The 58,108-nt window shown below is 41.8% G+C and overlaps 1 protein-coding gene across 1 annotated transcript; it reads left to right on the forward strand.

Moving 5' to 3' along the window:
• The first annotated feature begins 12,121 nt into the window (after positions 1–12,121).
• Positions 12,122–45,773, forward strand: BCO1 (beta-carotene oxygenase 1). Its single transcript, XM_075838686.1, has 11 exons — positions 12,122–12,336; positions 22,518–22,646; positions 27,653–27,782; positions 29,440–29,587; positions 32,199–32,346; positions 33,037–33,257; positions 34,605–34,862; positions 38,612–38,717; positions 40,793–40,887; positions 41,231–41,342; positions 42,939–45,773. Exons 1-11 carry the CDS (start codon positions 12,240–12,242, stop codon positions 43,091–43,093), a joined length of 1,599 nt encoding a protein of 532 aa, XP_075694801.1. The 5' UTR covers positions 12,122–12,239; the 3' UTR covers positions 43,094–45,773.
• Positions 45,774–58,108: the final 12,335 nt, after the last annotated feature.

Here is a 58,108-nt window from a genome sequence, read left to right on the forward strand (position 1 = left end):
GAGTGATTGGGAGAAGGTGCTGTGGTCAGATGAGACTAAAATTGAGCTCTTTGGCATTAACTCAACTCGCCATTTTTGGAGGAAGAGAAATGCTGCCTATGACCCAAAGAACACCGTCCCCACTGTCAAGCATGGAGGTGGAAACATTATGTTTTGGGGGTGTTTCTCTGCTAAGGGCACAGGACTACTTCACCGCATCAATGGGAGAATGGATGGAGCCATGTACCGTCAAATCCTGAGTGACAACCTCCTTCCCTCCACCAGGACATTAAAAATGGCTCGTGGCTGGGTCTTCCAGCACGACAATGACCCGAAACATACAGCCAAGGCAACAAAGGAGTGGCTCAAAAAGAAGCACATTAAGGTCACGGAGTGGCCTAGCCAGTCTCCAGACCTTAATCCCATCGAAAACTTATGGAGGGAGCTGAAGATCTGAGTTGCCAAGCGACAGCCTCGAAATCTTAATGATTAACAGATGATCTGCAAAGAGGAGTGGGCCAAAATTCCATCTAACATGTGTGCAAACCTCATCATCAACTACAAAAAACGTCTGACTGCTGTGCTTGCCAACAAGGGTTTTGCCACCAAGTATTAAAGGGAATGTGTTGCCAGCAAAACATGTATTTTTTTTTTTTAGTTAAACATTTAGTGTGTAGGTGATTAAACATTGTTCAAATTTTTTTTATTTTTTTCACGAGTCAGGAAATATTATAAATTAGATTCTAATTTATAATATTTCCCAGTGCTGGTCACTAGATGGAGCTATTCCCAAAATTGCAGCATTGCATGTGGTAAAGCAACCACATTGCTTTTTGCTGCAAAATTGGGAAAAAAGCACTCGCTCTAGTGAACTCTGAGTATCCCCCCCTCCTTTATCCTGGCTAGTGCCGGGATAAACGAGGGGATTGAACGGTCTAACCTCCTACACTGTGTGTCGCCATTTTTTTAGCTAACACACAGTGTAGAAGGTTTACATACAGTAGTAAACACACACAAACACGAACATACATAGAAATCTCTTACCTGCTCCTGCCGCCGCGGCTCCCTCCGGCCCGTCCGCTCCGTCTGCTGCCGCTGGTCCAAGTGCACAAGTCCGGAAGCCGCGACCGGAAGTAGTAATCTTACTGTCCGGCCGCGACTTCCGGTCCACAGGAAAATGGCGCCGGACGGCGCGCATTTCAAATTGGACTGTGTGGGAGCGGCGCATGCGCCGTTCCCACACAGACGGCATACACAGAAGTGGATGGGACGGGCCCCGTTCCCAGTCCCTATGGGACTGTGGCTGCCGTATTCCATGTCTGTATGTGTCGTTAATCGACACATACAGAAATGGAAAAAAAAATGGCAGCCCCCATAGGGAAGAAAAAGTGAAAAAATAGAAAAAAGTAACACACAAACACACAAATAAATAAAAACGTTTTTAATAAAACACTAACATAAAACTGATATGAAAAAAAAAAAATTGGTGACACTGTTCCTTTAAGTCTTGTTTGCCAAAGGGATCAAATACTTATTTCTCTGTGCACAATGCAAATAAATATATATAATTTTGACAATGTGATTTTCTGTTTTTTTAAAAAAAATATAATCTATCTCTCACTGGTAAAATTAACCTAGCCTAAAAATTCTAGACTGTTCATGTCTTTGACAGTGGGCAAACTTACAAAATCAGCAAGGGATCAAATACTTATTTCCTTCACCATAATTTTCGATGCGTCAAAAGCATGTCAAGAGTACACATTTGGCATGTTGGACAGCAAGAACATGTGGCTATACACCTGTGTGTAAGGGGCCAAGCTAAGCATGCATGTTAATGGGGAGATCGGGGAAGAAAGCAGTCAGCCGAGAGAGAGTCCGGTCGACAGCTACAGTACTATATGTGTATGACCAGCTTTAGTCGCATGCTTCCTAGGGATCCGGCATAGGCGCAAGTACATCCTTATTTCACTGGAAGCACTGCCGTCTGGTCTACATGTAAACACCTTATATTATATTAACTAAAAAAATTGCTGGAGAAATCTGAAAGTAAAGAAGTAATATAGAGTGAACTAATATGTCATGTTATTTTTATATGAAACACCGTAATTGATAAGGAAGATGCATTCTCTATTATGACATAGTGACAAACATTTGTATCTTTCCTAACTCTATTTATGTGATCATTCATCCATTGTATGAACACAAGTGTCATTGGCCAGACATGGGATCTGTGCCAGGAATAAGATACATTTGTTTAGAGGAAGTGTGCATGTGAATTGCTGTGTCATGTGCGCATGTAAAGCTGGACAGGAAAAGAACAAGTAAATACAAGGTTTAGAAAAACATGAGATTGGAAAGGACATGAGCAACATAGTTATTTTGCACTTTTTACAAAGAATTTTTCACATGATCCAGCAAAATCAATAGTACCATTTTATGTGGGCCAAACAAATACAGATTTTTATGGTTATGACAGCAACGTCCACAGAGGGCAGTGTTTGGTACCCAATTATAAATATTGATACATAGTTCATATTAGTGGTGGATTTCCCGTCACAATGCAAAGTTGTACAAAAGGACTGGTAATGTGAACCATTATCAAAAAATTAAACCATACTGATGAGATGATCTAAGGCTCTGTATACACAGCTATCGGGGCATCCAGAGTACTACGTTAGTGACCGCCAATACGCCGGCGGCCACTAATGGGCTTTATTCTGATGCATATGCCTTTTTACGGCGCTGCATCAGGATAAGTAAACAGAGCAGGGAGCCGTCAAATCTCCCTGCTCTCAGCTGCCAGAGGCAGCTGAGGGCTGGGGGCGTCCCTGCTCTGCCGTGTGAGATCGATATTAGTATCGATCTCACCCGTTTAACCCCTCAGATGCGGTGCACAATAGCGAGCGCCGCATCTGAGTGGTTTTGGAGAGAGGGAGGGAGCTCCCTCTCTCCCCCACAGACACCCGGCGATAAGATCGCCGAGTGTCTGTGTCTCCAATGGCAGCCGGGGGCCTAATAAAGGCCCCCAGATCTGCCTGGAGCGAATGCCTGCTAGATCATGCCGGAGGCATGACCTAGCAGATGCCTGTCCGTTTTAAACGGACAGGCTGTAATACACTGCAATACAAAAGTATTGCAATTTATTATAATAGCGATCGGAGGATCGCATATTAAAGTCCCCTAGTGGGACTAGTAAAAAAGTTACAAAAAAGTTGAATAAAGTTAATTTGAAAAAAAATGTGAAAAAAAATGAAAAATCCACTTTTTCCCCTTACAAAATGCTTTACTATTAAAAAAACAAAATAAAGTAAAAAAGTTACGCATATTTGGTATCGCCACGACCGTAACGACCCCAACTATAAATTTATTACATTATTTAACCCGCACGGTGAACGCAGTAAAAAATAAAATAAAAAACTATGGGAAAATTGCTGTTTTCTATGAATCCTGACTTTAAAAAAAAATTTGATAAAAAAGTGATCAAAAAGTCGCATCTACTCCAAAATGGTACCAATAAAAACAACAAGTCTTCCCGCAAAAAAAAAAGGCCCTCATACAACTGCATCGGCGGAGCAATAAAAAAGTTATGGCTCTTCAAATATGGAGACACAAAAACAAATAATTTTGAAAAAAATGCGTTTTTACTGTGTAAAAGTAGTAAAACATACAAAAACTATACAAATTTGGTATCGTTGCAATCATAACAACCCGCTGAATAAAGTTATTGTGTTATTTATATCACACGGTAAACGGCGTAGATTTAAGACACGAAAAAGAGTGGCGAAATGTCAGTTTTTTTTCTATTCCCCCCCAAAAAAAAGTTAATAAAAGTTAATCAATAAATAATATGTACCTCAAAATGGTGCTATTAAAAAATACAACTTGTCCCGCAAAAAACAAGACCTTATACAGCTATGTCGACGCAAAAATAAAAACGTTATAGATCTTGGAATGCGACGTTGGAAAAACGTAAAAAATGGCTTGTCATTAAGGTCTAAAATAGGCTGGTCATTAAGGGGATATACACTCAGAACATGTACCTCCGATGGAAGGCTGAATTGTATACCACTGTATGCAGTGGCATATGTCACCCATAGGGTCACAGTGAAAAAAAAACATATACCGCATGGTATACGTTTTTTGTTGTTTTTTTTGCAACAACCCTCTTAATACGAAAGCACAGACTGAAAGAAAGGAATGCCAATGCATACCGGCCCGACGGTGGGCAAAAGGACACTCTTTTGGCCTCCATCCGGTGAATGGAGCTCTATAATTTTCCCAGCATATACGCTAAACATAGGGTTCTTGACGCAATGTGCATTGAGCCTTCGTCAGACAGATCTTCTGTTGCGTGAACATATATATACAGGGCCGCCATCAGGGGGGTATTAGGGGTAGTACTGTAGGGGGCCCGGCCAAACTTAATTGAAAGGGGGGCCCGGCAACTGCCGCGACTTGCTTTTGGTAGAAAAAAACAAGCCCCTGCAATGGGGCCTGTTCTTTTCACCAAAACAATGTCGTGAACTGCTGCGGGCCCCCGAGCTGCGGGCCCCCCTCTCATCACCGCCGCCGCGCCGCGAAACACCACCGCTTGCGCGCGTACGAGCGCGCACGACCGCAAGCGCGCACGATCGCAAGCGCGCGCCCACGTGCGAACGACCAGGCGCGCCGCCGAGAGGGAGCAACACAAGTACATCGACAGGGAAGGACAGCCACACAGGGACAGCGGCGCACGGTTACTTACCTGCTGGCCCGCCTCCGACTCCGCCTCCTCTGCCTCCTCGTCCTCCGCCTCCTCGTCCTCGTCCGACTCCTCCTCCTTCTCCAGAGCGTAGCTGCGTAAGGAGAGGGGGAGGAGTCTAGTTCTTGCGCGGCGGCAGTTCTACGATCCCCGCCATTTTCTGGAGCCTGGAGGTGAAGGACGACGTCTGGACCGAAGACATCGCCTGAAGAGGACTGGAGTGGGAGCAGCTCTTCTGACATGGTGAGTAAAGTGTGTCAAAGTGATGTTTATGTATGGCCCTGTTCACACAGAGTATTTTGCAGGCCGAAAAAATCTGCCTCAATATTCCTTAAAGAATTTTGAGTCAGATTTTGACCTGCCCACACTATCTTGCCGCGTTTTTTTGCTGCGTTTTTTGCCCGCTGCGATTGAGGACAGCAGACAAAAAACGCAGGGAAAAATGCATTTTCTGCCTCCCATTGATTTCGATGGGAGGTCAGAGGCAGAACCGCGGCAAGAAAGGACGTGCTGCTTTTCTTTTTTCCGCGACTGGCTCCCATTGATTTCAGATTAAATCAATGGGAGGCGGTTTTGGAAGTTTTTTGGTGCTGATTCTGACGCAGTGTCCGAGTCAATATCAAGGCCCAAAAACTCTGTGAACTGGGCCTTATTGTTAGGGCTTATTCAGACGAACGTGTAATACGTCCGTGCAACGTGTGTGATTTTCACGCGCCTCGCACGGACCTATATTACTCTATGGGGCCGTGCAGACTGTCAGTGATTTTCACGCAGCGTGTGTCCGCTGCGTAAAACTCACGACATGTCCTATATTTGTGCATTGTTCGCGCATCACGCACCCATTGACGTCAATGGGTGCGTGAAAATCACGCCCAGCACTTCCGCAGCAGTATAAACTATGAATGAAAACAGAAAAGCACCACGTGCTACAAACATACAAACAGAGTGTCATAATGATGGCGGCTGCGCGAAAATCACTCAGCCGCGCATCATACACTGCTGCCACACGGAGCTGTTATGGACCTTTTGCATGCGCAGAACGCCACGTTTTTGCGCACGCAAAAAGCACACGCTCGTGTAAATCCGGCCCTAGGGTAGGAACACAATAGGCATGAACGCTGCGGATTTTATGCAACACATTTTATTGTGGATAATCCGCAGCGTATTACAGTCGCAGCAGAGTGGATGAGATATGAACAAATCTCATCCACACTCTGCAAAAAAAATGGACCTGCAGTGTGGCTTTTGGCTTTTTAAGCCGCAGCATGTCAATGTATTCTGTGGGATCGCTGCTCCTCTGTTGCGGAAATGCTGCGGTTCTGCTGCAAAAATCACAAATGAGAAAAAAAGGTACTTTTTTACATTTATAAAAAAGTTTAGACTTGCCCCGGCCGTAGTCCAAGTGACGCGATCCTCTATTATTAGCGCAGCCCGGAATAGAGGATCGCGTCACCAGGACTACGGCCGGGGCAAGTCTAAACTTTTTTATAAATTTAAAAAAGTGCCTTTTTTTTTTTTCTCATGTGTGATTTTTGCGGCAGAACCGCAGCATTTCCGCAACAGAGGAGCAGCGATTCCACAAAATACATTGACATGCTGCGGCTTAAAAAGCCAAAAGCCACACTGCAGGTCCATTTTTTTTGCAGCGTGTGGATGAGATTTGTTCAAATCTAATCCACCCTGCTGCGACTGTGATACGCTGCGGATTATCCACAATAAAATGTGTTGCATAAAATCCGCAGCGTTCATGCCTAGTGTGTTCCTACCCTAAGGCCGGATTTACACAAGCGTGTGCTTTTTGCGTGCGCATGCAAAAGGTCATAACCGCTCCGTGTGGCAGCAGCGTATGATGCGCGGCTGAGTGATTTTCGCGCAGCCGCCATCATTATGACACTCTGTTTGTATGTTTGTAGCACGTGGTGCTTTTCTGTTTTCATTCATAGTTCATACGGCTGCGGAAGTGCTGGGCGTGATTTTCACGCACCCATTGACGTCAATGGGTGCGTGATGCGCGAACAATGCACAAATATAGGACATGTCGTGAGTTTTACACAGCGGACACACGCTGCGTGAAAATCACTGACAGTCTGAACGGCCCCATAGAGTAATATAGGTCCGTGCGAGGCGCGTGAAAATCACGCACGTTGCACGGATGTATTACACGTTCGTCTGAATAAGCCCTAACAATAAGGCCCAGTTCACAGAGTTTTTGGGCCTTGATATTGACTCTGACACTGCGTCAGAATCAGCACCAAAAAAACTTCCAAAACCGCCTCCCATTGATTTAATCTGAAATCAATGGGAGCCAGTCGCGGAAAAAAGAAAAATCAGCACGTCCTTTCTTGCCGCGGTTCCGCCTCTGACCTCCCATCTAAATCAATGGGAGGCAGAAAATGCATTTTTCGCTGCGTTTTTTGTCTGCTGTCATCAATCGCCGCGGGCAAAAAACGCGGCAAGATAGTGTGGGCAGGTCAAAATCTGCCTCAAAATTCGGTGCGCAGTTCCAGGCGGGTGCGCATGCGCGGGAGTTTGCGGGTGTGCGCGATCAGTCGCACGGGCGGCAGTGTTTGACGACCCCCATGCTACCCAGGGCCGCCATCGGGGGGTATTATGGGTACTGATGTGAGAGGCCCGGCCAAACCTAATTGAAAGGGGGGCCCGCAGCTCACTACATTCTTTTGGTGAAAAAAACAAGCCCCATTGCAGGGGCCTGTTTTTTTTCTACCAAAGGCAAGTCGCGGCAGTTGCCGGGCCCCCCTTTCAATTAGGTTTTGCCGGGCCTCTCACATCAGTACCCATAATACCCCCCTGATGGCGGCCCTGGGTACCATAATATAGTGCTGGACGGAGTACCGTTAACAGGCGGTGCCACGGTAGGGGAGCCCAGAAAATTTAGCTGTAGGGGGCCCTGAAATTCCTGATGACGGCCCTGTATATATATATATATATATATATACATACACACATACATACATACTTCAGTAGTGACATATTTGTTAGTATGATGCATTTAACTGTAAAGAAATACTCACTGAGGAATCCTTAGCTTACAATCAGTACTGGGCTTCAACTCCTATAAGGATATATTAAGAAGATTATCAGCACAGAATGTTTCACCTATTTATATTAGAAATAAAATGGTATTCAAGGGTGAACATTTACATTTCTTGTTAATATGATTCTGAGCATTTGTATTGATCGCAGTAAAGGAATGATAAAAGTATCAATTATTTTTAGTGAAAATCCGATAAGCCAATGGGAAAAAAATCCATCGAAAGGGTCCCAAGGCTAGAATTCTTTCCCTTTGGATTACTGGATGCTGGCTTGTTTCTGACTTTATCCTTACAATTCTGTGCTCCGGCAGTCTGCATTAGTGAGCAACAGAGGTGGCGAGCCGATCAACTTCTATCCATCTTTACATTTACAGTTGCTGAATCATTAAATATATTATTATTTTGCTGAATTTTGACTTTTTCTTTTTTAAGAGTCATCTCTACTGTACTGCAGTACTAATAAATTCACAAATCCTTCTTAAAGGGGTTGTATCATCAGAGGCAAGCTCTTTAATATCATAGCATCTCTGGTGATCAGATGATCGCCAAGGATCCAGCTCCCGAGACCTCAAACAAATAGCTGGTTTTGCCAGGGAAAGATGCGAGAAGCTATACATTTCTAACTTCCGAATTACAGATGTAATATTACATAGTGGCTATTCAGTTGGAATTTTTGGATGGCCCAAGTTTGCCAAAGCAACAGCCCATACTTTTTAGCGTCTCTCAGCTCTGGCTTATAGGTGGAGGACCAGAGCGGGGGAACCCCATTTATGACCTCTATATGCCCTAACTGGGCAAACGTAATATGTATGATTGCTGTAAGGCTAGATTCACATGAGCGTTGCAAACCTCGGACGTGAAAAACTACAGTTTTTCACATTCGAGGTGCATCCGTGCTGTACCCTGCGGGACGCGTTATCAGGCATCCCCCATAGACTAGAGTCTATGGAGGGATACGTGAAGCCCAAAAAAATAGGACATGTCCTATTTTTTAACGGACCCTTCACACGGCTGTGTGAATGGCCCCATTTAACTACATAGGTCCGTGTGACGACCGTCGTTTTAACTACCGTCACACGGACGTATTACACATTCCTGTGAATAAGGCTTAAAGGGATCCTGTCATCAACATCTTACCTGTCAAACTCGCCTGACCCCTCAATGGCCGCAGCTGTCCAGAGTTCGTTCCTGTTCTCTTCTTTCCTGAAGTCCTCCTCTGTCAGTAAATGTAGTCGTTTAAACTTTTCCCGCCTTTTATGGTAATTAGTTTTCCCTCTGGGACTCAGCTTCTTAACCCCGCCCACCGCCGGCACCTGTCCGGCCCTGACTGGCTAAGGAGCTGTCAATCAAAAAGAAGGAGGTGGAGTCCACTCTGAGATGCTGGAGGAATGAAAATCTGACTCTTTTCAGATGAAGATTTGACTCTTTTCTGCTCATTTGCATACGGTGTGGGACCACTGAAAAACGGAATACTAAAGCTACAGAGCTTACTTAGAACATATTTATAGCTTAGATGACAGTGATTTTTCACCCACTTTCACCAGGTATTGCTGGCTTTATAGCTAAAATGCTGGTGACAGGTTCCCTTTAAGGATGTACACATCCATCTTCTAGTGAAACAATTTCAGGAGTCGGCTAGTGCTAATTGGTGTAATCAAACTATTAGGCTATGTTCAAAAGACTCCTAGCACAGAGGGAATGTAAATGGATCGTGATGGTTGGATCCATGAGACCCCACGGCCTGAATAAAAATTTGAGTTTTGTTCCATTTTTATAATCTCTACTATGTATCATCTTTTAACTTTGTTTCGTCTTTTATTGGTTTTATATTTAGGTTCTTGCATAGTGTGCCCATATGCTTTCTGCCCGACTATGGAATGAGCGAATCTTCTGTCTCGTTCCTCTCGGATTCAACAACACGAATTTATCGTCGTATAGAATATTCTCGGATCTTCAAAATATGAGTGTTATCTATGTAGTATTTACATTTTTTATATTTATTATTTTTGTTTATTATGGGTTGTGTAAAAAATGTTGATATGTTGTGTAGATTTTGGTTTAGGGATATATATGTATATATTTCTATATATTATATATATTTTCTTATTATCGTTATTGTGCTTAGCACTGGGACTGTAAATATATTTTGACACTATTTTGTGACTAATGAATAGGTGATATTTATACATTTTAAAGATATTTGTATATGCACATTAATTGAACTCTGATGTATGTCTTTATTTTAGATTTCACCATTGATGTTTTATGATTTTGTTTTTATAGGTGTAAAACTTTATTGTTACTTTCGAGATGGTTGTTGTTGTTTATAAAAATGAGATACACATGTTTATATAACTAGACATGGATATGTATATTTACATCTGCAGTTATTTTTATTTTTACTTTTTTACGTCTGTATTATATTTTATCTGTCATTGTACAGCAACACTATGTATTATTTGTGTATATGTTGTTTTTTGATTTAGTATACATTATATCTGCTGTAATCTTAGTCAGATATATCATAAATTGCACTCCCATCACTTTATATATCAATAGCGGTTGCTATTGTCTTATTCCACATTTTTGTTATTTATTTTTTTGCCGTTTATGTACCTCTTCTTCATTGATAAAATTTCTCACACTTACACTTTTTTATTTTTCTTTATTTATTTTATTATTTTTTCACACTTATTTATTATTTACTATTTACATATTTACATACTTCACATTTACTATTTCACATAGACTATCATCTTTCTAAGATATCGAGATCTTTCTTCTCTTCTATATTTATTTTCTTTAGCATTACTCACATATATATGTAGACTTGTATTGCACTATCAGCATATTATATCGGTATACATACATACATACATACATAAACGAACTACATCTCACTACACATCATTTTACTCACATATTAGAAGTTCTTCTTTACAATGAGTGTGCATGCCTGTGTCAACTGCTGGTGTGATGCTGTCTCCGCTCCATCCTCTTTGGTGCACTGCGCATGTCCGGAACTCCCGTTACGCGTCGGCAATCCGGATGTGTGCTGCAGCGCCTGGGGGCGGAAGTGGGGCAGTACTAGTTTCCGGTCGTGTCACGGCGCATGCGCCGACAATCATCGCCACCATTGTGTAGACACATAATGCTATAAAAGGGTAGCTAGATATGGCACTCACATGTACACATCTCCCCCTGAGGAAGCAATTTACCAGCGAAATGCGCGTTGGGGGTCATTGTGTTGGAGCGAATACTGAGAACTATCATATCTACTATGGGTAAGCTGCTGTCATTTACTTTTGCGAATCAATTGCACTAGCACTTTATTTAGAACTCTTTCTCTGATCACTTGTATGTTATATCTAGATTTAGTTATCTCTCTACCTAATGGACTTATCTAGATGTTGAAGGGGAATTCGTATAATTAAAGTCTGTATTACTATATACGACTAGTGGACAGCCTTTGCTACTACTCATTTCAAATGTAAAATACATCAGTAACCGCTCCCAACCTTTTTTACTAGGGTCTTTTTCCTTGCAATAAACTCTGTTTTTTAAATTGTTGGTTAATATATGTCAATAAAAATATTTATTTTGTACACATATATCTGGCTACAAACTCTTCTTCTTTTGCTTAGTTAATATATGTTCAATCCTGTGTCTGGGGTTTCCGTTGTTCTCCCGTCAGAGGAGCAGAACAAGGGAAAACCAGAAGCGGCGGTTCCAATGCACTACGTAAACCACCAGCGGCCGATGGAACCCATTGACTCTAAAGGGTTCCATCGGCTTTCCGTCGAGGTGTCCGTCGTCTTACCAGAAACAATAAAGCACCAATCTCGGACGGATTTGCGACGTAGGCCATTAGCAGAGCCTCCAACGCAGATGTGAACAAGGTCTTACATATTCGTGTACTTTTAGTGTAGCATCATCCTTTATTGTGCAATTATCATATACATTATGTTTATTGCTCTACCCATTCTATACCAACCACCTATACCTCCTTTGTTCCCTTATGTCATGGGTAGCCTGTGGACCAGCTTAGGTGTGATTGAGTAACTCTGCTCCGCTGAATATACAACGGAGATTAATTGAGGGAATAAATGTTTTGCTTTATATGGATTTGTAGCAGTTTTAACATTTTTAATACTGTATTAATACCTGACTGGGGCAAACGCACATTTTGGCAATGCACAGGTTAATCATTGGTGTGTGTTAGCACTTTTTCTGTTTCTTTTTCTCTTGGACTGAGATAAGCTCCTTCATTCTGTCACAGGGAAGGAGGGAGAGTGTGCGAGGGTGTGAGTGAGTGAGGGGGGGTGTTCTGCTATTGTGCAGGCATAAACACACCATCAGCCAGGCTGTACTTTGACCAAGACATCTCTATAAATAAGCCGTGAAGAAAACAAGTGGAAGGCGTTGAGAGAGCTGAGCCCTCATCTTCAATACACATAGGACCAGTCATGGAGAATACAGATGACATGGTACAATCTGTAGTAGGTGTCATCTTCTCCAAGAATCGACAGGAATGTCCAGAGCCAATAAAAGCAGTGGTACAAGGTAAGGGGGGGGGGGGGCCCTAAACACTCTTTTATAAACTGCCTCTGTACAGAATTGAATAATGTAATAATACATGACTAGTCATAGCGCAGTTACCTCCTTATGGCTTGAAAGAGACAGAGCAATCACATAAAGTCTATGTACACCTTCGAAAATGATTTTTTTTTAACTAAAAATGTCTGTCAGTGTGTTTAGTGCAACTTTCAAATTAGTTTTTATTAAAAATTATTTTAACTTTTTGAGATACAGCTGCTTTGTATACAGAACAGCTGTTTTTGCTAAGACCTGAATCCGTCAGGTCCGTGGGACTTACGGGTTCAGTGACAGCGGATCCACCTATAATCTATCACATCTAAATTATGAACTTAGATGTGATAGATAACAGGTCGATCCTGCGTAACCCGCTTTCACTGAATCCGCACAGGATTCAGCGAATGATACAGCTGCTCTGTATACAGGATACAATGCAGCTGTATCTCAAAAAGTAAAAATAAGGTTTAATAAAACTAATATGAAAGTTGCACCAAACACACTGACTGACATTTTTAGTTTAAAAAAAAATCACTTTCGTAATTTGGGCCTCAAGCTAAGAGCTCAGGGACTGTAGCGAGACTATGAATGTGCTTCACAAATGTCGCTGTACACAACAGGTCCACAAAATCTGTTTGAAGAGGACTTTATTTTGCAAAATGTATGTTACAAAGTGTTAAAATAAATGCACATTGGACTTGCCCGGGGAGGAAGCTTTCCTGGATGGAGCATGCCCAATTGTCCACCTTTTTACGCTCGGCGCTACCGGGTGGGATACATATCGGCACTAGCACTGCGTTTGAGTCGTTGTTGCTTCAAACTGAGCCTCCGGATCGGGTGATATCTAACCTGTATACCTTACTTTCAGAGGCCGGTGACGACCAGCCTCCTGCATACGTCGGCACATGGGAGCGAGAACTAGGAGTAACCCTGTCACAGGCTGAGTGGGATCGAATATTTTTTCTCTCACAAAATGCCGGTGGCATGTCAGGCACAGGAAAAAAACTTCAAAATCCTGACTAGATGGTACCGTTGCCCACAGATTCTGAACAGAATGTACCCTGAGGTGTCAGATTTGTGTTGGAGATGCGGGACCGAGACCGGAACAATGTTGCACATCTGGTGGTCATGTCACGTTTTGCAGACCTTCTGGAAAGCAATTTTTGAAATCTATACAGAAGTGGAAGGTACACAGATGGTACCCACTCCTCAAATGGCTTTGCTATCTCTAATTCCGGGCCCTCTGCCGAGTATTAGAAAGGGGCTGCTAAGGCATTTCCTGACTGCGGCACGAACAGTTATTCCTAGACATTGGAAGTCCACTGTGCCGCCTTCAGTTGTGGAATGGGTAGTGGAGATGGACTCTTTATGTCGAATGGAATCTCTGGTTGCAGAGGACAGTGATCGCATTGGTGCGGTTCTTTCTCTGTGGAGTGCATGGTCGTCCTTCAAATCTGGTCCACACGTTGCTAAATGGCTAGGCGGAACCCCCTCATAGAGGGGTCGGTCAGATGCAGTCTGCTGAATTGGGGGCTCCTGTCTGGGAGAAGGGAACCTTTTCTTTCTATTTCTTTCTATTTCCGGGTTTTTTCCCTATCTCTCTTCTTCCCTTTCTCCTTCCTCCCTCCTTTAGTGGGAATGGAAGGATAACACACACCTTACGCAAAGCTTTAATTATATTTTTATAAAGAAACTTTATCAAATAGAGATAATGCATATATTCTGAGAAGTGAATTTGGGGGTAAGGTGTGTGGGTAATATGTGGAAACATGTTAACAGAGAGAAATATAGATAATGCAAAATAACATGTATGTATACTGAAATGTTTTTCTTGAGTTTGTTTGCTCTGTACTTGTTGAAATTCTTAATAAAAATTCAGATTATGAAAAAAAAATAAAAATGCACATTCTTAAACATGGAGAACTTTTAAGTGGTTAATCTAAATAAGGCTGGATTCACACACAACGTTTTGCAGATGTTACGTTGAAGTCTATAGTAAAATATCAAATGCACTACGTACAACTGCGTTTTGGTTTGTGGCGTTTTTGAAATAATTTTGTGGTCAGTGTCGTTTTTTTCAAAACGCAGCATGCTCGGTGTATGCCATTTTTCCATAGGCTTTTCTATAGGACAAAAACACCATAAAAAACGCATGTACAAAATAACACTAAATGAAAAACGCCACTAAAAGCGCCATAAAAAAATGCATGATGTTACATTTGAAAAATGCTAGCGTGTTTTAGAGGTGTTTTTTGATGCAGTTTAAAAATTCTGTGTGTGAAGGAGGCCTAAAACATTTAAAATGTTTTCGGTCACAGCACACAATTTTTCGAAACTCCCAGAAACCGTAAGAACAGCATTATACAGCAATGTTGGTGTCCTAGGTCCAAATCCAATCAGGGTAACATCACCAAGGTATTTGTATGTTCTCTCTATGTTTGTGTAGGTTTTGATCTGGTACTCTGATTTCCTCCCACACTCTAAAAACCTACTGAACTGGCTTCCTAGCTTCTATGCGTATGACTTTTGAAAAGAAAATTAGATTGTGAGCTCGACTGGGGACAGGGAGTGATATGAGGGAGTTAAGTTTATGCCTATACACATTAGATGAAATTAGTTCATTTTCGGCAGGACCGGATGACTACTTAATGTGTATGGGGGTATCCCGACTCTCCCCCACATAGCAGATGTCGGAGGGAAGAAGGATTAGACATGGTGGATTTCAACATTCCCGATTCTTTTTTGCCACAGGAGATAAGGCACTACCGGTGAAGATTGGAGGGGAAGGAGGTGTCTGGCAGGAGATTATTTACCTCTCCCTATCGAAAACACATGCAGAGCATACATGTGTATGGGGGAGTCAGGAGGAATAGCTGAACAAGCGTTCAGCAGACAACTATCTAGAATATATGGCTTACTTATATTGCATCCTGTAATAAGTGGGCACAATGGGTACCCCACTAATTGCATTACATAAGAGTAGAAGAGTTTCCTAGAAGTGACATTGATGGGAATATATAGATGTAGTGTGCAGTATCTAAGGTGAAGTATTTAAAATTACTTTCTGGCGGGAAAGTTTGATACGGTCTGCCAAATATATGCCCCAGACATTTGCAATTATCCACTAGCCCCATTTAAACCCCTGAAGACGCTGCATCTGCAACGAAACATGTCGGGGGGCTATCTTCATTTTAACCTCAGCAACTAGTTGAGAGTTCGATTAAATTCAATAAAATAAGTCGGCGACAGTTCAGTGGTCTGCAGCCGCTGGCTGTAATACCTACACAGCAGGTCGCTTCTGTGTATTTTGGCAATGTGCCATACTTACTAGACACAGTCAGCTAGCGCTGACTACTTTTAATTGTGTGGTTTGTTCAGTTTATAAGTAAGCAATAAAAGTTACAATTTAATACTTACTTATTTAGTTAGCCGGAAATTTTGGCCATCCTGTTTGCCTATTGGTAAATTGCAATTGACTCCCATTAAAAAAATAAAATAAACGTATACTCCACTTCCCTTTTCGACAGTTGATGCCACTTTATCCCTATGTATACCGGCAAAACAGCATATTTTTTTTTACATATTTTACCTATTAAAGGAGCATTCCCACAAAAATTGTTATTCTCTGGTCCACTAGAGAGGCACATTATGTAAATTGTGGTGAAGGTAATCTTCTTAACGGTGGCTGTATATGTGAGTTATCCCTTCCCTTCTGGTCCTTAGCGGTGTCGTGTGACCAGTAATAGGACTCTCCAATTGACACAGCGTCTCATGTGTAAATTTATACAGCACACAAAAAAAAGGCGACAGCACACTGCGAACACTAATGTCACCTAAGCCACTAAATATAAATAAATATGCATTACTGCTAAATCAACTTACAATAGGGAGGCTCTTAGCGCAAATTTTGAGCAAATTGTGTGAGCCCACCTGCCACGACAAGGCGACCTCTATAGGTAGGAACCTACTCTGCACATACACCCAGAACTGGAGCTAAGCCTACATATATCTGTGGATGGAGGAAGTGCTTCTTTAACTTTTACTGGTGCATTGTTTTATATATATATATATATATATATATATATATATATACACACACACACACACACATATGTAGCAAGATTTGTATCAGAATGTATGCTGAATGTGTGCTAGAGACATGAAAACTGTCTAAGGCCCCATGCACACGACCGTAGAATTCGTCCGTAATTACGGACCCATTCACTTCTATTGACCACGGACACCTTGCGGGAAGGTGTCTGGGGCGTAGAAAGCCTCTGCAAAATATAGGACATGTCCTATCTTTTGCTTTTTACGGTCTGTGCTCCCATACTTTGTATATGGGAGCACGGGACGAAAATGCGGGTGGCTGTCCGCGGCCGCTAGCCGTGCCCGCGGACCGTGATTACGGGAACGGCTGTGTGCATGAGGCCTAAGAGAAAAATAGTCTTTGTTGCCCAGGGCAACCAATCACAGTGCAGCTTTCATTTCTTAATTTGCTGTGGAAAAAGGAAAGCTGCACTGTGCTTGGTTGCTATTGTCAACAAGGCCCATAATAATGCTAAGGAGGCCCATAATGTGAATAAAGCCTTAAATTCATGGATAGGAATAAGTGAACCAAAGACACCCTAAACGGTGTAGTATATCCTAGTACACACAGTATATAAAAGAAGAGAAGTGACACTTGTTTTCTGAACTTTCCCTTTGAATGAAAGAAACAACTCTCTTTGCACCATTTACCTTTAACATTACATACAGAATTCATAAGATCAGGACCTCGGCAGCTTTTGTTTAGTTGCAATGAATCACATGTTTTTTTGGACCACAGGAGCCTCAATGTCCACATGATCACAAAATGATTATTCAGTAAAATGTTATAGTAAAACCAATGAAAGATCTTTATATTACTGCACGTGTGTGATCTCTCACCAAATAACATTTGTTTTTTCATCCAGAGCATGAATATTTAGCAATTTATAGAACAATGAAGGAGAAATCAGGGATTATAGTCATAATCGAATTGTCAGCTCCAACACATTAGTTTCAGGTCACTGAACAGTTTTCTAATTACAGGGCTATTTCGGGAGACCCATAGTCTGCAGTTAAAAATGCATTGTAGTTTGTTGGGGATTATGTAAAAAAAATATTTTTACCCCTAGCATTGTTCATCCTGGGCCACCTGGTGCATGAGAAGTATGCAAGAACTACAATGGAGAATTACAGACAGGCTAGTCATTGGGCAATGTAACTCCATTTATATAACGTTTAAAGGGGTTATCTGGTTAAGAAAAGTCATTTTCAAATAACCTGTCAGGGAATTTTGGGGACCCTCCTCTATTAGAGCTGAGAGTGGCTACAAAGAGTGTCTTTCACTTAAAGAGAACCTTTCATCTCCCCATACGGGCTTATTCAGACGAACGTATAATACGTCCGTGCTACGCGCGTGATTTTCACACGCGTCTCACGGACCTATGTTAGTCAAAACGCACACGCTCGTGTGAATCCGGCCTACATGTGCAGCATGCCCCCGCTCTCCAGCTCTTACACGGTCTGTAGCAGTGACACGCCCCCTTGCCAGTTCAGGGGGTTATTTAAATATCGGGCGCCAAATAGAACGGCACCGATATCTAAATAACGGGGGAGGGTAGAAAAAAAATGTAAAGTGCCCCAGGGTTTGTGCAGCCCTCCCCATTACATGCTGCACTCAGCTGCACATGTATGGGGAGGTGAAAGGTTCTCTTTAACATGTCCATGCATTACACAGACAATCCATTGAGTTCAGGGGAAACTGTGTAATACCTAATTTGTCCTGTGGTGGTGCTGCAGGGAAATTGTACTCTTGCTGCCATGTTCCCCCACAGATTACAGTTGCAGTCCCAGTAGCAGGGCACCCTAAGGTCTTTTTATTTTTAAGCACCCTTCTAACAAAAACAAAAAAAATTGCTGAAAGCCGAAGGCCTATGGAAGAAAAAGTGCCAATCTCCAAAGAAGCACTGTAATTGATTCCATTATTGGTTGTTAACTTTGGCGGTGGCACATGCACTTTTGGTAAAATAGAAGTAGATTTAAAAAATAAAATAAAAAAGTGTTTGCTGGTGAAGAACACATCCATATTTATATGAGAATTTCTCATTGCTTTACATGTAACACCTAGCTGGTGCAGTATTTCAGAATTTGTAAAGGCCCTTTTACACCGGCCCACACAACAAGACATCGTTGATCAGCGCTCACTTGCTCCTGTCACACGGAGCTATAGATGGGGACGAGCGGCCGTTACTCCGATTGCTCGTTCCCATACATTATTATCATGTCGGCAGCGCGTCTCCCTGTTTAGACAGGACGATGTGCTGCCGGCAACTATAATATTTTACCTATTTAAAATGATACGACCAGCAGATGATCGAGCGCTTGTTCGTTCATCTGCTGATTGCTGCTCTGTTTAGACAGGGCAATTATCGGCAACAAGCGTTATATTAATGCTCGTCCGCCCGATAATCGTCCTGTGTAAAACCCCCTTAAAGCACTCCACAAAACAAATGCACACACCCTGTGTGAACTAAATTTTTCTTTGCACTAGCTGATATATATATATACATATATATGACTGCCAATGTGTGAGCTGACCAAACGCTGATAGATTCAATTGTTCAGTCTAATGAATGACCGCATCCTGCCCTTTTACTAAACGTGCAAAGAAGATGCAAGACAAATTACATTGTAACATATAATATGAAGACACAACATCATATTAAAAACAATAATATACAAATTTCTAGCTATAACGTAGATGTGCTTAAAACCCATGCCTAAAAAGATTTAAACTTTTAACGCTGACTAGAAAGTCAGGCAGTTAAAGAATCCAGGGGGTTCATATCTTAAAGAGGCTCTGTCACCAGATTTTGCAACCCCTATCTGCTATTGCAGCAGATCGGCGCTGCAATGTAGATTACAGTAACGTTTTTATTTTTAAAAAACAAGCATTTTTGGCCAAGTTATGACCATTTTTGTATTTATGCAAATGAGGCTTGCAAAAGTACAAATGGGCGTGTTGAAAAGTAAAAGTACAACTGGGCGTGTATTATGTGCGTACATCGGGGCGTTTTTACTTCTTTTACTAGCTGGGTGTTCTGACGAGAAGTATCATCCACTTCTCTTCAGAACGCCCAGCTTCTGGCAGATCACGCTGTGACGTCACTTCCCCAGGTCCTGCATCGTGTCAGACGAGCGAGGACACATCGGCACCAGAGGCTACAGATGATTCTGCAGCAGCATCAGCGTTTGCACGTAAGTAGCTACATCGACTTACCTGCAAACGCTGATGCTGCTGCAGAATCATCTGTAGCCTCTGGTGCCGATGTGTCCTCGCTCGTCTGACACGATGCAGGACCTGGGGAAGTGACGTCACAGCGTGATCTGCCAGAAGCTGGGCGTTCTGAAGAGAAGTGGATGATACTTCTCGTCAGAACACCCAGCTAGTAAAAGAAGTAAAAACGCCCCGATGTACGCACATAATACACACCCAGTTGGACTTTTACTTTAAACACGCCCACTTGGACTTTTGCGAGCCTCATTTGCATAAATACAAAAATGGTCATAACTTGGCCAAAAATTCTCGTTTTTTTAAAATAAAAACGTTACTGTAATCTACATTGCAGCGCCGATCTGCTGCAATAGCAGATAGGGGCTGCAAAATCTGGTGACAGAGCCTCTTTAAGGAAATGGTCTACTCTATTTTGGTCCTGGGCCAAAAGCTCATCTATCCTATATATTTCAGAGAAGGTATTCTGCCATTCCCTCAATAAGGGAGTATTAGTGGATTTCCAATGTTAAGCTAGCCGCTTAGAGAAAGAATCTCGAGACCCTTCTTCAAGGAAGAAATGTTACCCGGAAGTACAGACTTGAGGTCATTGCCGAAGAACGAAAAATATTGGTAGAGTGAACTAGGTTATATAACGTGTAAAAAATTATACAAATATAAATTTTCTATAAAAAGTATTCTATCCCAACAATGAATTATAGTGGATTTATTAAAAAGAAAAAAGCAGACATTTAGTAAGTAATACTTAAATACCGGCTGGATGACTGGTTAATTCCTGCTGCCAACACATGGGGAAGGTCCCCTGGATAAAATTAGCCCCTTTTACCTATTGTGTCACTCAAACAAGTTTAATTGTTTTGATTATTTGTCATTTGATTTATTAGTAAAGGCCCTTTTACATGGGCCAATGATCGTTTATATGAACGCTCCTTCCAGATCATTGCCCTGTGTAAACAGATCAACAATCAGCCGATGAACGAGCTATTCCGTTGATCGTCGCTAGTTTTTATGGCCCATATCGGCAGATGTAAAAGGCCTCTTACTTCCCCAGTTGTAAAGCACTACAGATTATGCTGGCACTATATAAAGATCATAAATAAAGTTCATTATTATTATTATTATTGTATACTGACGTGCGGTATATTGCAATTCTGTCATGATAAAAGACTTGGGGATACCAGCTGATTTCTTTCAAATGTGAGTTAAAGGGGTTGTATGATATTAGTAAAACATGTCTGCTTTCTCCCAGGAATAGCACCACTCTTGTCCACAGGTTGTGTCTGGAATTGCAGCTCAGTATTATTTAAAGCGATTAGGGCTGAGCTGCAATACCAGACACAGCTTATTGCCAAGGGTGGCACAGTTTCTGGCAAAAAACAGCCATGTTTTTCTAAACTCTGACAACCCCATTAATAGAACAGTATGCCACACTACTGAAGGTCACATAAGGACAGTGATGTAATGTGAACAAATATTCTGTTTTACTAATTTACTAGGCAGTGTGATATGATGTTACACTAGTAACTGCTTAAAAACACAGAACCAAATATTGGTAATATTTGCTTTCTTTCTATGCTATATTTCACCCCCAAAAAAGTCTGATTGGAATTAATATACTGTGGAAAACCCCGGCCTAGCATCTGATTCCACTGATCTTGGGCAGAGATATGCTGCGTGGGAAATACATGAACGACACGCTGCCCATTAAAGTCAATGTCCGGTCTCTAAAGGGGGTTATCCGTGATGTGAAAATGTTTTATTAGGGGCTGGAAAAGAAATAAACCCCCGGCGATCCAGCATTGTTGGTCCGGCAGCACTCCTGGTGGTTGTTTACATGCACGTAACATGTGATTGCTGCAGCCAATCAGAGGGCTCAGTGGCTATAAGTTATATTTATGGCATTATGCCAGAAATATCATGAGCCCCCTAAATGGCTGCAGAGGTTACATGCTACGTGCATGTAAACAACCACCAGGAGTGCCGCCAGAGCGATAACGCTGGATCGCCCGAGGGCGAGGATAGAAAAGTATTGCTTTTTTGGTTTATTTATTTAATTTCCAGCCTCTAATAAAAAATGTACATCCCAGATAACTCAGTTTAATACCAAATTTCTTTATGTTAATAGCACTAAGGCCTCGTTCACATCTGCGTTGGGGTCCCGTTCTGACATTCCGTCTGAGCTTTCCGTCAGAACGGGACCCTGAACAGACACAAACGGAAACCAGAGGTTTCCGTTTCCATCACCATTGCTTTCAATGGTGACGGATCCGGTGCCCCTGGTTTCCGTTTGTCTCTGTTGTGCACCGGACCCGTCGTTTATCCGGAAGCAATAGCATAGTCGACTACAGTTTGTGTCTGTTCAGGGTCCCGTTCTGACGGAAAGCTCAGATGGAACGTCAGAACGGGACCCCAACACAGATGTGAACGAGGCCTAATATAATAAATCCCCAGACTTTGCGTTGTCTTCTTTTGTCAAGTTGTTAAATATTTTATCCATAGTTATACAAGATTGTGAAAGAGCTAAATAAAAAGTAATATAGCCGCCATTACAACTCCCAATGGAGTTGTCAAAAGGATTTCCAGATTCCTAAAGGGAAACACACACACACGCACGCACACCTCCATAATAGGAGGCTAGGAAAGCTCTAGGGGACTGTGAAATAACTAGTGGTTATTTATTTTAATCATTAATTTATTTATTTTTTCCTGCTCAACCAATGATTCGTTTCGATGGTAGAAGGAGAACAGGGAAATCACTCGAGTGGAATAGGTTGCTCTCATGCATTTGTAAGGCTGTTTGCTCCCTAACAAAGTGTTTCTTTCTATGGCACAGGAAACATACCAAAGTGGCTGCAGGGAACTCTGCTACGTAATGGTCCTGGAATACACACTGTTGGGGAAATGTCATATAACCACTGGTTTGATGGCCTCTCCTTATTGCACAGCTTTACTTTTAAAAATGGTAAGTATGCATCACTGCAGCCTTATAATCATGGTATATAATATATATGCTATAATAAAATGGATGTGGTAATTTAAATTAAACTGGTACGACAATGTTTCTGAAGTTCAATTTGTACCATGCATTTCTACATTAAAAAAATCAAAACTTGGAGTTACTAAAAAAAACTATCCAGCCATTTATAAGTAATATACATTTTTAGAAAAGCTTGGTGCATTACTCCACTTGCCACTAGAGCTCTCTTAGGGTATGTTCACATGCAGTGAGCAAAAACAAAATGAAAATACAGAGCTGTTTTCAGGCAAAAGGAGCTCCTGATTTTCAGACGTTTTTTTAACAACTCGCGTTTTTCGCTGTTTTTTTACGGCTGTTTTTGGAGCTGTTTTTCAATGGAGTCAGTTTACCTCCAAAAACATCCCAAGAAGTGTCCTGCACTTCTTTTGACGAGCCGTCATTATACGCGCCATATTTTGACAGCGACGTGTAAAATAAAGGCTCGTGGGAACAGAACATCGTAAAACCCATTGCAGGCAATGGGCAGATGTTTGTAGGCGTATTAGGGGCGTTTTTTCAGGCGAAATTCGAGGCGAAAAAAGGCCAGAATTACGTCTGAAAACACTGCGTGGGAACATACCCTTAGGGTTCGTCACCCTACTTCTCTAAAGTCCTGAAGGGCAAATATGCCTAGTTATGCAGCAGTAAATGCATCTTTTCCACGGCTCCCTGCCTTTTTTTTCTATTAGTGACGGTGACGCTGTCTAGCATGAAGGATGTGAAGACAGAATCTGACTAAAGAAGATCAGAAACAATATATAAGAGAACGTTAGCTGTTGCTAATGGTCCTATTTACTTGGGGCCCCTTACTTGGGGCCCCTTGTGCTCAGTACTTTTATGACCCGCCTAATTGACAGGTTATAAAAGTTACTAGCCAAACTTGGGAAGGCACCATGAGCCATGGCAAAGCTAGGTAAACATGCTCTATATTTGTCAAGCAGACTGGGTAGGCAAGAGGTCCACTGTGACTGTGTCACACCTGATAAAAGTAAAAACAGGACCCTTTAAGGGTCTCCGTAACACACAATACAGAAAGTGAGTGGGCAGAGCTTGACCAAATCCTTTTCAGCCAGCTTTAGGCACTGACATATAAATCCCTTGTGATGTCAAAAGTGCTAAGGATTGGCTAAGTCTCCTTGTGGTTATATATTTCTTCCTTTTTCTCACAGAAAAGGGAAGGCTTTAACCTTGTGGAAAATCACGCTATGTATGACTAGTTTAAAAGGGTTGTCTAAATGTTATTTCAATATAATTCTGTATAAAAAATTAATTTTGTTTTGTAACGGAGCTCTCCCCTTTCCTGCTCATCCTCTCACTGTGTGTAAGCTGCAGGCTCTCCCTCTTCTAGAGTTATACAGGGCTGGGCTCTCCCTGTAAAAAGACATGTAACGGTGGCATTTGTAAAGCTTCTAGTAGAGAGGAGGCAGTGAAACTGACCGATCTGCCTATACAAGCTACCGGGAGGGGGAGGAGCTGCAGCCGAAAGGACACGCCCCTGAGCTGCCAGCCTGTAAAATATCTAGCTGCGCAATTGGAGGAATAAATGGGGAAATCTCTTGATCCATGTAAGATACAGGGCTGGTTCTAGCTTTGTTAGAAAGAGATTTGCATGCACTATATATATATAATTTTCCTTTTTATTTCCATTAATTCTGAGACAACCCCTATAAGGTGAGAGGCTGTATTATGTCCTTGATTAGGTTAAAAATATTCAATAAGTTTGATTTTTAACGCAGCACTAAAACTACTGATAATTACTAGTTGTTTAAAATGTCATAATCCAAGACCTGGGAACTGCCAGATTATAGATGTGCTGTGCTGTCTCACATATGTACATCTGCACAGCAGCTATTTCAAACACAACCACATTGCAGTGTCAGCAGTTTTAGTCCTATATTAAATAAATCTCGTTTACAGAAAACACAGAACGCTTTTAGAATCATCATCCAATTTTTAAAAAGAACAAAATCATACTGTGCTCAGTGTTCAGGTAAAGATTTATTTCTGATCTTCTAGCTCACATACTGTGATTTGTTGTTCCCGGATTTTCCAGTAGTTATGATAATGACTACCGACCAAAAAAAAAAATATCATGTCAGATATATTTTCTAAATTATGGAACAGATTTCTTTCAGTTGGAAATCATTATTTTGCCACCATAGACAGAGCGGAGGGCCTTGACCACTTGGTTGTATAGGACCCAGACTGTTCTGATTGCTGCATCAAATATTTGCATATTCTAACATTTTCTATAATGATCTGACGTTCTTTCACTTGATCATCGTGGGGTTCATTTAAAGGGGTTGTCAACAGAGGATAACTGGCTATATATCCTATTAGGGTGTATGCGCGTCATAGAAGGGGAGTCCTTATCTCAGGACCCACCTCTATAAGGATTCTATTGTATTCACACGTGGCAGATTTTGTTGCAGAAATTTCTGAAAATCAGTTCCATTCATCTGTATGGAACTTGCCCGAAATCCATGCCCCTGCCGCAGAAACAGTCACATTTAGATGAATTGAACAGATTTTTTTGAATTTGCAACCAAATCTGCCGCGTGTGAATCCACTCTAAAGCTGGCCAAACACTTTTGATAGCTTTCGGCTGAACAATTGTTTAGTTGACAAACATTCCACCCGACACCCCATACACATGCTTGTTCAGCCGAGCGTGCATGTCTTTTCAATCGGGAGAAGGCCCCTGCCAGACCCTTCTGGCAGCGACTTATCTACTAACGAACAAAAGGATCAAGCATATTGAAATTTAACATGCCGGACCCTTCTCTCCCCGACATCTGCTGTAATAAATGCTGCCCATTTTTCCCTATAATAAAAAGTAAGGAAAGATACTGAGTTTCCCTTCTTTAATTCAGTCTCTTTACTTGAATCCCAGTCAGCCCATGGTGGGGATGGGGCCCACGTAAGCATGTGACCGCATCGTTCATAACTCCCTCACTCTCATGTCTGCATATACAAAGACGCATGCCTATGTTTGATGATTCACATGCTAGAGGTATAGATTCAATCAAGCATGTCTCTACACAGTGAGTGGGATGGGATAAGCACTCTCTTAAAGAGGACCGGTCATTAGGTCATATAAGTTGAACTGGTTTACAGACCTAAATAACATGGTCTACCTGATTCCAGCCTTTTTTTTTTTCTAGACCGATCCGGTCCAGATATAAGGCCTCCAGAGGAATTGGCTCTTTATATGCTAATTTGCTGAAGTGAGTCAACAGGACGTGAACTACCCTAAAGCTGTTGCGCTGATTGGTCAGCATCAAAGGCAGGGAAGCTAGCTCCAGCCCGTTGAATACAGCAAATTAGCATATAGGGAGCCACAACGGTGGGTCATAACTCTGGAAAGGGGGAGGGGGTGTCTAGGAAAAAAAAACAGTGCTGGAATCAGGTAGAGAGCACTATTCCGGTTAGTTCACCAATTCAACTTATATGATCTAGTGACAGGTGCTCGTTAAGGCCCTTATACACAGGCCAATGATCGGACAAACGAGCGTTCGTATCAACGCTCGCTCCTGATCATTGCCCTGTGTAAACAGAACAACAATTTGCCAATGAGCGAGCACATGCTCGTTCATCGTCTGATCGTATAGTTTATGCAGCATTAAATAGTATCGTTGTCGGCAGCACATCTCCCTGTTTACACAGGGAGATGTGCTGCCAACATGATGAAAATGTATGGGAACGAACGATCGTAGTAACAATTGCTCGTCCCCATTTATAACCAAGCATTGCTTCTTGTGAAAGAAGCAAACGAGAGGTGATCAACGAACTGTCTCGTTGATCGGAGCTCGTTTTCACAGCCCATATCAGGCCGTGTAATACAGTAGGACCTTTACTGCGACTGATTGCCATGGAGACCTAAATGAGGGATGGAAGGATTCTCTGGGTGACAGGTAAATGTCGGACAGCTTCAGTACTTGTGAAGCCTGGTGCATGAACAGTTGAGCTTGCAAGATAAATACTGCACACACTGCACATAGGGTTTCAGGTACAAGGCTAAGGCCCCATGCACACGAACATAAAAACGCCTGTAATTACGGGCCCATAGACTTCTATTGGCCAGGGCTACCTTACCGTTTGCTTATGGGAAGGTGCCCGGGCCGTTGAAAAATATGGAACATGTCCTATTTCAGGCCGTAATTACGGCACGGGCAGGCCCATAGAAATCTATGGTGCTCCCGTAATTACGGGTGGCTACGTGTGTGCACCCGTAATTACGGGAGCGTTGCTAGGTGACGTCAGCGGATAGTCACTGTCCAGGGTGCTGAAAGAGTTAACTGATAGGCAGTAACTCTTTCAGCACCCGGGACAGTGACTACAGCGGGCGTTAATAGTATTAATAGCTAACTTATCCAGAACTCCCTGCTTCTTCCTCCAGTGCGGCCTCCTGGGATGATGTTTCATCACATGTGACCGCTGCAGCCAATCACAGGCTGCAGCGGTCACATGGACTGCCGCGTCATCCAGGGAGGTCGGACTGGATGTCAAAAGAGGGATGAGTCACCAAGACAACGGCCGGGGTACGTAGGAACTTCTTTTACTTTCAATCGCTGCGGAAACTCTGCCCGAAAGGGCTGCCCCTTCTCTCTATCCAGCACTGATAGAGAGAAGGGGCTGCCGATTAGTGCAGAGAAAACTGGTCCGTAAATACGGGTGCAATACTGGTGACAGCGGGTCCGTAAATAAGGGTCGAATACGCGTGACAAAAGAACCCGTATTTACGCCAGTATTTACGGGAGGAAAAAAATATGTTTGTGTGCATGGGGCCTAAGTCATTTTTGTCTAGAATTGGACCAAAACATAAATTAGATGAGAGAATCTAATTATTTACATTTGACTAAAGACATACACAGAATAAACAGCGCTTAGTTCTTGTCAACATAAGATGCACTAAATCCGTCTTTCACAAGTTGCGTTTTGTTGATTGGCAGGTGACGTGTTCTACAGAAGTAAATACCTTCGCAGCGATACCTATAACTCCAATATGGAGGCCAACAGAATAGTGGTGTCAGAATTTGGCACAATGGCTTATCCAGACCCCTGCAAAAACATCTTCTCCAAGTAAGTTTTACTCTGATGTTGTCTTTAGAGGGGATTAAGTACGTTGCATTCTATAAGGATTCATGCACATTGACCCTGTAAGGTAGCATTCGGGGTCCATATGGTTCTTTATTATGGTCTCATAGGAACTCTGTGTGCTACCATATAATGCTTCCGTGAGGCACCATATTTACATTACTCTAGGAGAAAATACTTCTATAATACGGCATGTGTTGGAGCATACCATGATCTATAAAATCGGAGGCATACGGAGGTGTAGTGTGGGTCCATAGCAGGTTACGAATTCTGTATTACAGATCTGTACAATAACCCTAAAAGTAGATTGTTAGAAATGTAGCCCTGGCTCCAACATAAAGTAAGAGCCAGGTCTACTTTAGACTATGTTGTTCTGATGGTAGCCACTGGGTCCCGTTTACTGTTGGATTGAAGTAAAGCTATGGCTACTTGGCAGTGTTTATGGCTAATAACCATGCGAGATGTCTAGTTGCAGCAACACTTGCAGTCTTCAAAGGAGCAGCTGTCTCAGGTTGACTAAAGAAAAGATTAATTGCATTTGCTGTATCCTCAAACATAACGCAGGGTCGCTGCAGGTGATTCAATAGTTGCCCTTGCAGTTTTACAACAAACTAGAGACCTCCTTACCTATGGCAAGCAGACTGTTGTAAAACATCCCGTAGGCGGTTGTTATATTGCATGGAATCCAGTGACAGGGCTGGCCTTACATTGGTTGGTGCCTTGAGAGATACCTTCTGTAGGCGTCCCCTACCAACATATGGTGTACTGTCATAAAGTGTCTAATTACTAGATCTATACACTATACCACCACCAGCTGCAAAAATAATATATTATATTGTGCCTAAGTAACAGTGCCACACAACGCTTAAGTATATACCACAATGCAGTGCTCAAATAATACTGACCTACAGTGACCAAATATCAGCTCCATATGTAAAGTAATCTGAGGCCCCTTGCACACGAATGTGTTTTTGGGCCGCAATTCCCCCGAAAATCCACGGGAGAATTGCGGCCCCATTCTTTTCTATGGGGCCATGCACACGACCGTAGTTTTTGCGGTCCTTGCACGGCCCGGGAGCCCGGACTGCAGAAAGAACGGGCATGTCTTATTACGGCCCTGTTCTGCGGTCCAAGCTCATTGAAAACAGCGATTTGCGGGCGGCCTGCGGCTGACAGTCCGCAGCCGGCCGACCCGAAAATCACGGCTGTGCACACGGCTACGGTCGTGTGCATGAGGCCTAACAGTGCTAAACAATGTCTTTATAACATTGTAATAAACTATTGGCCTCGGGTGCCAGGCCATTAGTGGCGCCTACTACAGCAGAGTTGGGTGATGTGCCCTGTGTATACCCCTTAGGTCGGCACTGGAGCCGATTTTTTCTAATTCAGTAAATTTTTATTGAAAAATATTTTCATAGCCACATTCTTTTTAAATTGCTTCATGTTTGTATCTTGCTGTAGGCACGACAAAGGATAAAAAAAAAAAAATGCAATGGTTTGATCTGATATGGAGGTTGATACAGCCAACTTAAAACCTCTTACATTGCAAGCATGTGAGGAGTTGTTATTTTTTTTTAAATATAATTAGGTTTATAAACGTTTGCATAAGTCGGGTTATCTAAAGCTTTTATTTTTATTACAGGGCATTTACTTACTTGTCACATGTAGTACCGGAGTTCACTGATAATTGCCTAATCAACATTATAAAACTTGGAAATGATTACTATGCTTCCTCTGAAACCAACTTTATCAGAAAGATCAATCCTCAGTCACTGGACACCCTAGAAAAGGTATGACTGTTGCCCTGCTAAATACCGAACAAGAGCAAACTGATGTGCACCTATCTGATATGCATCCCTATTGATAGTTCTGGCCTCTTATGGGTAAATATTTGGTGACCATCAGGTGATCATCATTTATGACCCAAGTTGTAGGTAAACTTTGAAGAAATGACCAGTTTGTAAAGAGCTGCACATATATTTCCCACACGACATCACAGCAGTAGGCCACATGACTAGACGTGGAGCTATAACAGTATGTCTAGAGTACTAGAGGCCATCTATATCATGGTACACATTTTGACAACCAAGAATAAATAAAATTGCATAATATTCAAAACATAAAAATACATAATATGCACAAATGGATTAGGGTCAGTTCACACAGAGTTTTTTGACGTGGAAACCGCGTTGGAAAACACTCCAAAAAACGGCCGAAAATTCCTCTCATTGATTTAATGGGAAAAAGATGCGACATGCCCTATCTTCGGGCGTTTATGTCTCTGACCTCCCATTAACATCAATTTGAGGCAAAGAAAGCGTATTTCGCAGCGTTTTTTGCCCGTGTCGCTCAATGGCCGCGGGCGAAAAACGCTGCAAAAAATCGGCGTGCAAGCAGAGCAAAATCTGCCTCAAAATTCCAAACCGAAAACGTGATGTGAACAGGGCCTAAGGTATCTCTATCTAATATCACATTGCATCTATCCAGATGTAAGTGTAGATATTTCCCCTGTGTATTTGTTGACCATTTCCCTTCCTGTCTGTCGCTTTGGCCACTTTAACATGGGTATTTTATCAGTTCGGCCACAATGCGTATTTTATCAGTTCGGCCACAATGCCCAGACCTCCTGTCGTTCTACTGAACTGGTCTTAGAACTCCAGACAAAGCTTTCTGAGCAAAACGCGCATCGGGTTGGTTGGGTGTGCATGGTCACTGGTATGTGGTACTTGCCTCTTGAATATTAATCTATCCTTTTTTATTCATTCTGGAATACCAGTTTATTTACCCTGTATCCTATACTATATGGACTTTACTGCTTTATCTTTAACTGTGTCTGGTGGTTTGTGAAAACGTTTTTCCCCCTTTTGTTTGGGGCCATATTTTTGCCCTGCATACTAACCATTGTCTTTTATGTGATTTTTTATACTATTTGTATTTGGCTTTTAAAGTATACCAATAAAATTCATGTTACTTTTATTCCTAGGGGTTAAGCAAGCAGCTTCTCTATTGGTGCTATATATGAACTGGTCTTAGATCACAATAGGATCCTATGCTGGTCTAAAGGTACTTTTACACCGGCCGATGAAATGAGCGCCGATCAACGAGACAGCTCGTTGATCGGTGCTCGTTTGCTCCTTTCACAAGGAGCTAGTATGGGGATGAGCACTCGTTACTCAGATCCCTCGTCCTCATACATTTTTATTATGTCGGCAGCACGTCTCCCCGTTTGGGCTGCCGACAAGGATAGTATTTTACACATTTAAAACGATACGATCAGCTGATAAACGAGCGTTTGCTCGTTCATCTGCTGATCGCTGCCCTGTTTACCCAGGGCAATTATAAGGAACGAGCATTCTTTGAATGCTCGTTTGGCCAGTGTAAAAGGGCCTTAAAGAGGCTCTGTCACCACATTATAAGTGCCCTATCTCCTACATAAGGAGATGGGCGCTATAATGTAGGTGACAGTAATGCTTTTTATTTAAAAAAAACGATCTATTTTCACAATGTTAGGAGCGATTTTGGTTTATGCTAATGAGCTTTCTTAATGCCCAAGTGGGCGTACTTTTACTTTCGACCAAGTGGGCGTTGTACCAATCGGCATCATGCACTCCTCTCCATTCATTTACACTGCACTAGCGATATAGATATATCACTACGTGCAGCTACATACACAAACCCTAAAATTACTAGTGTCCTGATAATGAATACACATGACCATCCAGCCTGGACGTCATGTGTACTCAGAATCCTGACACTTCTGAATATTTTCTGTGAGATTCCAGCAACGGATACGAAATCTCGCGAGATTACGAGGTAAACGAGATTTCGTATCCATTGCTCTAAATCTCATAGAAAAGATTCAGAAGTGTCAGGATTCTGAGTACACATGACGTCCAGGCTGGATGATCATGTGTATTCATTATCAGGACACTGTAGTAACGTTAGGGTTTGTGTATGAGGCTGCACATAGTGATATATCTATATCGCTAGTGCAGTGTAAATGAATGGAGAGAAGTGCATGATGCCGATTGGTCAGCATCATACACTCCTCTGTACAACGCCCACTTGGTCGAAAGTAAAAATACGCCCACTTGGGCATTAAGAAAGCTCATTAGCATAAACCAAAATCGCTCCTAACGTTGTGAAAATAGATTGTTTTTTTTAAAATAAAAAGCATTACTGTCACCTACATTACAGCGCCCATCTCCTTATGTAGGAGACAGGGCACTTATAATGTGGTGACAGAGTCTCTTTAAGTCTGGGTCAGTAGAACTGCGAGGTCCAGTCACTGTGACTGTAATATGGATGCTAAAACTTGCTCATATTGTAGCCGTATGAAAGCGGCCTTTTTATCCATTCATACATTGAGGGGTTTTTTTTTTGTTTCTTTTTTTTTTGCAGGTGGATTATTTGAAATATGTGACGGTCAATTTAGCAACTTCTCATCCCCACTATGACAATGAGGGGAACACTTTCAACATGGGGACATCTATTGGTGATAAAGGGAGAACAAAATACTTGATTTTTAAAGTTCCATCAACAGTGGCAGGTAAGACAATAAAAATACATATTGATTTCTATCGTTCTAAAGCCTTATGCACCAAGCTATATTACGGATCCATCTTGTACTAATTTGTAGTACGCTACCCATAGAACTCAACTATATGGGCTAATACAGTACCTCCATGTCTCCAATCTTGGCATGTTCTGCCAGATGCATGAAACCTAGTTCCTCAGTGTTTGGTGCTTGACATAAAAACGAAAATCTTCCCAAATTTTTTGTTACATTTAATGAGACTGTGCATTGTTGAGAGCAGCACATGGTCAAAAACATGTTAGTCCATTCACTAACAGCAAGTAGAACTCTTAAAAACTGTAAATAATTAAATTTCAAAGTATATCAGAAAACTGCATAACGTTTCATCATCCAATGAATAAGCTTAATATACATAAAAGTTGAGATGACCTTAAAGGACTCCTGCACATGTCCGTATTATGTCTCTATACAAGCTTTGTGTTGTACTGAGCTGTAATGCGGCATCTATAGAAGTCTATGGGGCCATAGTGTGCCTATATGGAGGCATTGCTTTTAGGCGAGAATACCTATGTAATACGGTACCATATAGAGGCACCTTTCTGGCGTCACACGGAGCGCCTAAGACTTCGTAGTACTGAGCCCTTAGTATAATGATTCCTTCTACGATCATCATATGGATAATGTAAGATTATCTTTTCCCAGATACAGATAAGAAGAAGTCGCCCTTGAAAAGTGCTGAGGTTCTGTGTTCCATTCCTGCACATCGCCTGCTCAGCCCTAGTTACTATCACAGCTTTGGAATGACAGAAAATTACGTCATCCTAATAGAACAGCCTTTGAAGCTGGATATCGTAAAATTGGCAACTGCATATTTCCGTGGAGTTAACTGGGCTTCATGCATTAGCTTCCATGATGACGAGAAGGTAAGTTTCATTGTTGCGTACAGATCGACAGCCCAAATATCTACTGAGAACTGCATTTACTAGGTAATAATATAGATAGGATTATATTTAATTAATATATTGTTGGCAACTTGCAGAATCAACCTGGCCCCCAAAGTGATTAAAAAATCACCAACGTAATATATGTTGCATATAGAAATCAATTAGATTTCAGATGTCATTTTTCCAGAGCAGGATTGAAATTTAAAATCGTGATCTAAATTGTTGCTCATTTTGTCTGCACTAGTTTTTTTTTTTTGCACAAACACCAATAATCATCAAAGGGCCTTCATACCTCTGCACTCCTGGCAATGGCATGGGAGGGCACTGCGCTTATTTGCCCACTCACTCTTCTCATGCTTTTGGCAAACTCAACGCATTGCAATTATCTGACTTTGAAATAGCATTAGATCGTAGTGTCGATATCCCACGATATCGACTAATATTTACCTACACATGAAACAGCATGCATTCAAGTAACCTCCCATTAATTAACCCTATAGGCAATAACACACTGCAATCGACCATTATTGCAAACTGTATTGACCACAGCGTGTAACATCAGTGTGTAGCCCCCAGGCTACAGGGGTAGAAGGATAGCTCTCCCGCGATTGCAATGCTGTGGTGCTTTTTGAAAAGGGGACTCATGCGCAGATCCACACTACCCATAGGGATGTGACTACTCTGCGTCTGTCTCCTCCCAGTCTCTATTGTACATACTTTCATGCTTGCATACAAACCAATATCCTGTGTGTACTTATGTACTTATAAATATACCATGTGTTGGCTTTTAAGAGTTAATTTGTATGTACACCTTTAAAATGATTTTTTTTTTATAATAAATCAAAGTTTTATGTGATTTAAAATAACTTTTAAATTTACTTTATTTAAAAATGTTTTTTACTTTTTAAGATACAGCTTCTACATATCCTGTATACATAGAAGCTATATCGTTGTGTCAAAGCCGCGGACGTCAGTTCATCTGTACTGACGGCTCGACTGAAAGCTGGTCATGCGTGTCCCTGACTAATCCAGCTAACAATAATCATATCGAAGTTATTTTTAGCTGCATCCTGTTTGCCAGAGATACGTAGGACCAGATATCAGCCGAGTCGTCAGTTTAACTAAACTGACGGGATCAGCCTTGACAGAACGACACAGCTTCTATGTATGCAGGATACATTCAAATCACATAAAACATTGATTATATATATATATATATATATATATATATATATATATATATATATATATATATATATATATATATAAAACAATTTCCAAGGTGTACATAGCCTTTAAGAACCATATTTCTTTCTTGTTTATTAGACTTTGTTTCACATCGTTGATAAAAGGACTAAGAAGGCTGTTGCGGAGAAGTTTTACACTGATGCTTTGGTTTTTTACCATCATATTAACGCTTATGAAGAAGACGGCCATATTGTGTTTGATATTATTGCATACAAGGACAATAGTTTATATGAAATGTTTTATATGGCCAATTTAAGGAAAGACTTAACTCAGGAGACTGCATTAACCTCAATACCAGTGTGCAAACGGTTTGTTGTCCCCCTACAACATGACAAGGTCAGTTTTTAATTGTATCATGTGCTAATTATTTTTTCTATCAAAATACAGTTGTTGATTTATCTGCTACCAAAATGTATTTATTTATAGTATGTATGATGCCTCGGTTCACCTTTGCTGAGATTTGCAAAGTGTAATAATACTACATTACTATAATAATACTACATTACTATAATACTACATTACTATAACAATACTACATTACTATAACAATACTACATTACTATAATAGTACTACATTACTATAACAATACTACATTACTATAACAATACTACATTACTATAACAATACTACATTACTATAATAGTACTACATTACTATAACAATACTACATTACTATAACAATACTACATTACTATAATAGTACTACATTACTATAACAATACTACATTACTATAACAATACTACATTACTATAATAATACTACATTACTATAATACTACATTACTATAACAATACCACATTACTATAACAATACTACATTACTATAACAATACTACATTACTATAATACTACATTACTATAACAATACCACATTACTATAACAATACTACATTACTATAACAATACTACATTACTATAATACTACATTACTATAACAATATTACACTACTATAATACTACATTACTATAATAATACTACACTACTATAACACTACATTACTATAATAATACTACATTACTATAACACTACATTACTATAATAATACTACATTACTATAACACTACATTACTATAATAATACTACATTACTATAACACTACATTACTATAATAATACTACATTACTATAACACTACATTACTATAATAATACTGCTAGGTTTAAATTTAATGGAAATTTGCGAGTTTACTCCACATGTTTATTTCAACAATCCAGTTTTCCAGTTTAAGTGTCGCTAAATGCAGTCTGGCACCTCTGTTGGCAGCGTTTGGCAGACTCAAGAATGTCAAGATTGGGTAGCCCCTTTTTTAGATAGTGTCACAATGCTCTCTCCAGATAATGCCACAGTGCCCTCTGTAGATTATGTCAGTGCCCTCTGTAGATAATGCCACAGTGCCCTCTGTAGATAGTGCCACACCCCCATAGATAATGCCACAGTGCCCTCTGTAGATAATGCCACAGTGCCCTCTGTAGATAATGCCACAGTGCCCTCTGTAGATAATGCCACAGTGCCCTCTGTAGATAATGCCACAGTGCCCTCTGTAGATAATGCCACAGTGCCCTCTGTAGATAATGCCACACACACCCTAAAGATAGCTCCATTGCGGCTCCCTCTAGGAGTGGTATCCCCGGCCCGAGCGTCTGCAACGCTCTAGCTAGGAATTCCACTCTCCAATGGAGCGAACTACAGTGAGGGGGGGGGGGTGTAGTGTTTTCAACAGGGTGGGGTGTGTGGGGTGCCACTAAATGCAGTCTGGCACCTCTGTTGGCAGCGTTTGGCAGACACAAGAATGTCAAGATTGGGCAGCCCCTTTTCTAGATAATGCCACACAGGCCCTCGCAGATAATGCCACAGTGCACTCTGTAGATTATGCCAGTGCCCTATGTAGACAGTGTCACAGTGCCCTCTGTAGATATTGCTACAGTGCCCTATGTAGATAGTGCCACACCCCCATAGATAATGCCACAGTGCCCTCTGTAGATAATGCCACAGTGCCCTCTGTAGATAATGCCACAGTGCCCTCTGTAGATGGTGCCACAGTGCCCTCTGTAGATGTGCCACAGTGCCCTCTGTAGATGGTGCCACAGTGCCTTCTGTAGATGATGCCAGAGTGCCCTCTGTAGATGATGCCACAGTGCCCTCTGTAGATAATGCCACAGTGCCCTCTGTAGATGGTGCCACAGTGCCTTCTGTAGATGATGCCACAGTGCCCTCTGTAGATAATGCCACAGTGCCCTCTGTAGATAATGCCACAGTGCCCTCTGTAGATAATGCCACAGTGCCCTCTGTAGATATTGCCACAGTGCCCTCTGTAGATGATGCCACAGTGCCCTCTGTAGATGGTGCCACAGTGCCTTCTGTAGATGATGCCACAGTGCCCTCTGTAGATAATGCCACACACCCCCTAAACATAGCTCCATTGCGGCTCCCTCTAGGAGTGGTATCCCCGGCCCGAGCGTCTGCAACGCTCTGGCTAGGGATTCCACTCTCAAATTGAGCGAACTACAGTGAGGGGGGGGGGGTGTGGGTGTAGTGTTTTCAACAGGGTGGGGTGTGTGGGGTGCCGCTAAATGCAGTCTGGCACCTCTGTTGGCAGCGTTTGGCAGACACAAGAATGTCAAGATTGGGCAGCCCCTTTTCTAGATAGTGCCACAATGCCCTCTCTAGATAATGCCACAGTGCCCTCTGTAGATAGTGCCACACAGATAATGCCAGTGCACTCTGTAGATTATGCCAGTGCCCTCTGTAGACAGTGTCACAGTGCCCTCTGTAGATATTGCTACAGTGCCCTATGTAGATAGTGCCACACCCCCATAGATAATGCCACAGTGCCCTCTGTAGATAATGCCACAGTGCCCTCTGTAGATGGTGCCACAGTGCCCTCTGTAGATGGTGCCACAGTGCCCTCTGTAGATGGTGCCACAGTGCCCTCTGTAGATGGTGCCACAGTGCCTTCTGTAGATAATGCCACAGTGTCCTCTGTAGATAATGCCACAGTGCCCTCTGTAGATAATGCCACACACCCCCTAAAGATAGCTCCATTGCGGCTCCCTCTAGGAGTGGTATCCCCAGCCCGAGCGTCTGCAACGCTCTGACTAGGGATTCCACTCTCCAATGGAGCTAACTACAGTGAGGGGGGGTGTAGCGTTTTCAACAGGGTGGGGTGTGTGGGGTGCTACCTAAAGAGCGGGTTGCAGTATCTACAGGGGGCTGTGTGGCCATTGCTCACCTACCACCAATGATCCAGCAGCGCGGGAACGGGACTGCGCTCCTTCATTACGTCATGAAGGAGCGCCAGCGCGCTCCTCCTTCGGCCTGAGATCTCCTCTCCAGAGGGAGATTCTGTGCCCTGCGGGCCGCAGATGACGGCCTCAGGGGCCGAATGCGGGCCTCGGGTTTGAGATCCCTGGCATAGAGAATACAGAACAGCTGTATCTAAAAAAGTAAAACTAATTTTTAATAAAAAAGTATTTGTAAAGTTGCACCAAACACACTGATACACCTTATTATTAGTAAAAAAAAAATAATAATAATTTCCTTTCAAAGGTTTACATAGCCTTTAAAGGGAAATTGCCCATTAAAAGACCCTGACTGTTAGGTTTCAGAAATGCAACCAGGGTGATAGTCGGTAAGGCTATGTTCACATCTGCGTCAGGGCTCCGTTCCGACGGAAAGGAGCCTTGACTGATACAAACTGAAACCGTAGGTTTCTGTTTCTATCACCATTGATTTCAATGGTGACGGATCCGGTGCCAATGGTTTCAGTTTGTCTCCGTTGTGCAAGGGTTCCATCATTTTGACGGGATGAATACCGTAGTCGACTGTCAGTCAGGGCTCTGTTCCGATGGACAGCTCCGACGGAATGTCGGAACAGAGCCCTGACGCAGATGTGAACGAAGCCTAAGGTGTTTGGATAATTGTTAGGAGGTGTGTGCGCATACAAAAGATATTCTACCTGAATAAAGAGCCAAGGAAATAAATATATTAAGTGTCACTAGGAAATGGTTACGGAAACATGGCCATAATCCTGTTACCTGTTATTGAATGTATGCTCAGAGTCAGAGTGCATTTTTTATCTTCATAGAAAACAGAAGTGGGAGCTAACCTTGTAAAGATTCCTACCACAACAGCAACAGCAGTGAAAGACAAAGACGGCGATATATTCTGTGACGCAGAGATTTTATGTGAAGGTATATAAAAGTAAATAAAAATAAATAGTAAGGGATTGTGACGGAGTTAAATGTTGAAACACTTGCATGTATTCATACGGTGCGGGGTCAGTGTCCTACACTTCTCATTGTTCCAGCCCAGCATGATCCACAGCACAGTGTGATTGTGCAGTGAAAGAAGCTGGGCTGGAACAATGAGAAGTGCAGGTCACTGATTGGTCAGCGTCATACACTCCTCTGTACAACACCCAGTTGGTAAAAAGTAAAAACACGCCCAGTTGTCCATTGAGAAACTCATTAGCATAAATCTAAACTAGCTCATAACTTGCTCAAAAATGATCGTTTTTCAAAATAAAAACCACTGCTGTTCTCTACATTACAGCGCCGATCAGATTATGTAGGAGATAGGGCACTTATAATGTGGTGACAGAGCCTCTTTAAAGAGGCTCTGTCACCAGATTTTGCAACCCCTATCTCCTATTGCAGCAGATCGGCGCTGCAATGTAGATAAGAGTAACGTTTTGTTTTTTTTAAACGAGCATTTTTGGCCAAGTTATGACCATTTTTATATTTATGTAAATGAGGCTTTCTAAATTACAACTGGGCGTGTTTAAAGTTAAAGTACAACTGGGCGTGTCTTCTGTGTGTACATCTGGGCGTTTTTACTTCTTTTACTAGCTGGGGGTTGCGTATAGAAGCATCATCCACTTCTCTTCGTTAACACCCAGCTTCTGGTAGTGCACAGACATAGCGTGTTCTCGAGAGATCACACTGTGACGTCACTCACTTCCTGCCCCAGGTCCTGCATCGTGTAGGACGAGCGAGGACACATCGGCACCAGAGGCTACAGTTGATCTACAGTTGATTCTGCAGCAGCATCAGCGTTTGCAGGTAAGTAGCTACATCGACTTACCTGCAAACGCCGATGCTGCTGCAGAATCAAATGTAGCCTCTGGTGCCGATGTGTCCTCGCTGGTCCGACACGATGCAGGACCTGGGGCAGGAAGTGAGTGACGTCACAGCGTGATCTCTCGAGAACACGCTATGTCTGTGCACTGCCAGAAGCTGGGCGTTGTGAAGAGAAGTGGATGATACTTCTATACACAACGCCCAGCTAGTAAAAGAAGTAAAAACGCCCCGATGTACGCACATAATACACGCCCACTTGGACTTTTACTTTAAACACGCCCAGTTGTACTTTAGAAAGCCTCATTTACATAAATATAAAAATGCTCATAACTTGGCCAAAAATGCTCGTTTTAAAAAAAAACAAAAAACGTTACTCTTATCTACGTTGCAGCGCCTATCTGCTGCAATAGCAGATAGGGGTTGCAAAATCTGGTGACAGAGCCTCTTTAACTACTAAGTCATCATCCCTATAACCTCAGTTTTATTGCCCCGGCTTATCTTGATGTATCACCTCATGTACTAATTGTCTTTGTGTAACATCTTAAATGTTGTGTTTTTTTTCTCTGTCATTCATTTGTAAATTGCCTGACGAAGGGGCCTCTGTGCTCTGAAAGCCGCATATAGAACTTTTATGGTTAGCCAATAAAGGTATCATACCTACTATACTTTTGTCTTTTTTGACACAAAAGTATTCAACATTGCATACCCAAAAAGTAAAATTGGCCATATAGTAGTAAATCAGAAGTTCGAAGGTAGCAGCCAAATTTTGATAATAACGTATTATTTACTTTCGGAAATATCGCAATTTTTCTGATTTCTTGTGGAGACTAGTTTTTAAAAGTAAAAACAAAGTGCAGCCATATTGGTTTTCATCCTTGAATGTCTCAGAAACTGATAGTTATCTGTCACTCTGTCAACAAGTTCTATTAATAAACAAAGTGACAATTTTTCTTACAGTTTCTAAGGGTCTATTTACCCGACACGGTCAGATTTTTTTTGCAGTGATTTTTCGCAAAATCGCAGCAAAACTGCAACATTTCAAAACACCCTAATGCCTATGAAGATGATTACACAGAATGACTGATAAATATTAGTAATAAGTAATAATAATTCTTACAGAAATACGTTCAACAGTGAGCGTTTTGTTATTATATAATCCATGAATAAAATATTTGTTACATTTCCAGGAATTGAATTACCTCGAATCAACTATGACTACAATGGCAAGAAGTACAGATATGTTTACGCTTCACATGTTGAATGGCGGCCAATTCCCACCAAGGTAAATCTTCTTTTCATCACGCATCATACATTTTGTGTGGCACCGGCTTCAGAATCTATTCACAGAAGTTATCGCTGATTAAAATGCAAACAAGTGTTCCCAATGTATTCAAAGTGCACGTCTTCAGACACGTGCACTGTTATCAAGGACATTTTCAAGATGTTTGCAAAGTCCGTCCGTCCGTCCCACACCCCACCACTAAAGCCCTTTTGGTCCAGCCACCTGCCCAGGTTTCCATGCTGATGCCGGCCCTATTGTCACCGATTTTCTTTCTTTAAAGATTTATTTTGTTTTATAATCTTATACTTCTTTATTTACATTTTCTGTGCATTTTATTGTATAGATCGTGAAATTTGACACAATGACAAAGAAAATGCTGGAATGGACTGATGACATGTGCTGGCCTGCAGAACCTTTGTTTGTACCAGACCCTGATGGCAAGGAAGAAGATGATGGTAAGTAATAATCTCTATCTTTATAAAAAAAAAAATATTATATAGACACAGTATATAGTGAGGGATTGACAGCAAATTAAAAAAGTTATTAGCAGGATTTGAGCCAAAAGAGACAGGGACACAGCATGTAGAAGGTCCAATACAAGTTGCATCGGTCTTTATTCCAGCAGTTTTCACCACATTTAGGCCTGATTCAGATGTATGTTTTGGGTCAGCAAAAAACGGACCGTATTTCGTGCATTTCAGTTCCATGTGTTATCAGTGTGCTTTCCGTGTGGCATCAGATGTCGTCCGTGTGCTGTCCGTGTTTTTCACGTACCCATTGACTTCAATTGGCGACATGGTATGATCGCTGTGTATATGAATAGAGGCAGCGACGCTCATGTGACCAGTGTGACTGGTCACAACATCGCCGGGATGCCGTTAGTAGCAGACAGCTGCTGAGTCTTATTAGACCCAGCACAGCCCTATTAGTGACAATCGTCACTATGAGAGGGCTGATTTCCCCTGTAACTGGGGCTGCTGTGCAGCCCCATTTACAGTGGAAACACAAGGTGTAAAAGAAGTAAAAAAAAAAAAGTCCTCCAAAGGTCTTCTCTGACCTTAGAGGGACAGATCATGATAATAAAAAAAAATAAACGTAAAATAAAAATGCAAACATTTTTTATAATAAATACACATAAAATATACAACCCAAAAGAAAACTTTCCCCCCGCCAATCATTGTTGTAACGCTAGCCCTGACCCAATTACCCTAATATAGACATGTAATATATTAAAATTTACGGTAGACCAGGACGATCACAAGTAAAAGGTCTATTTTAGGCTAAAACTATGTTATTACCAGAAAAAAATTGCTAAAATGTAAAAAAAGCTTATTTTTACTATTATTTTCAAACTTTAAGCCTAAAAATTCTAAAATAGCAAAAAGGGTGTGTATAAAAATGATAAAAAAAAGAAACCTGCATTGTCTACAGAAAAAAACATCGCAAAAATCACGTTGCTAGCCCAACAAATAAAAAAGTTATAGCCGTTTAACTAACGCGTGATAAAAATAGCTAAACGGTGTCTGGTCCTGAAGGCGCAAAATAGCCCGGTCCTGAACTGGTTAAAGAGAACTGTGCCTATTTATATTAAAAGTCATTCTGTCTGAAATCTTTCGTATTTCATACCTAGCAGTCATTTCTCATTGGTATCTGGAAGTTCCTCAATTCATTGCTTAGAGCTGAGTGAGAGAGGAGGTAGCGAGAGTGACCACACGGCCCCATAGCTAGATGACCACCATATAGCACCGAAACTTAAACTCAGAGATGATGGTCACTCATAGACACAGGAACTTTTGCTATACAATGGCCCCAGCCACAGTAAGTGTGTATTGAAATATAAAAGGAAAAAAGGCAACAATACTAAAACCCCACAAAAGAGGTAAATTATAATATATAGAACAATTTCAGTTTTCTTCAAGTGTATTAAGGAAATGTTGGGAAAAACCTACAGCTACCAATCACATTCCTGCCATGGGCTGCTCCTCCAATTTTCCGTTGCATTCGTTTTGAAAAATCTAGTTTATACTGATTAGATTTTATTTTTTTTGCAGGAATTATTTTATCCTCCATTGTAAGTTCTGACCCTAACAAATCCTCATTCTTACTCATCTTGGATGCCAAGACCTTCAAGGAAGTTGGACGTGCCAGTGTCAAAGCAAATGTTCATCTGGACCTGCATGGATTATTTATTCCAGACAACAACTGAGCTACCACCTGTCAGTGAAACTGTCCCATAAAGTTGAATTAAGGACACAACGGGAAAACCATGTCTTACTATGTCTGGAGGGATGGACCTTATATAGGAGCTCAGTTTCATACTTTACAACTTTTCAGTGTCACAGGACATAGAGGACAGTGTAATGTAATGGTCTCCAAGCTGTGGCTCTATAGATATTGCAAAACTACAACTCCTCGCATGCTGGGTGTTGTAGTTTCGCAACAGCTGAAGTCACAAATTGGAGAACGCTGCTGCAATGAGGCAATTAATAGTGACGACATCTTATTCTGTAGATTTCTATGTTTATATAACGCTGCAGGGAGCCTGAATACTGTCCTATCAAAGCTAAACAATTTCCCTTATGGAAACAGGGATTCTCTATTTGTTTCTACTAGAACCTCACCAGCCAGAGCAGGTCATGTCTGGGCCTCATCATTGGTTGAAAATCCATTGGTCCAAAATCTAAAAAAGCATTGCTCATTTGTTTCATGAACCTAGTATAATATTAAAATAAGCACACCAAGAGTCTACTAGGTTGCTAAATCAGATAATGTTGAAGACAGAAAAAGGACAATGCAGCATATGACTTCTGTCAAAACTGCCAACCCAGCCGTGCCTCACCTACAACTGGGGGGAACCTCCCCTTGAGAAGCACTGCTTTCAAATATACCATAAAGTATAGGCATCAAGAGGAACGGAGTAGAGCCACATGACACAATTCCCTCCAACCTTGACTCCTTCTAGGGTGCACTTATTTAAATGCACCCATTAATTAGGTATGGTTGTGCCCACTAGTACAGTCCTAATAAGATATTGAACAGAAGATCCTCAACGCAAATTCCATTAAACTCCTTCCCGACCGCCCACTGTCTTTTGACGTCACGCGGTGCAGGTCCCCAGTCTACGACGACGTCTTTGGTCGTCGCTGTAGAAGAGGATGATGAGCGCTCCTGTAACTAACAGCTCCTGATATTAGAGGAGCCTCCTGAACACAGCTAGGGTCAGAAAACATTCGGACCCCAGCTGTTTAACCCTTTCATCGCCGCGGTCCGTGACCGCGGCAAGATCAAAGGGAACTCCCCGCTTTGATGTCGTCATCAGAAACCCGGTAATGTGATCAAACACCAGGGAATGCGACCTACAAAGGACCCCAGGGCTGTCTGCTCAGTAAGCCTGCTGTTCGGGTACACTATGTGCTGCCCTAACAGCAGCCTATATCATAGTGACACAGTATGATGTATTAGCATACAGGAGTATGCTAATGCATTACAGGTAAAAAAAATTAAGTTAGAAATAAAGTTAACCCTTAATGGGATTAAAATAAAAAGTAACAAAAAAAGAAATAAAAATAAAAAGTCCAAAAAAAAAAGTCATTTTTTTAAATAAAATATATTTTATTGCCCCTACATTAAATAAACACAAAAAACCTACACATATTAGGTTTCTAAACGACCGTAATAACCTGAAGAATTAATCCAATGGGTTATTTAGCATGAAACTTGAACGGGATAAAAAATAAACAAGAAAAACTATGCCGAGAATCTCTTTTTCTTATATTCTCGCCGTAAAAAAAAAAAATTTCTACCTCAAAACGTAAAAAAAATAAATAATAATTTCTCCCGCATAAAACTAGGCCTCATACAGCTGAGTCAATGAAAAAATAAGAAAAAGTTATGGCTGCTGAAATGCAGAGAGGTAAAAACTGAAAAATGTAGCTGGTCATTAAGACCTTTTCAGGCCCGGTTATTAAGGGATTAAAAAGATCAAGGAAGGCCTATATGCACTTACAATTATCAACAAAAAGTCTTTAAAACTAAAAGAGCAAGGATGACAAGATTTCCGCAGATGATGAAATTCAAGAAGAATATGGCTTTGCGTTACACAGATCTTGCAGTTTTCCACATGGGCCTCTGTGCTCTGAAAGCTGCATATAGAACTTTTATGGTTAGCCAATAAAGGTATCATACCTATTATACTTTTGTCTTTTTTGACACAAAAGTATTTAACATTTCATATTGTCTCTGGCTAACACGGTACTACACTATTTTTTACTGTACCACATTTAAGGGAAACTCCACCTCTAAAACAATCTACAACCATCCATAAATTCAATATACAACGTTTGTAAACTTGGTTTTATTCTTCTTGGGGCTTGTCCACAAGTAGCGGAATTGCTGCGTATTTTCCGTACGGATTTGCGAATGGAAAATACGCAGCAGAATACAGTAGCAGCAAAGTGAGCTACTGTATTCTGTGTATTATGTATACTGTGGTCATCCACATGCTGCGTAAAATTTCCGAGCAGAAATTCACCTGCGGTGCGTATTATTAGTGGACTGAATTGCTGCGTTTTTCAGAGTAGATATCACCATCTCCCAGCATTGAGATAAACGCAGCAAAAGCCGAACCATTATCTGCAGTAAAAAACGGTGAATGGTGAACAGGAAATGGTGGTTTGTTTTTTTTCCAAAAGTGGAATGTCTGCTAGTTTTAACAGAATTGCTGCAGAAACTTTGTGCATCAATTCCGTTACGTGTGGACAAGCCCTTGTACGGATTTTGACATACATGACCTTTTATTCCCCATTTATGTGTAAAGCTAACTTTAAAATCCACCTGGTTTCATGTTACCAAGCTGCAGTGCATTGTGGGAGCTCAGATGGTAGTTAGGCCGGATTCACACGAGCATGTTCCGTCCGTAATGGACGGAACGTATTTCGGCCGCAAGTCCCGGACCGACCACACTGCAGGGAGCCGGGCTCCTAGCATCATAGTTATCTATGACGCTAGGTGTCACTGCCTCTCCGTGGAACTACTGTCCCGTACTGAAAACATGACTACAGTACGGGACAGTTGTCCGGCAGCGAGGCAGGGACTCCTAGCGTCGTACATAACTATGATGGTAGGAGCCCGGCTCCCTGCAGTGTGGTCAGTCCGGGACTTGCGGCCGAAATACGTTCCGTCCATTATGGACCGAACATGCTCGTGTGAATCCAGCCTTACTCCACTCTGCTGAGCTTTTGTGTCACGTGTTACAGTGGAGTGGAGATAAACCGCTGTCTGTTTCCAAGGGCAACCAGCACAATTTTGAAAGCAGCTTTGTATATAAATGAGTAAGGGTATGTTCACACGAGGTCATTACGGCCGTAATTGACGGACGTATTTCAACCGCAAGTCCCGGACCGAACACAGTGCAGGGAGCCGGGCTCCTAGCATCATACTTATGTACGACGCTAGGAGTCCCTGCCTCTCCGTGGAACTACTGTCCCATACTGTAATCATGTTTTCAGTACGAGACAGTTGTCCGGCAGCGAGGCAGGGAATCCTAGCGTCGTAAATAACTAAGATGCTAGGAGCCCGGCTCCCTGCACTGTGTTCGGTCCGGGACTTGCGGCTGAAATACGTCCGTCAATTACGGACGTAACATCCTCGTGTGAACATACCCTAAAAGTCATAAAATAGCTCAAAGTCTGTTCAAAAAGAGTAAAAGTGAAGTAAAGATGTAAATTGTAAAAGTAAAATTACACTATAAGTTCTTTTTTTTTTTTTTTTTTTTTAAATATCCTTTTTATTGTCAGTTTTCACATTTTCTTACAAACATTTCACGTAAGAGTTACATCATGAGTGCGCAGCACTCAACTGTCATGGGATTAACTTTTAAATTAAATTCAACATAACATATAAACACACCAACATAGAAACATGGCATAATTATCGATCTTCAGATGGACCAAACAAACATGACTCCCCCAACTCCAACACCACCTAGATCATCAATGAGTTTCCACTCATCCTTTCTCCCCCAGCTGGTTCACAGTTGCATCCTCCCTAAAACGCCTGCCAAGAGCTGCGTGCAGTACCACTTTGTGTACTGGAAAGGCCTAACAATTTCCGCTATTTCGGCTGTTGTACATTGCGTTTCTATAAATACTTGCCACTTATCAAATAGCTTCTTGGTTCCCGTTTCCTTCCGCCTTTCCACCTCCACCCTCTCAAGAACCAATAACTGTTTCAGCCGCGACACAATCATTTCTAAACCCGGCATGTCTGCCTCTAACCAGTGACTCAGGAGGCATCTCAAAGCTACCAGTAAAATCGTGTGCACCAACACGGGAGGTGATCTTACTCCTCGAGCACCCTCTTCCTCTGGCGGCCGCGCTTGATGGAATAGTAGCGCTTGAGGCGTCATTGGGAGATTCGTTTTCCAATGGTCCTTAATATATTTCTGTACCATCCCCCAAAATCGTTTCGTATGTACACACCCCCACACTCCATGCCACAAATTCGTCAGTGGTGTATTGCACTTGGGACAACTTGTAATGCGATCAGGGAAAGATTGTGAGGGCAAGATATTAAAGCCATATATAGCTGTATGCATGAACTTGAAATAGGTTTCCCTCCAGCTCTCATTTATCACACTCTTCCGTACCGTCTCCCAACCTCCCAGTATGGTCTACACTATAAGTTCTAATTATTTACGTGCCCTATTGGCCCGTTCTTGGATCTGTAAACTATCTGCAGCTTGTAAATTACAGGATGAAACCTCTTTAGTACCAGCTGACTATCCTTTTTGTTTTATTTTCGATTATCAGTCTTGATAATGCATATTTTCTATTATTGGTTATGAATTGAGAGCACATCGATTATTTTTATATTGTTGCTTAGCACAGGTAAATCTTAAAACCCTAATAAATGTAGGGCAATGACTATGTCTGGTAGTCAGACACATAATGTGACCTTTTTAATAGGGAATAATATGTTGTATATATTGTATATGTGACTTATCTGTCAGGTGATGTGACTGTCAAGGTAACATTTGTATCTCCATACAAACCATATGGTAGGACAGCAGCAGACCTAAGCAATAGAGGGGTGCAGGTGTGCCAAAACCGGGAAGGCCTTCACTTCCAATACTATACTCAAAATAGTAGTAGAGGCAACAGCATCCAATTCAGTAGTCAAAAATGTATTGTTCCCAAGTAGTCATACATAAGGAAAACAGCAACTTCTCGACTCGTAGTAGTGATTGGGTCTCTGTCAAGCTTGAGAATGACCCTCTAACTATAAGGCTAAGTTCACACGCTTAGCAAAAAACGTCTGAAAATACGGAGCTGTTTTCAAGGGAAAACAGCTCCTGATTTTCAGAAGTTTTTTAAGCCACTCGCGTTTTTCGTGTCGTTTTTTACAGACATTTTTGGAGCTGTTTTTCTATAGAGTCAATGAAAAACGACTCAAGAAGTGACAAGCACTTCTTTTTTGCAGGCAATTTTTTACGCCGCCGTTTTTCAAAACGGCCGCATAAAAAAAACGCCCCGTCGGAACAGAACGCCGTATTTCCCATTGAAATCAATGGTCAGATGTTTGGAGGCGTTCTACTTCCGATTGTTCGGCCGTTTGGAGGCAGTTTACGGCCCAAAAAACGGCCGAAAATAAGCCGTGTGAACATACCCTCCCGGGTCGAAATGTTGCTGTTTTTCTTCTGCATGACTACTTGGGCACAATACATTTTTGACTACTGAATTGGATGCTGTTGCCTCTATTATAGTTAGGACATATTCACACGAACGTGGGAAACTCTGACATGAAAAACAGCCGTTTTTCATGTCCAAGTTTCACCCATGTGGTACGTGTTTTCACGGATCCTCAAAAACTTGAGGCTATGGAGGGATCCGTGACAACGGAAGAAAATAGGACATGTTCTATTTTTCAATGGACCCTTCACACTCTCCGTTGAAAAAACGGCTGTGTGAACAGCCCCATTGAAATACATGCGTCCGTGTGACGGCCGTTGTTTTAACGGCCGTCAGACGGCCGTATTCAACGCTCGTGTGAATAAGCCCTTAGGGTAACATTTGTGATGACGGGTGTTTGGAAACAATGGAAATCTGGGACAATTAACACAATCAATTGTATTTAATGTATTTAAAAGTAAATGGTAAAAAATATGCAGAAATGTTGTAATAACCTCTGTGATTGTGAAACAAAGTCAATATGATATAATGCCCCCTGTGCGCCTCTGCGTCCAATATACCATCTTTCTATACATAAATACCTATCTGTGTAAGCCCCGTGCTGGAGCTCCTATGGGTGTGAGGGAAGTTGTTGTCAGGGTGCCAATGCTGGCGTTTCTTACTCCCCCCTTAGGAATATATTAGTAGTGTTAGGACTACATAGGAAGTTAATTATACTCCATCCTGGGCCTTCTCAGACATTTTCTACTGGGGCCTTACTAGCAAAAACATGGGGATGTCTGGACCGTACCAGTGGTGGAAGTCCATGCTAAAAATGGCAAATATTTCTTATTTTACTCATGAACCATCAAAACATTAAAATAAGCGCAAAAGAAGACAATTATGTTGCTAAAGCAGATACTGTTAGAGCCAGAGAAAGTAATGTGGAGCATATAGTCACTACCTTCAAATCTGCCTCCCTAGCTGCACCTCGTCAACAACTGGGGGGCCCCTAAAGCCCTGTCTGCCATGGCAGAATTTTTTGCGGCAGAATCGTTTCCGCCACGGATTCCGCCGCAAAATTCCACCTCCTATTCACTTCAATGGGAGTCGGAAGCTTCTTTTTTCCCGCTAGCTGATTTTTAGGGCAGATTCCGCCCCGAACCTACCATTGAAGTTAATGGGAGGAGGAATCTTCCTGCCAACGGGAATAAATTCTGCGGCGGATTTTGCATGGGACCCGCCACGCAAAATCCGCCGTCTGAACTGACCCTAACAGTTTGAAAATCACTGTTCTATACAGTAATTATTTACAGAAAATTGTAAAAAGCCCTGAGGTACCCTAATGCAACAATGAGTGTGGTTGCTCCAAATGTTCTTGGGCCAAGGGCCAGCCTGTGCTTTTTCCATTATGTGGATCTAAATGACCAATTCTCGGCTAAATTTTTATGTACACAAAATTAGCTTTTATATATTTTTTCTTGTGTCGGGTCTCCTTTAGCAGGAAATCTATTTTGCCAAAGCTCACAACTTTGAGATAAAAGCTTCCCCTTGGTCTATATACCACACACAAAAATAATAATGATGAAAAAAAAACAAAAAAGGTAGAGATTTATCAAAACTGGTGCAAAGGAAAAGTGAAGCAGTTGCCCATGGCAACCAATCAGGCTTCTGCTTTAATTTCCCAAAAGACTTTAGCAAAATTAAAGATGAAATCTGATTGATTGCTAAGGGCAACTACTCCACTTTTCCTTTACATTAGTTTTGATAAATTTCCCCCAAAGAAATCATGCAAAAGTTAATAAGGTAGAGGTGCACATGGCAGCTTTTGATTCTTTTCTGGATCACTTATTAATACCCATTTTGTCAATTTCTAGACTTCCACTCACTTGAACACATACATGATAGAACTGCTTACAAGGTCATATGACAGTGATATGCAATACATGCAATGGTAAATAGTGGGGGTGTGGACCATGACGTATAATGTGGCAATCATTGTGTGTATGAACAAAAGACAGATACATTCCCATTATAAGCAGGAGTGATGCTGTCCTCTGCTGGCTGTACTGTACAACTGATAGTTTGCTACAATTGTATCCAGTCTAGGAAATCCTAACTTTGTCGACTTTAACCTATTACATTTTACCTACAATACAATTGTAGGAGGCGACGAAGAGAGAAGATAAATTTGTGCTCTTCATACTTAGCTCTCAAAGAATTTTCCAGATGAGATACCTTCGTAGCAAATTCTCAGCTGTGAGTATGCTTTTTAGGCCTGTATGGGTTTTCTGGGACAAACATGAAAAAATGGACCATGAGGCCCCTACTCTACCTCTGTATGTGCCTGGGATTTCATACAGAGGCATATAGAGGTTTATTTCAGTTGGATTCCCTGCAAAAACATCATGGCATGCACCAATGAATGGAGATATACACACACACACACGCGCACACACGCGCACACGCGCACACGAGATCTACTGACATGCATGTTTTAGTAAAATCACAATTCTGGAGCATCTTTTTTTTTTTCAGTTAAACAATTTGTATTTGAGTGATGACACATTGTTTTAATTTTTTTTATTTTTTCACAAGTCAGGTATTATTATAAATTAGATTATAATTTAGAGCATCTCCATGTGCTGGCCACTAGAGGGAGCAGTTCCCAAAATTGCAGCATGGTCACTGTGGTAAAGCAACCTCATTGATTTATGCTGCAAATTTGGGGTGGACACTCTCTCCTCTAGTGTCCTCACACAATCCCCCCTCCCTTCTTCTGGCTAGTGCCAGGAGAAGGAGGGGTTTGAATCTTCAAACCTCCTACACTGTGTGCCGCCATTTTCTGAGCGACTGCACAGTGTAGGAGGATTAGATATAGGGCTCAGCAGACAGTATCACACGAACATAATACACACATCACAAACACGAACATAAATTACCTGCCGCCGCCTCCGCTGGTCTACGCTCCTATTCCTTGCACCTGAACATATGGCCGGAAGCCGTCATCTTACTGTCCGGTCCACATGAAAATGGCGCCGGATTTCGCTCTGCGAACGAGCTTAGTTTTGGTCTGTGTGGGAGCGGCGCATTCGCCGTTCCCACACAGACGGCGTACGCTTCTGAGAATGGAACGGCTCCCGTTCGCATTCACTATGGGGTTGTATGTGCCGTATTCCATCTCTGTATGTGTCATTAATCAACACATACAGAGATGAAAAAAAAAATGGCAGCCCCCATAGAGAAGTAAAAGTTTGAACACAGTAAAAATTAGAACGTGACAACACTAATAAATAAAATTTCTGTTTATATTTTATTAAATGCAATATAATAATAATTAAAAAAAAATATCATGACACCTTCCTTTTAAAACTCTGCGCTGTGCTCTTTCTCTGTTAATCCTAGAAATTTATGAATAAATTGACAACTACTTGTTACCATTCACCTTGCCAAAGGGGCGTGTCTCTACACAGTCTTGCACAGTCAGCACCAATTGGACATTGTGAATCTGTGCAGTGACACACCCCCAACTGGTATCACCCAGTTGTCAATGTATTTATAAATTTGTAGGAGGAATAACAGAGGAACGCTTCAATGCATTGTTATAAGAAAAGATTCTCCAGAATTAGTATTGTATGAGAAATACAAGGATTTACTAAAACAGACATTTTAGGAGGGGTGACAGATCCTCATTAAGTCTATGATGTAAAGAAGATATCAATTATTTGCAGATCAATATTCAATTACAGTAAAAAAAGAGCAACAAAAGTCAGAATCCAGAAGTCGCAGGTAGATAGGTAACCTTGTTCCTGGCGTAATGAATAGAGAATGAATAACACAAAGATCAGATAAGTGTAGGATAAAGTCAAAAAATTAATAATTACCCATACTGCAGCAATATTGTAGAGATCTCACATATTCAAGAAGCACTTTCACAATTGTACATGAAACTAATCATGCCAAAGGAGCAAAAGCCCCGCTATAAGAAGTCATGCACAGGACCATTTTGCGGATTCGTGTGGTACAGATGGCCCATAGCTTGCGGTTGGTCCATACTGGACCTCTGTGCATGTTTGATTTTATATGGAAACACACAGTTCTTTTCTTCTTGCGTTTCCCGCGGGCACTGAATGGCTGTACAAGGAGTGCTGACGGGTCCATAAAATACGTAGGGGCTTTACTGGGGCTGCCATAGAGGACCCATATATCTCTGCCAAACAATGATATATTAACTAAATTGTAGCAGTGATTTGGGTGTCATCTCTTGAGACGATTTTGGAGCCGTTTTTCATTGAATCTATAGAAAAACAGCTCCAAAAACGGCCGTAAGAAGCGCAGCGAAAAACGTGAGTTGCTTAAAAAAACGGCTGAAAATCAGGAGCGGTTTTCCCTTGAAAACAGCTCCGTATTTTCAGGCGTTTTTAGCTAGGCGTGTGCACATACCCAAAGAGTTTCTCCTAAAGGAGAAAAAATATATATATAAACAATATCAAAACAATTACAGAGTAACTGTACTTTCAACAACTTTTTATATGTCATAGAGACATGTCAGAAGTTTTGCTTGGTGGCGGTCCAGGTGCTGAGACCCCCGCCATCACTGAAACGAAGGGGCAGAAGCGCTCAGATGAGCTCCCTGCACAGCCGCGGTGATTGGCGATCCTCGTTTGGCTGGATACAGGCCCACATAGACGTCTTCAGCCTTACAAGGAGCGCCGATCCTAGTGAAGGTGCAGGGCACTTTTGCATCTTCGTTTCAGCGATGAGGGGATCTCAGCCCCCGGATGCCCATAAATCAAAGCTTCTGATAGGTCTCTGACATTTCGCAAGTTCTTTGAAAGTGTAGATACTCTTTAAGTGAATTAAAAAAAAAGAGTAATGATCCTTATGATCTCTACAAGAGGAAGTATAAGAAACTCTTATATACAGTATTATATAAGAGGATATATAAGAGGTTACATAAGAAACAAAACCTATCTGTCAGGTACAAGGTTCAAACAGATCTCTAAACATAACTAAAATATATATCCCCCACTCCATATGATCAGCTCACCCAGGTCCAGAGAATCTGATATTTAGGCTTCAATTTACTTTCCAGCCACAAGGTCTTGATACACCACCAGGTAACTAAAGAAGAAAAATAATTTAAAAAACATAAATGTAACTGCAGACTCAAAAACGTGAAACAAAAGTAAGGGCTTGTTCACATCACCGTTCGTTTCCACTGAGGGTTTCCGTCGGGGGAACCCCTCAATGGAAAGGCAAACGGAAACCTTAGTTTCTGTTTCCCTCACCATTGAACTCAATGGTGTCGGAAATCTAGCTAATGGTTTCCGTTTGTCACCATTGTGACAGGGTTCCGTCATTTTGACGGAATCAATAGTGCACTCGACTGCGCTATTGGTTGCGTCAAGAACAACGGAGTCAAACTAAAACCATTAGTTAGGTTTCCATCACCAATGAGTTCATTGGTGAGGGAAACGGATGCTAAGGTTTCCGTTTGCCTTTCCGTTGAGCGGTAAACTCGACGGAAACCTCAGACGGAACCCCTCAGCGGAAACAAACAGTGATGTGAACACAGCCTTTGATGTACATTACAGTTTATTTTTAATTACCTCTATACATGTATACATTGTACTTGCACATTATTGTATCCTCTTATTGGGGAAGTAATACTGGGAGAGGTATCAAAGGAAATTAGTTGAAGCCAAGATCAGGCAAGAGGGCAGCTCTAGTGAACAGCTTCCATAGTGATGATGACGACACTTACTGTCACGTAGGGTTCGTGGACCCACTGGGCCGTTCCGCCTTGGCGGTATGGCAGCTGGCCAACAGGGCGCAGGTTAAAGTCTATAGTTCGTATAGGGTACCTGTGGAAGCTCGGACATTAGCAAGGCAGCCTTGGCTGGGACTAGGCAGCAGGTAGACCTCAGGCGTGGAGTAGCAAGACAGGCGTGGTATACGGCACGGCAACAGCTCAGCACGGCACTAGATCAGGATACAGGTTACAGGAACAGGGAACACTGGGAGCAGGAAACACTAGGGGACCATTTGCAAGACAAACTTAGGATACGACAACAACGCTCAGGCATCGGAGGATGGGGCTGGGACTTTTTTATAGCCCAAGGTGCTCTGAGAGCAATCAGTTCAATCTCCCATATGCGTGTGCTTTGGCTTCTCAAGTCGGGATAGAGCTCGCAAGCGCACCCTGGTGGTGACTGTGTAACAGGACGGCCGTATGTGCAGACATCTCTGGAGAGAAGGGCATCGACTGGATGGAAGAAGTTCGTGGTCAGCAATCACGGACGTTACACTTACATCAGCAACAGACCACAACAGCCTTTGTGAGGGGTATAATTTTGACACTTACAGCACTAAGAGTCTGTCCAACATGATGGCTCAGAAATGGTCCGATCCTTTGTCCGTAGCAGAATGTCACTTTTTGGAATACCAAATTCTAAGGGCCTATTCATACTGTGTTTGCAGTGATTGAGCTATATGTAGAGAGAAACTCCCGACGTATACCTCCAACTTAAAGAGGCTCTGTCACCAGATTATAAGTACCCTATCTCCTACATAATCTGATTGGTGCTGTAATGGAGGTAACAACAGTGGTTTTTATTTTGAAAAACGATCATTTTTGAGCAAGTTATAAGCAATTTTAGATTTATGCTAATGAGTTTCTTAATGCTTAACTGGGCGTTTTTTAACTTTTGACCAAGTGGGCGTTGTAAAGAAGTGTATGACGCTGACCAATTAGCGTCATACACTTCTCTCCATTCATGTCCATTTGTACTCAGCACAGCGTGATCTCACGAGATCACGCTGTGCTGTCACATACACCCGCATTAACTTTACTGAAGTGTCTTGAGAGTGAAGAGACATTGCCTCCAGCCAGGACGCGATGTCTAGTCACACTCCCGACACTTCGGTAAAGTTCGTGTGGGACTTAATTACAGCACAGCGTGAACTCACAAGATCACTCTGTGAATGACAGCACAGCGTGATCTCGCGAGATCATGATGTGCTGTGTAAGTCCTACAAAAACTTTACCGAAGTGTCAGGAGTGTGAATAGACATTGCGTCCTGGCTAAAGGTGATGTCTATTCACTCTCAAGACACTTCAGTAAAGTTAATGTTGGTGTATGTTACAGCACAGCGTGATCTCGCTGTGCTGAGTACAAATGGACATGGAGAGAAGTGTATGACACTGATTGGTCACTGATTGATCAGCGTCATACACTTCTCTTTACAACGCCCACTTGGTCAAAAGGTAAACGCCCAGTTGTGCATTAAGAAACTCATTAGCATAAATCTAAAATTGTTCATAACTTGCTCAAAAATTATCGTTTTTCAAAATAAAAACCACTGTTTTTATCTACATTACAGGCATTTATAATCTGATGACAGTGCCTCTTTAAGCCTCAGACGTATGCTAATGCATAGGCATACAGTGGCAAACATCGCCCGTAGGCTTCCATTGGAAAAAAAGAAAAACCTATATCGCGTGATATGATTTTCTACTGGATACCTCTGTATTACCATATTGTAGTCAATCACACTAGTCTATACAGCAAACACGGCTTGTGGACGCCTTTCAATGTATGACGTTTGCCAGTAAAGTATGTAATTTTTCAATATGCACATTGTACCCATCATGCCTTGATGCAGTATACTGAGCACGCATATCGATCCGGCCAATCAGCATCTCTGTTCATTGAAAACCACTCCACCTTGTGTCTTCCGCATTTCACCTTTAGGCTGGGTTCACACGACCTATTTTCAGACGTAAACGAGGCGTATTATGCCTCGTTTTATGTCTGAAAATAGGGCTGCAATACGTCGGCAAACATCTGCCCATTCATTTGAATGGGTTTGCCGACGTATTGTGCAGACGACCTGTAATTTACGCGTCGTCGTTTGACAGCTGTCAAACAACGACGCGTAAATGGACTGCCTCGGCAAAGAAGTGCAGGACACTTATATACATTATATGCAGGACACTTATATACATTATATGCAGGACACTTCTTTGCCACGTAATTTGAGCTGTTCTTCATTGAACTCAATGAAGCACAGCTCAAGATTTACGAGCGTCTCAGACGGCTCGCAAAATGCGAGGAGGAGCATTTACGTGTGAAACGAGGCAGCTGTTAACAGTCTGTCTTTTCACACGTAAATGCCTCTCATCGTGTGAACATACCCTAAGTGTTAAAGAAATAAACGCGTTGTTCGTCACTATTACTAGTGGAATAAATGCTAAGTATAATCGTGAATTGTGAAAATATATTAAGACTGGCGTGTCAAGCGGCAGTCTTAGGGCTTGTCCACACGTAGTCGAATTGCTGTGTATTTTCCATCCGGAATTGCAGATGGAAAATACGAAGCAGATTACAGAAGCAGTAAAGTCTGTGAGACTTAACAAATCTCATCCACACGCTGCGTAAAATATCAGAGCAGAAATTGACCTGCGGTGGGTATTTTTCGTACCGCAGCATGTCAATTCCTGATATGGAAAGTGGACTGAATTGCTGCGTTTTCAGGAGAGGACACCATCTCCCAGCATTGAGAAGAATGCAGCAAAATCCATACCATTTTCTGCACTAAAAACCGCAGAAAACGGTGGGATTTTTCCACAGCGTAATGTCTGCCAGTTTTAACTAAATGTTCTGCAGCAATTCCGTTACGTGTCGACAAGCCCTGAAACTAATGTCAATCGGCTGAAAATGCGCTAAATATATAAATCTTGCATAAATCTGTTGATATATTTCCCCCAATATCTTCAATCAACAGAACTCCATCCCCAACTTTTTTGAACTGTGATGCCTTTCCCTACTGTGACTTATCTCTCAATCAAATTTCTGCTTCCCAGCCCGCCATTGTTTACCCCTGCGATTGCCTGTCCTCCTTCTTATGCCACATGTCCCATCTCCTGTCCCCTAGTGCCATCTCCCACCCCAGAGAGGTGAACTGGGATGCGCATACAGCTCCAAGCGTAGCCTCTATCTCGGCAGTGTGCACGTAAACTAGGCGCCGACCCTGTACCCCGTTCAATCTGTAAACCGAGTACTTAGCAACGATGTATGGAATTCTCTTAGCAACCGCAAAAGTCAGTCAAGTAGAGCAGCAAAATGAAGGGGTTTGGCTACAATTTTTAACATGAAGGAGGAAATTTATGGTAATGAAATTAATTTGAATATTTGATGTTAATAAAGTAGAATATCAGATGCAAACACGCCCTTTTACATGGGCCAATTATTGGGCAAACGAGAGTTGACAAAACGCTCAATCCCGATTAATGTCCTGTAAAAACAGGGCAACAGTCAGTCAACGAACGAGCAAATACTCGTTTATTGGCCGATTATATAGTTTATGCTGCAAGAAATATGATCGTTGTCAGCAGCATATATTCCTGTGTAATGACGCGCTGCCGACATGATAGAAATGTATGGGGACGAGCGATCGTTGATGGGTGCTCTTTAAAAACGGTGAGGAATGGATTCAAAATTTTCGAAAATTGCATCACAAAAAATAAAACTTTATTTGCTAAAAACATA

The sequence above is a fragment of the Rhinoderma darwinii genome, chromosome 9 (genome assembly GCF_050947455.1).
Source record: "Rhinoderma darwinii isolate aRhiDar2 chromosome 9, aRhiDar2.hap1, whole genome shotgun sequence".
NCBI lineage: Eukaryota > Metazoa > Chordata > Amphibia > Anura > Rhinodermatidae > Rhinoderma > Rhinoderma darwinii.

What these genes read in the sequence shown, in the direction of transcription:
- BCO1 (XM_075838686.1), top strand. Translation starts at nt 12,240, where the DNA reads ATGGAGAATACAGATGACATGGTACAATCTGTAGTAGGTGTCATCTTC. An exon ending in TGCAAAAACATCTTCTCCAA is followed by an intron (nt 27,783 to 29,439) that starts GTAAGTTTTACT and finishes TTTTTATTACAG; the next exon opens with GGCATTTACTTACTTGTCAC. An exon ending in AGTTCCATCAACAGTGGCAG is followed by an intron (nt 32,347 to 33,036) that starts GTAAGACAATAA and finishes ATCTTTTCCCAG; the next exon opens with ATACAGATAAGAAGAAGTCG.